Source organism: Camellia sinensis, chromosome 4, assembly GCF_055761805.1.
Source record: "Camellia sinensis isolate YWXY chromosome 4, ASM5576180v1, whole genome shotgun sequence".
NCBI classification, from domain to species: Eukaryota; Viridiplantae; Streptophyta; class Magnoliopsida; order Ericales; family Theaceae; genus Camellia; species Camellia sinensis.
In genome coordinates, this window is record NC_138964.1 from 167713115 (window position 1) to 167785203 (window position 72089).

Sequence of the window (72089 nt, forward strand, 5' to 3'; positions counted from 1 at the left end):
ATAGTAGGAGGATTTCGTTGATAATGTAATTATACATGACCGAAAGAATAATTTTTGTAATTTTAGAAAATTCGTTTGTTTTAATTTTACTAATTGAATTATTATATATCTATTTCTTATATAACACTTAGGACAAAATATTAATAGCAACAAAAACTAAAATAAAACAAAAACTGTGTAACTCATGCCATATTTGGGATGTTATCTTTTTGATTAAAAAGTCAAGAAACTTAATGAATGCTAAAATGTGTTTGGCATAAAAAAAAAAAAAGAAAGAAAAAAAGAAAAAGAAAAAAAAGGAAGCAGTTCAAAAAATCTTTGTATTAGTTTGAAAACACCAAACAATCCTTATGAGTGAATGTATAGGTGTTTACACATTTGAAACGATAAAACGGAAAATTTAAGTAATAAAAAAAAATATTTGCATTTTCCCATTCAATAAAAAACTCATTCCTAAATACATTAACCTTTTTCTATCTCTTAAAAAATCCAAAAAGTCACTTAAAAAGCTAATTTCAAACACTCCTTGTTAAAAATAAGTTAAAACTTTCTTAAGTTTGCCTCTATTTGGGAAGATGGATTGGGTTGGGTTTTGGGCTATTTAAGCAATAAAAAGACAAAATAGATTTTTTAGCCTAATAAGACAAAATATCACATCCTGTCACGCCTCACTTTTTATTACTCGAAATCATTGCCAAATCCATTAATTCACTTCAAGTTCAGAGACAACATGCGGAAATAAACTCAAATATTCGACTAGTAGAATTAAATAGTAATTCTCTCATTCGAATGCAAATTACATACAACATGAGCATTCTAAATAAATTGCCCGTAGGTTTACAATCATTAAAGAATCAAAAGAAGGGTGTAACCCTTTTACAACAATGGCACTCCGCCAACACAAAAGAGGCCCCGTGGCCAACAAATAAGAAGATCCAAATCTCGTAGCACATCCTGACTATCACCTGAAAAAGATTCAACAACGTGGGATGAACATATAGTCCAGTAGGGATCTCAACATGATCCTCAATAATAACAACTTACAGATAGCTATGATCATGAATATTCAATCTCATACTAGAATACTAATGTGGCAGTTTATACAAAAATATACGTAAGTATGAACTTTTCTCAAAAACAGTCATTCCATTCAACGCTATAAGCGATTCATCTTTCTTTTCTTTTCATTATCCCTGGTTCCCAAACTTTTATAACAATAACAACATCTTAGAAAACAATTTCACTAAGCCCACTACCTTTCTCCCATTTTCCATACTTACAACAGATTTTTCCTTTTTCAAAACATACTTTCAAATACCCGATTTTCCTTCACACTTTCCCAAAATCTCACAATGGCATTTTGGTTTGTTCCCAATACATTCATATCTATACATGCATACCTTTAATAAAAAGGAGATAACAAATCATCAACATGTATATAATCACCAAATGAGGCAACTCGGCCCTCCAAAGCTGTAACCATCGCAATCCATGATATGCTCAGATACACTGAGACAAAAACAATAAAACTCTGCTCTACCGGCTATATGCACAGTAAGCCAAGGATACAACTCTCACAACGGTATGCCATTTTACCAGGCGCTAGCTGGAAGGGTGTGGTACCTTGGATTCTCAGCGCAGTCAGTTCTCCAGGCGCTAACTGTAAGGTAACGGTACCTCTGATTATAAGCGCGGTATACAACACCAATAATCACAATACAACAGAACATAACCAGCAAGTGTAATACATACACATAAACTATTCAAGATACATAAGCAATGCGTTAAAGTATATGAACACATAGGTGTGTGGAGTACATCCCCTATCTCCTCCCACACGCTAGAGTACATCACATATCTCCCCCCTAACAATTATACATATATAATGTATCGTAGCACTTCATTACATACAATGTTCAATCAACACAGGTGTAATGCATACACGACAATTCAACACAACCAAGTCATCCTCCACCGATGACCAAGGACAAAACCTCTAGATGCATGATTTTAATACACCTATTATAAAGACTCAACTCTCATGAGATCTTAAACCCAACAACGACATTAGTACGATAGGTAAGGGTAAAACCCCCAAATGTGTGTATTCAACACTCATGATACAATAATTCAATTCTCATATTTATTTTCTGAAACTCACATAGAGTTAACATTTCATTTCCCATTTCCAAGATCAACTTCCAGGATTTTCCAATTCCAAAACCCCTTTTTCATTTCACAAAACCAATTCCATTCATTATAAAGCCATAGCCTGACTCGATTCAATACATCCATTTCAAAACAACCCCAAAGCCATAGTTAATCCCTTAGGCATTAACACCTTCACCCAACTCATATTAACAATAGAGACTTACAAACATTGATCAACTACCCTTCATTTTAATTTACCAAATCAAAATATAATTTAGGGCTTTTTCTTCTTTCCACAATAACATGCTAATTTACACTCCAAAGAACTATCAATGATAAAATAATCAGTCTCAAACAACTAACCCTAGGTTCCCTCACATGGTTTTCAAAGAAATTCAACATGATATGATTTTCATGCAATACAAAACTACCACATGTCTATCCATAGACGGAGTATTGAAAAACAACAAGGAGAATCCCTACCTCAAATGGAGAACCCAAGGGAAAGAAGAGCCAAACTCGGAAGTGCTCCAATCCCAAAGTTTTTCGGATCAAAACGAAGCCCACGCAACCTTCTATCTTTCTTACAAAGAGATTAGGGTAGGAACACCCAAGAACTAAATCAATCCCTAGAGAGAAGGTGAGTGTAGAGAGAGAGAGAGAGAGAGAGTCGAATCTAGGGTTTTTAGACAAAAGGGAAATCAAAAAGTGAAGAAGAAGCTGCTACTGCGAACTGGTATATACGTTCCTCGCTTGAGCGAAGGAGTGGTCGCTCTAGCGAACAACACGAAGCTTCAGGTCTGCAACCCAGAAGCACGCTCGAGCAAAGAAACGCTCGCTCGAGCGAAGAACAGCTCGCTCAAGCCAAGGCTGCGTCTGAACAAAACCTGAAGACACGAAAAGCTCGCTCGAGCGTACAAACCCTCGCTCGAGCAAAGAAGCAACAACACAAGGCTCACTCGAGCAACAAAGTCCTGGCTCGAGCGACGAGGCTAAAAACTGGACAGCAACCATATGCTTCCAATCACAACCAACCTGAAACAAACTTGCCCAAAACATCCTATAACTCAAATACAAAGTATTGAAGGACGAAAACAAGCTAACTACAACGACCCACATCTACGGAACCAAGTCCGGAATACAATACTCAATGGAGGGAAAATCGGGATCGCTATAACCTCCCATTCTTAAAGAATTTCATCCCCAAAAATAAGGAAACGCCAAAACACAAGACCAACTGATCACAAAGCACCCAATACTCGAGCACTTAGGAAAAAAAACTATGCTCACAAAAAACCTCCGGTTAACTCTCACCAAAGAAGGGCTTACCAAGGAAACACGTTCCAAAAGACAACACTCAGGCACAAAAGCTCCAACCAAAACCAAACCCTTCCCGAAACCAATCACTAACATCCGACTAGCACTTCAAGCTAAGTCACTAATCAACAATCATAATTCCCTACAAAACGACCAAAGCAAATCTTTTGTATAAATATAAAGAAAATCATTTTCTTGTTCGCGAGACATTTCTCAAAGATAGTCAAATTTTCAATGTTGACATTCCGAAATAAGTCTTGCATTTTCCATGCGAAACTCAAAAGTTTTGTAAACATTTTTCACAAACACGGTGTTATCTAAAACACATAGTCATCCTCAGTTTATTTGCCAAAAACTATTCATTTGGAATTTCCTCATAACATTAACATTAAATCAAATTCCCAACATTTTCCTTTTAACTACGCCCTTAGAAGGCCAAAACACTAGGAAGAATTCGTTTTCCATTCCTTTTTAAAATAACACTAGCAACATCCATCACTCACACGACAATGCCGCAACCAACACATAACATAACATTTCTATAATGATAGTTAATAGAAATAAACACTTTGCTATCAACACATAAGGCATAAGAAATTCATGGTTTTACAATTTCATTCCACCATCCTTTATTTGACCAATTTAAGATCATAAACATGGCTCAGAACCTGGCCGAACAATTAAATGAGACTACAGCTCACAAATAAACATTTCAATGCTACAGTTGATACACATAATTGCTGTATCAATGGAGTCCATCCCCCATCTCCTCCCAAACAAAGGTACATATAAAAGATGTATTTAAACACTTATCATATACAATGATCAATCAATACACAGATTTGCTGTATTATTTTAACCGTCAAATTCAATGAGAGAACACGTTCGATTAGTTTCAGTTTTCCCTAATCAACATACAATATCTACAACAATCAAGACTATCCTCAAGGTGACCAATGCCAACCTAAAACCCGATGCTAACAAGCTGACTAATCAACTCAATAAACCACCACACTCAGTAAACCACACACTGGTGTGCCACTCAACACCATTTACCCCAAACATAGAGTTCCCTACACAAACCCCAAATGAAATCTCAGCGGACTTCTCAAGATTGAATCACACTGTCACTGTTTCTAAGGGAATCAGCACCCTCCATGGCTACATAGCAAGCCTGCCCATCTCCTCAACTCAAGACGGACATGGTCAACCCCAATCACACAAACCCGAACACAAAAGACAATTTTGATCAATGATACTCTTATTACCCGAGAACACAATCTATTCTTCCTTTCAAAGAATGCTGCCAACATCCACTCATGAAATTCTCCTCCTACTCACAAACCATCAAACCAATCACATTTACCTACGGATTTCCTCGTTCTCAACAAATAACTTTTAAACTGAACAAGGCTCACAGGCCATCACATAAGTATCTCATAATTCAGTACCAAGCATACAACAATACTAGGATCATCGATCCCATTGACAGCTTCTCAATATAAATAAAATAAGGTTCGAGATTCCATGCATGCCCCAATATATGAGGATTAAACAAACAACAACATGCATACAAAAGCACTACATAATCATGATGCCTCAGCATCCAACAATACACCTTTCAACAACAAAATGATTCACATATTACATCACCGGTCAGCAATACAAAAGTCCCCCTCCAGGGTAGTACCATAGGGTTAGCAAATAAGTCGCCCCTCGCGAGGCTCTCGAAGCCTGGCCTGCACGTTTCTGATATTGATAACGTCCCTAACTGGACGGGTACAACTGAGTCTGACTAGGTTTTGAAACACTCGAAGAGTTCACCCGTAGAGGGCATAAACGCCTAACATGGCCCAGCTGACCACAAACAAAACAACCAACAGACCCCCTACTCTGAGACTGGTCTGAAATCTGAACCTCCCTGGACCTTTCAACAGAAGAGTCCGAAACCCCTGGCGAAGAAATGGATTTAGCCTGGGATGGAGCATGTTTTCGCCGCCATCCCTTACTGAGCCTAGAGTGCTTATGAACAGTAGGAGTTACCGAGATGGCCTCATCCCTAACTCGATCAGCACTTACAACCATGACCTCCACGTGGGCCGCTGCCTCGACTAGGCTATGATAATCCTTCCAAAAGGATCCAGCTACTTTCTCCTGAATATCGAAACACAATCGACTTTCAAACTCATAACAACGACGCTCCTCTGTTGCCACCAACTCTGGAGCAAACCTTGACAAATTGGTAAACTGCATCTCAAACTGTGCCACAGGAGTATCATCCTGACGTAACTGAACAAACTGTTCCCTCAACCTTTCCCGAACAGAAGGAGGGAAATACTTGGCCCAAAAGGCCTCGGTAAAAGCAACCCACGTGCCACCTATAGTATTCTTAACATACTTTCACCAATAACTCGCGTCTCCCTTCAATTGAAAAGTCGCCAAAGAAACCCTCAACTCCTCATCTTCGACTCTGAGCATATCAAGAGTCTTGGTAATCTGCTCTAACCAACTCTCTGCCTCCAACAGTTTGGCCTCCCCCACAAGCTCTGGCGGGCTGGAGCGAAAAACAATCCTTAGTAAGCTTGAGGGCACACCCGCTGCCACCCTCAGTGCGAGCTAGGGGGTCCTGCACTGCTCTCACAATCTCGCGTGTAACGTTCTCGCTGACAGCCGATGCTGCAATGGCGGTTGTTAAAGGAACTGCTGTGCCTCTCCCGACACTCCTACTACTCACCCGACCTCTACTCCCTCGTGTAGACATCCTATAAAATCCAAAGAACAAAACCAGGCTTAGTGCACAACACAATAGCCTTTTCCGAGGCACACACTTGCTACTATTAAGTCACAAGACGCACTTAGTCTCAAAACATACATCTCTATTGCATATAAACATCTAAACATGTAAACACATAATCGAATCAAGTCCACAAAGATAGCCACCCATCCCGGAACTCTCAAGGAGTTCCTATCAGAAACCACGTTGATCAGGCGTGTTTCCAAGAGGACCTCAAAGCAAGTGGGCTATGAAATACTATCCAGGCAAGCTTGATCCCATGCTTACATAAATGCAACACATAATTCCTAACATTCATGTTATCTATATGCAACGTCCTCACCATACGCAGTAAACCCACTGTGGTAAAAACCACCTCCCACGAGCCCAAAGTATTCAAACCCGGCTCGCTTTGATACCAAGTTGTCACGCCCCACTTTTTATTACTCGAAATAATTACCAAATCCATTAATTCACTTCAAGTTCAAAGACAACATGCAGAAATAAACTCAAATATTCAACTAGTAGAATTAAATAGTAATTCTCTCATTCGAATGCAAATTACATACAACATGAGCATTCTAAATAAACTGCCTGTAGGCTTACAATCATTAAAGAATCAAAAGAAGGGTGTAACCCTTTTACAACAATGGCACTCCGCCAACACAAAAGAGGCCCCGTGGCCAACAAATAAGAAGATCCAAATCTCGTAGCACATCCTGACTATCACCTGAAAAAGATTCAACAACGTGGGATGAACATATAGTCCAGTAGGGATCTCAACATGATCCTCAACAATAACAACTTACAGATAGCTATGATCATGAATATTCAATCCCATACTAGAATACTAATGTGGCAGTTTATACAAAAATATACGTAAGTATGAACTTTTCTCAAAAACAGTCATTCCATTCAACGCTATAAGCGATTCATCTTTCTTTTCTTTTCATTATCCCTGGTTCCCAAACTTTTATAACAATAACAACATCTTAGAAAACAATTTCACTAAGCCCACTACCTTTCTCCCATTTTCCATACTTACAACAGATTTTTCCTTTCTCAAAACATACTTTTAAATACCCAATTTTTCTTCACACTTTCCCAAAATCTCATAATGGCATTTTGGTTTGTTCCCAATACATTCATATCTATACATGCATGCCTTTAATAAAAAGGAGATAACAAATCATCAACATGTATATAATAAACAAATGAGGCAACACGGCCCTCTAAAGTTGTAACCATCGCAATCTATGATATACTCAGATACACTGAGACAAAAACAATAAAACTCTGCTCTACCGGCTATATGCACAGTAAGCCAAGGATACAACTCTCACAATGGTATGCCATTTTACCAAGCGCTAGTTGGAAGGGTGTGGTACCTTGGATTCTCAGCGCAGTCAATTCTCCAGGCGCTAACTGGAAGGTAACGGTACCTCTGATTATAAGCGCGGTGTACAACACCAATAATCACAATACAATAGAACATAACCAACAAGTGTAATACATACACATAAACTATTCAAGATACATAAGCAATGTGTTATAGTATATGAACACATAGGTGCGTGGAGTGCATCCCCTATCTCCTCTCACACACTGGAGTACATCACATATCTCCCCCCTAACAATTATACATATATAATGTATCATAGCACTTCATTACATACAATGTTCAATCAACACAGGTGTAATGCATACACGACAATTCAACACAACCAAGTCATCCTCCACCGATGACCAAGGACAAAACCTCTAGATGCATGATTTTAATACACCTATTATAAAGACTCAACTCTCATGAGATCTTAAACCCAACAACGACATTAGTACGATAGGTAAGGGTAAAACCCCCAAATGTGTGTATTCAACACTCATGATACAATAATTCAATTCTCATATTTATTTTCTGAAACTCACATAGAGTTAACATTTCATTTCCCATTTCCAAGATCAACTTCCAGGATTTTCCAATTCCAAAACCCCTTTTTCATTTCACAAAACCAATTCCATTCATTATAAAGCCATAACCTGACTCGATTCAATACATTCATTTCAAAACAACACTAAAGCCATAGTTAATCCCTTAGGCATTAACACCTTCACCCAACTCATATTAACAATAGAGACTTACAAACATTGATCAACTACCCTCCATTTTAATTTACCAAATCAAAATATATTTAGGGCTTTTTCTTCTTTCCACAATGGCATGCTAATTTACACTCCAAAGAACTATCAATGATAAAATAATCATTCTCAAACAACTAAACCTAGGTTCCCTCACATGGTTTTCAAAGAAATTCAACATGATATGAATTTCATGGAATACAAAACTACCACATGTCTATCCATAGATGGAGTATTGAAAAAGAACAAGGAGAATCCATACCTCAAATGGAGAACCCAAGGGAAAGAAGAGCCAAACTCGGAAGTGCTCCAATCCCAAAGTTTTTCGGATCAAAACGAAGCTCACGCAACCCTCTATCTTTCTTACAAAGAGATTAGGGTAGGAACACCCAAGAACTAGATCAATCCCTAGAGAGAAGGTGAGTGTAGAGAGTGAGAGAGAGAGTCGAATCTAGGGTTTTTAGACAAAAGGGAAATCAAAAAGTGAAGAAGAAGCTGCTGCTGCGAACTGATATATATGTTCCTCGCTCGAGCGACGGAGTGGTCGCTTGAGTGACCAAACACAAAGAAACCTCGCTCGAGCGCACAAAGCCTCGCTCAAGCGAACAACACGAAGCTTCAGGTCTGCAACCCAGAAACACGCTTGAGTGAAGAAACGCTCGCTCGAGCGAAGAAGCCCAAAACATACAGCTCGCTCGAGCCAAGGCTACGTCTGAACAAAACCTGAAGACACGAAAAGCTCGCTCGAGCGTACATACCCTCGCTCGAGTGAAGAAGCAACAACACAAGGCTCGCTCGAGCGACAAAGTCCTGGCTCGAGCAAAGAGGCTAAAAACTAGACAGCAACCATATGCTTCCAATCACAACCAACCTGAAACGAACCTGCCCAAAACATCCTATAACTCAAATACAAAGTATTGAAGGACGGAAACAAGCTAAATACAACAACCCACATCTACGGAACCAAGTCTGGAATACAATACTCAACGGAGGGAAAACCGGGATCGCTATACATCCCACTACAAAAAATTCGCTTTTTTGCGACGGTAAAATACCGTCGCCAATACCCAAAAAGCCGTCTCAAAAGCTTTTTTGCGACGGTAAATAACTTTTAGCGACGGAAATAGGGGGGTCGCAAAAAAAGGGGTAGCTAAAGGTCTTTAGCGACGGTAAGACGCCGTCGCAAAATATTGGCGACGGCAAAAATGCCTTTTAGCGACGGCAAAATACTGTCGCAATTAATGTGTAAAAATCTAAAGTTTTTGAGACGGCACTAAAATACCGTCGCTAATATGGTTATTTGCGACGGAAAAATACCGTCGCAAAAGGGTTTATTTGAGACGGTAAAAATACCGTCGCTAAAATAGTTATTTGCGACGGGTTTAATACCGTCGTTAATACTGTTATTTGCGGCAGAAAAATGTGCCGTCTCTAAAATCGTCGCTGAAGGCCTTTTGTTAATATTGCCAACATCATTGGCGACGGCTACGCTACCATCGCAAAAACCTGGTTCTAACAAAACTGCTGCAATAAAATTATTAAAAATATGCAAATTACCTGTATTAAATAAAAATCGCTAAAAAAAATTGATAATTATATAATAATATAAAAATTCCTGTATGTAAATAAAATTTCATCCATAATTAAAGTACTCTTCCATTCACAACAACACATCATCAAAATTATCCAACCACATAATTTTGCATAATACATACATAATGTTGTTCACAAATCTAAATAACGTAAATCAAAAATAAAAGTTTTCTTCATAATTCTTCCGTGGGTTAAAAAAACAAAAGTTCGTCGCAATCTTCACACGGCTGCATTCCACAAGAAGCAAACTGCTACTCAGGAAATATCTGAAAATAAAAAATAAAAATAATTAATGACAATATAATTATGTGTTAATATTTTAATTACAAAAAAACATAAAAAATTAATTACTATATAATTACAAAGATAGTTAAGTAAATAATTTTGGCTAGATAGAAATCCGACCCTAACTCTCAGACCGGAAACCCGATTCAAGTCTCGTCTTCTCCCACATGTCTCTCGTGCCTAGGCGGTCATGTGTGCCAAGTTTCGTGCCAATCTGACCCCGTTTGGTGATTTTGGGGCGTCAACACCTCGAATTTAAGTTTCTTAAGGAACTAGTTTGCCTAAACCGAAATATGGCTCTAACTCCCAAACCGGGAACCCGATTCGAGTCCCGTCTTCTCCCACAAGTCCCTCGTGCCTAGGCGGTCATGTGTGCCAAGTTTCGTATCAATCCGACCCCGTTTGGTGATTTTGAGCCGTCAACACCTCGAATTCAAGTTTCTTAAGGAACTAGTTTGCCTAAACCGAAATATGGCTCTAACTCCCAAACCGGGAACCCGATTCGAGTCCCGTTTTCTCCCACAAGTCTCTCGTGCCTAGTCGGTCGTGTGTGCCAAGTTTCGTATCAATCCGACCCCGTTTGGTGATTTTGGGCCGTCAACACTTCGAATTCAAGTTTCTTAAGGAACTAGTTTGCCTAAACCGAAATATGGCTCTAACTCCCAAACCGGGAACCCGATTCGAGTCCCGTCTTCTCCCACAAGTCTCTCGTGCCTAGGCGGTCGTGTGTGCCAAGTTTCGTGCTAAACCGACCCCTTTTGGTGATTTTGAGGCGTTAACACCTCGAATTCAAGTTTCTTAAAGAACTAGTTTGCCTAGAGTGAAATTCGTCTCTAACTCCTAATCCGGAAACCCGATTGGAGTCCCGTCTTCTCCCACAAGTCTCTCGTGCCTAGGCGGTCGTGTGTGCCAAGTTTCGTGCCAATCCGACCTCGTTTGGTGATTTTGAGGCATCAACACCTCGAATTTAAGTTTCTTAAGGAACTAGTTTGCCTAAACCGAAATACGGCTCTAACTCCCAAACGGGGAACCTGATTGGAGTTCTGTCTTCTCCCACAAGTCTCTCGTGCCTAGGCGGTTGTGTGTGCCAAATTCCGTGCTAAACCGACCCCTTTTGGTGATTTTGGGACGTTAACACTTCGATTTCAAGTTTCTTAAAGAACTAGTTTGCCTAGAGTGAAATCCGTCTCTAACTCCTGATCCGGGAACCCGATTGGAGTCCCGTCTTCTCCCACAAGTCTCTTGTGCCTAGGCGGTCGTGTGTACCAAGTTTCGTGTCAATCCGACCCCGTTGGGTGATTTTGGGACGTCAACACCTCGAATTTAAGTTTCTTAAGAAACTAGTTTGCCTAAACCGAAATACGGCTCTAACTCCCAAACCGGGAACCCGATTGGAGTTTTGTCTTCTCCCACAAGTCTCTTGTGCCTAGGCGGTCGTGTGTGCCAAGTTTCGTGCTAAACCGACCCCTTTTGGTGATTTTGAGGCATTAACACCTCGAATTCAAATTTCTTAAAGAAAAGAACTAGTTTGCCTAAAGTGAAATTCGTCTCTAACTCCTAATCCGAGAAGCCGATTGGAGTCCCGTCTTCTCCCACAAGTCTCTCGTGCCTAAGCGGTCGTGTGTGCCAAGTTTCGTGCTAAACCGACCCCTTTTGGTGATTTTGAGGCGTTAACACCTCGAATTCAAATTTCTTAAAGAACTAATTTGCCTAGAGTGAAATTCGTCTCTAACTCCTAATCCGGGAACCCAATTGGAGTCCCGTCTTCTCCCAAAAGTCTCTCGTGCCTAGGCAGTCGTGTGTGCCAAGTTTCGTGCCAATTCGATCCCGTTTGGTGATTTTGGGACGTCAACACCTCGAATTTAAGTTTCTTAAGGAACTAGTTTGCCTAAACCGAAATACGGCTCTAACTCCCAAACCGGGAACTTGATTGGAGTTCCCTCTTCTCCCATAAGTCTCTCGTGCCTAGGCGGTCGTGTGTGCCAAGTTCCGTGCTAAACTGACCCCTTTTGGTGATTTTGGGACGTTAACACTTCGAATTCAAGTTTCTTAAAGAACTAGTTTGCCTAGAGTAAAATCCGTCTCTAACTCCTGATCCGGGAACCCGATTGGAGTCCCGTCTTCTCCCACAAGTCTCTTGTGCCTAGGCGGTCGTGTGTGCCAAGTTTCGTGTCAATCCGACCCCGTTGGGTAATTTTGGGACGTCAACACCTCGAATTTATGTTTCTTAAGGAGAGTGAGAATAGAGAAACCTCTGGGACTGAGTTCTTGTAAATCATGTGAATGTTCCACGAGATTACTAGATGAGCTCACACGGCCACATACACACAAAGACTTGAAGTAGAAACTTTTTAAAAATTACAAAGAATATAATTCTTGCTACGAATGCTCATAATAATTCTTGGCACCAATGCTCATACATTTCTGAAAACTGGTTTACCACTCACAAAAGAGAGAAATTTAAGCACATTCAATAATGTGTAGCAAACAAGAAATATTGCATCCATTGACACAAGATTTCACAAATTTATTAGTTATTATTTTCTTCATTATTTGAGCCTACACGCTTCTTGCACATGTAAACTAGGATGTCGATTTTTATTTTTATTTTTATTTTGATAGGTAATTATAGTAGACTCGAACTTTAGTCTCTTTAGAATGAAGTATTAAGCCATTGGGGTTTATCTTGGGGGACAAAACTAGGATGGGCCCCCACTTAACCAATAAGCTAAGAACCACCTTTGGAGTAACTTCTAAAAAAAAGGTATGCTACTCACCTCCTTCTGTGAGTGATAACAGACAATGGGCAGGGGACAAGAACAACAATTGCATCGATTCTCAAATAATCGATCTCGGATCCTACTATCTAAATCAGACTCCTCACCATCATGACATGACAATGACGGATAAACATCTGTTGTCTTGTGCCTACATTTGGGCTTGTCAAACCGAATTAAGCTATCAATGGACTTCAAAGCAGTTGATGGCACATGAACCTCACCATTTGAATCTTCCTTCAAATATGAACCATCACTCTGATGCTCACGATTGGGAGCAAAAGCACAGTAATTAATGATTCCCCAATGATCAAGAAACTGAACAATTCGTGTTAAATCATCAATATCAATGCCAGCTACCAATTCTCAGAAATCATCAACTGACAGTCTCATCTCTGGATTCTCCATGTACTTGGCAACAATCCAGTTACGACATTCCACGTATTTTTTTGGCCTATGTTCAGCTGACTCCCCGGAGAAAAAATGTGGCACCACTTGTCTCTCTAATCTATGCACAGTACTGGGCGAAAACCAATCTGCTCTCCAAAGAAGCTCAAAACCAAATGAGAAAAACTAAAAGCAAATTAATATGACATGATGAGAAATAGAGCGATGTGAATATTGTTAGCACAAGATCAACAAAGACAGACTAAAACAAAACATCATAGCAAAATATAGAAGATAATAGGCAAGAAATGATTGTGGTCTCTCATCCAGGTGAGAAAATAAAAGAAATGAACTCTATGTGAAAGCAAAGTATGTGATATGGTAATATGGGTGGGATTTCTTTTTCTTTCATATTTTAACAGGGCAATTTCAATATTATGAAAATACACAACCAATGATTTTGTTTCCTACCAAATCTCACTACTTTTGATGACAAATGAAACCTATAAAATAAAAGAGTTCTCTTTCTCTCCATTTCTCACCTAATTTATAAACCAAAAATGATCAAAGATTTCTCTTTCTCTCCATTTCTTATCACTTGATCTAAACATACTGTAATATACACATGGAGAGTGAGAGCAATGTGCCAAGGGAAAACTCCAAATCAACAACCCAAAACCTGAAACTCACAAAGTAATAATATGGCACAATGAAAGAGACAAACATATAAAAATAATAATTTCAGCAAATTTTTACGAATACATATAAGCATGTGTACATAAACAGAGAACAGTATGAGACATAATAGTTCAAATATCAACCTAAATAGAACAGATTAGGGCATAGGAAAAATATATATATATATATATATAGAGAGAGAGAGAGAGAGATAAAGCAAGCACCTGCGTGCATTGGAACAACATGAACTCGATTAGCCCCAAAACGCTTCACAACCCCTCGACCCTCCATAACCGGAGGCGGCGTAATCACATACGCGGCCGTGGAAGAAGACCCTTGATTGTCGGCCGACGCCGGACTATCCGCCAGCATGGCCGACAGCGCCTGGAGCTGTCCATGCGATATGTTCTCCAATACGACGCCGTTCTGCATGTTCTTGCCCTCCCTGCACTGAATCGCCTTCTCCAGGGCCACAATTGCAAGCACAGAGGAGTGGGGCGATTGACTGTGTGCTTGATCATGAGAGGGAAGTGGGTGATTCGAACCCCGCCACTCGATGCCATTGTCTGCCGTGCTCACAGTCGCGAGAGAGACAGAGATGGGGATTTTTGGTTCAAAAATTAGGGATTTGAGATTTGGGGATTTTTGGTTGAGGGGGGAAAAACGAGCGGGAATGGAAAAAGGGGGAAGGGATTAGGGATTTTTGACATTGGGGATTTTGGGTTTGGGGTAGGGGAACCCGAGTGGGAATGGAAAAGGGGGGGGTGGAAATTTTTTTGGAATTTTTTTTATTTTTATTACAAATGAATATTTAAATAATAAAATGATTCTTTTTTTTTTTTTTGCAACGGAAGATTTGTTAAAAAATTATTTTTTATTAAAATAATTTTTTTTTATAGTTGATGAATTTTTTTTTTTTTTTACATTTAGTAAGGTTGAAAATTTATTTGTTTCATATTTATTTTAATGAATAAAAAATTATTATTATTTTTTTATTTGGTAGAAGTAGGGATAATATTTTCCATTAAAATAAAGTTAATTTTTTGTGGTCAATGAAAATAATTTTTTTGTGACTCATTTTTTTTTTTTTTTATACTAAAATTCAAGAACTAATTTTTGATGGCAGAGGATAGAAATGGCAGTAGTGGTGAAAGTGGTGGATAAGAGGTGATAGTGGTGGTGGTAGTGATGGTGAATGAGATAAGTGGTGAAGTTGTGGTAGTGGTAGAGGAGATAGAATAGCGGTGGTAGATGAGAGGTAATGGTAGTAGTAGTGGTGGTAGTGGAGTGGTAGCGATGATGGTAGTAATGATAGTTATAGAGGTGGAGTGACAACAGTGGTAGTAGTGGAATGGCATTTGCAGTAGTGGTGAATATGGTAGAGAAGATGGGTGGTGAGAGAGAGATAAGTGAGAGACAGATAGAGAAGAGAGATAAAGAGAGAGAGAGAAACAGACAGAGACAAAGTGATGAGCGAGAGTGAGACAAAGTGGTCGCTAAAAGTGCATTTTCTTATAGTGGATCGATAAATCGAAAGGGAGCTCAGTAAATAGAGAAGACGGGAGTGAGAGAGTGAGCAACGCAAACAGAGAAAAAGAGAGAAAAAAATAGAGAGTAAGAGACAGAAAAAGAGATAGAGAGAGAAGAGAGATGAACGAGAGAGATAGAGAGAAGAGAGATGAACGAAAGAGAGAAAAGAGATGAGAGAAGAGATAGATAAATAGAGAATATGAGAAGGAGAGAGTGAGCAAAGCGAACATAATGAGGGAGAAATAGATAAATAAACAAGCATACAGAGAGAGAGATGAGTGATGAGTGAGAGAGAGTGAGAGTGAGAGAGAGACAAAGAGAGAGAGATAGATAGAAAAAGAGACAGAGAGAGAGGGAGAGAGAGATAGAATGAGAGATAGAAAAAGAGAGAGAAACAAGAGATGAGTGAAAGATAGACAAAAAGAGAGAGAAATAAAGCAAAAAGAGATGAGCGAGAGAGAGACACAGAAAAAGAGAGAGACATAGAGAGAAGAGAGACAGATAGACAAACAAACAGAGAGAGAAGAGTGATGAGTGATGAGTGAGAGAGAGAAAGAGAAGAGAGAAAGGAAGATGAAAAAATGGATGAAAAGATGTAGACAAAGAGAGAAAGAGCGAAAATAGATAAATGAGAAAGAGACAGAGAGAGATGAGCGAGAGAGATAAAGAGAAGAGAGATGAGTGAGAGAGGCAGAGAGAGAAGACAGATGAGAGAGATAGAGAGAAGAGATATGAGCGAGAGACAACGAGAGAAAGAGAGAAAGAGAGAGACAGAGACAGACAGACAGACAAATAGAGAAGAGTGATGAGTTAGAGAGAGAGAGACAAAGAGAGAAAAAGATAGAGAGTGAGAGACAGAAAAAGAGACAGAGAGAGATAGAGAGAAGAGAGATGAACGAAAGAGACAGAGAGAGAAAAGAGATGAGAGAAAAGATAGATAAATCGAGGAGAAGCTCAATAAATAGAGAATATGAGAGGGAGAGAGTGAGCAAGACGAATATAATGAGGAAGAAATACACAAATAGACAAGCATACAGAGAGAGAGATGAGTGATGAGTGAGAGAGAGACAGAGAGAGATAAACAGAAAAAGAGACAGAGAGACAGAGAGAGAGAGAATGAGAGATAGAAAAAGAGAGAGAAACAAGAGATGAGCGAAATATAGACAAAAAGAGAGAAATAGAGCGAAAAGAGATGAGCGAGAGAGAGACACAGAAAAAGAGAGATGGACGAGAGAGATAGAGAGAGATATAAATAAGAGAAAGAGAGAAAAAAAAATAAATGAGAGAGATAGAGAGAAGAAAGATGAGCGAGAGAGATAAAGATAGAAGACATAAGATATAGAGAGAAGAAAGATATGCGAGAGATACACAGACAGACAGAGAAAGAAGAGTGATGAGTGAAAGAGATAAAGAGAACAGAGAGAGATAAATACAGAGAGACAGGAAGATGAAAAAATGAATGAAAAGAGATGTTATATTAAAAGAGTAAGACGACATCGTTTTTTTTATTTTTTTTGTGACAGAAAAATACCGTTGAATTTATTCAAACTATTTTGTGACTGTATATATATGAAGCTGTCTCAAAACCACAATCACTATGCTAGGTTAGAGTTTTCCAAAAACTCTTTTGAGAAAATTATACTTTCTTGTTTTCCGTGTTATATTTTTTTTACTGAATTTTTTTAATATTTAATTTTTTTAATTTTTAGACACACCTAACATAAATACACCTAAAAAGTAAAAAAATCTTTTAAAAATTCACTAAATACCAAAAATACAAAAGAAATACAATAATTCAATACATTTTTTTTTTATATTTGTATGTATTTATTAATTTTTAAAAATATTTTTTCATAAATTTTTTTTTTAGATACATTTAAGTAAAGTGCATCTAAAAAAAATATTTAAAAATTTAAAAATATTCACTTAAAAAAAAAAACCCACAAAAGTCACTTTTTGCGACAGTAGAAAATGCTGTCTCAAAAAATCAGAGTATTTGCGACGGTAAAAAATACCGTCTCAAAAAACAGAGTATTTGCGACGGTAGAAAAATACCGTCGCAAAAAATGAGACCGTCGCAAATACTCTCATTTTTTGCGACGGTATTTTTCTACCGTCGCAAATACTCTGTTTTTTGAGACGGTATTTTTTACCGTCGCAAATACTCTGATTTTTTGAGATGGTATTTTTTACCGTCACTTTTTGCGACGGCAAGTGTACCGTCGCAAATAGTTCCGTCTTTTAAGCCCCATTTTCTTGTAGTATCATTACATTTTTTTCTCACAAAAAGTTAAAAAAACCAAAAAGTCATTTTCAAACGAAACTTTTTAGTCCCAAGCTAAAATAATCAAAAAGCTAAAAAGTCAAAAAATCAATCCATTTCCCAAACGAACCCTTAATATTATTATTATTATTTTTTAAAATTGTTTTGAATTAATTTTTAAAAAAATTTATTGATCATTATTTAATCTCATACATTGCATGGGTGATATATTAGTGTATATGTATTTTTTTTTTTTATCAGCATATAAGCCTTATTGAAGTAACAACATATAAAAGTATGGATTAGATCAATAAAAAAAAGATAAAGAGCAAAGAGCATCATTGTGCTACCCTTCATTCCAACAAGGTTGCCACAAAGAGTAACACCATATCATCTGTTAGCTCAATGCAAGGGTTGGTGAGAAACCAACACCACAAACAGAAACAGAAAAGAACACAAATAACTACAGTGGGTAAAAACAAAACATCACCACAGAACACCCACAACCCCAGCATTCAGTAACCAATGTTTAGCATAATGACGCAGTGTATATGTGTGTACATATATATATATATATATCAATTTTAAATATCTTTTTGAAAATCAACTATGATCGATCTTGATATTTTTTGTGAAAAAACGAGTTTAGAAAAAAAAAAATCATACTTTTAATATATTTTTTTTAAGTTAACCGATTTTAAGATCATTATCTTATTTCAATTATTTTACTTTCCTAATAGCACCAATAGGCTATTAAAATTTAAAAACAAAAAATCCAAGTTGAGGATTCGGACTAGGTGGGAAATCGAAGTTCATATAGTGGAGCTGGAGGTGTTCTATGTATTGATTTCATGCAACATTTTAGTGGGGGATCCGACGGTAGTATCTAATAAACGCAATTCACAAGTTGAGATAAAGATGTTCTATGTACTAATAATTAAAGAAAGAAAGAGAGGTTTTATATCACACGAGCCACAAGGTTGAGCTGGATTTCCTTGCTTACGTGTTGATCACCAGCTATTTGCACCCACAAAATTTCTAAGTTCATTCATATTCTGCCTAGATGAACTTTCCAGAATTAAAATTTTAAATTTTCATATTTCACCTATAATCTTACAAAAAGTACTTTCACTGTTAACTTTTGAAACCTTAACCCAACACCCATTCACACTAATTAAGCACATCATTAATTTTAAATTGTTTGCAACTTAACCTTGGATTTTTTTTTTTAAGTTTTAGCACCACAAGGAATCTGAATAGCTTATTTTAGTCATATGTAATCTTTCACACAATCTCTAAGTACTCACTTTATACCAATGTATAATATGTTATAGAAAAATTTATTTACATAATTTATTCCCCCACATATCTCTCAAATAATATGACAAGAAAAAAGTAAATTAATCATCCACGTTTCTCTTCTCTCAAAACATTCCAATCAACATTGTCATGTCATTCAGAAAATTTATGTAAATATAGTACCGTATAATGAATAACTTATTTTAATTATATATAATTTTCACACAATCTTTAAAGTCCTCATTTCATGCCAGCATATAATATATTATACAATAATCCAAAATGGATCACTTTATACCAGCTGCAAGTAAATAAATAATATAAGATCGAAGATCTAGACATAAATTGAACTAAGATCTAGGTGGTGATTCCCTTTATCTTTTGATTAAAAAATTAGAGCACCATCCTCACAAAGTAATACCACCTTCCTTCATGTCCATCCAATATGATACAACTATTTATATATACCTCTACCAGCCCACTGCATCTCTTCACCAAATAACTTATCAACCTCTATCTCTCTCTAGAAATATGGGTGCTCCTCAAAATCTCTCCTCGTTTAGATGTGAACTCAGAATCATTAGAGGCAAAAACATAGAGTTGAAATCCAATGGACACTTGTTTGTCAGATGCTATCTCTCTGCAGGAAAAAACAACAGGGTTCGACTAGACGGCCAAGAAATCTCATCAAAATCCAACTTGTTTTGGAATGAAACGCTCTCGTTAGAGTGTTCGGGTACCAAAGACTCCATGGAGATGCTGATGCAAGGAAGTGTTGTTTTTGAACTTCGGTGGAGAAGCACTGCACCCTTTATTGGGAAAATTGGAGGATCACATCTCTTGGGTAGAGCTGAGATTCCATGGAAAACTGTCTCCGAGACCCCGGAGATGGAAATTGAGAAATGGGCAGTCATGGTTCCAAAAAGTAGACGCGTATATGATTATATCAAGCCACCTGCAGTGCAAGTAGCAATGAAGCTTAAAGCTCCAACAGTAAAAGAGGCGATGTCGGTGCCAGTGCCGGTGTTGATGCCGATGACGATGAGGAAGAGGAGAAATAATCAAAGGGTGACAAATTCAGATGAGTGTGGATGCATGGATGTTGGGTGCAATTGTGCAGATTATGATATGTTTGCACTAGTTGCAGCTTTGGATGGCTTTTAGGTTGGCAAGCCACTTAGAAGCTCTAGGGTTGGTGTGAATATTTTTTTGCCTTTATTCCTAAATTTTTTAATTGAGACAACTGAATACATGATGGTGTGCGGCACAGTAGGACTCTTTAGAAATGCTTTGATACTTTAATTGAAATGCAATTTTGTACTTATTTCATCACAATTGACATTGTATAATGAAATCTAAGTTGGCAAAAAATTTGTATCGCTGGTGTCCTATTTATTTCATCTAAATTCATAGTATTAGTGGGTGTTGATTTCTGACCACACAACTAAACAAGGAAACTCAGTAGGAGAGCACAGGCAGAATAGATTAAACCCGAATAACCTGTTACAGAAAGATAAGAATCCAGCGGTGGTTCATCTACCCGGGGGCACTCCGACAATCAAGTCAGTAATTATATCTCAAAGATAGCCAATAGTGCTTAACTCACTAGACGGAGCATAAAAAGCATACTTTAAATCCACGAGGGTACCTTACTTTTATAGCTAGCACTAACATGTTCTTTGTAGAAGCCTAACTTCAATGGACTTTGGCTCAATGCTCATCTTGGACTCCCAACTAAATAGAGATAAACTCCCTAAGAGTTCTATCTTTATCCAGACTGAGGTCCTTTCCTATTTTAGGATTCTTGTCCCTTACCCGCTCATCTTGGATTCCAATATCTCTAAAGATAACCTCGGCCTTGCCGAGATCATCTCGCATTTGACCAAGCCACGTGGCACTCTGGCTGACACGTCAATGTCACCTTAGCCACGTGCTATCATTCATCAAATATGCCTCCACAACTGCCCCCTAGCTTCTATTACGTCGGCATCCTAAGGTGCTGGAACCTACACCGGTCGTTCAAGTACTATGTCGGCTAAGACTTTTTGTTTTTTCACGACCGAGATCATCACTCGTTGGCTTCGAGTTCTCAGGACTTAACTGCCCATCTTTATCAAGGACCAAGAACCAAGTTCCTTGAGTTCTTTAACTGAAATCGTTCATATAGCCGATGTTCTTGCTTCATTAAATTAAGAACTCTAAGAGTTTCATCTGCGCATGAGCTATCACGTACGGTTTTCTCAACCGTTTCTGCCATGCGTTCTTTTCGCATTGGTTCATACCTAACACGCGCTATCAGTACGCGTCATTTCTGTGCACGCTGCCTAACAAACATGTCATCCAAGGCATTCCATTATGGTTTGCTGCCCTTTCAAATTTTTAACAAAAACACTTTCTCTCTCTCTGCCTTTTTACTTAACATCTTTGATTTCCCTCTGTGCTCAAGATCCTTCTCTTTAACGAATCCCTAACCTCTATTGTTGTTCCTATGAGCTCTCTGCAACTGTGTTTCATTCACCTCCTCCGACGAAGCATTTTTTGTTCTGCTCCACTCATTGTCACCATTTGACTCCGGCAAACCTCAAATTGGTGTCCTCGACCTCGGACCCAACTGGTGAGTTCTTAGTTTCTTTCAATTTTCAGTTTCAGCCCTCCATGATTTTGAATATGTTCATTCTTTACCATTTGTCTTGTCTGTTGCTATTGAATCTGTTTTTATGGTTCCACTCTGTTTTTCTTCCTTTGATTACGAATCAATTTTTGGTTCTTGAATCTTGAATCTATGTAGTCTTTTGAAAATGCCAATCTTGTTTTCTTGTTATGGCTTTTGCATACTGTCTCTCACTCACTCACTCAGTGTTCATGAGTCTGTACTCTTTATGTTTCTTGAATGTTGCTTTCCTGATTCTGATTCGCACTCCTTTTTGCTTTGTCTTGCTTTGTCTTCAGATTCTTGCCTTTGATTCCTTAATTCAATGCAAATTTTAGGTCTTGGGATTTGATAGAAATCATAATCTTTAGGAAAATTGAAATGAATTCCCCCTAGATCTTGAAAAACCCTCGCCCCAACGTCAGTCTAGTTTTTAGCCGAGGTTTCCGGACCCATACCAAATATTCTTCTCTGAAATTTTGCACCATAAGCCGACATAATGGGAATGTTTTGGTGGAGAGTAGACACCCCGACCAAACTAAAATACTTCAGGCGAGATTTCTCCATCCCAAACGACGTTCAAATCCGGTTAGCTGGAGAGGATGACTCCATTATGCCTGGAAAGGACTACAAGCCCTTTCCCGTAGTCTCCATCATTGAAGGAGGAGTCAGATTCTCCCTCAACATCCTCTTTAAGGAGGTTTTCCATTACTATAAACTGAACCCCATGCAGTTAGCTGTAAACTCTTTTAGGATTATAAACAGAATTGCCGAGTTGGAACATCAGCAGAACGCTAGGATCACCCTGTCTGATATCCAATACTGTTACACGATGTGTGGCCTTAAAACCAAGGCTGGCTATACATATTACCTCAAGCCAAGATCCACCCAATACAAGATGATTGTCGACATTCCAGACTCAAATAAAGGCACGGCAGATGACTATCTAATTGTCTCGGGCAATTGGGAGTTCGCCAGATGATGAACTCCACATTTTCCCTTTGCGCCGTGAAGTTTTTAAGGAAGACAAGGGTAAGGACTTAGTTTTCCTCCTTAGAGTCCCTTCTTCTATTCACTTAATCATCATGTTGTTAATTTGTTTCTAATGTATGTCCTCTTCTTTGCAGCTCTTCCCCAGCCAAAAAAAGACTTTCACCGATACTACATGCGGAGCAAAGACTTGGTTCGCCTTCTTGGCATGCCAATCGAACTTCGCAAGGCTCCAATCCTCCTCAACTACATCCCGACATATCGGAGCCCACTGCCTGACGTTCCTCAAAAAAGAAAATCTCCACTTTCTGCAACAACTCTCCCTGTTACTTCATCACCAAGGCCTGATCAAGCCTCAACTTCTGATCCAGCGTATCAGCCATCAACATCTGCTCCCCAACTGATTCCTCCAACCCAATGCCAACGCTGACACCAAGCTCCACTTTTTCTCCTGTAAGCAGAACTCGTAATTGTACATGCCAAAACACTGAGGCGTCAGCTTACAATCCAGCAAACCCACCTACTGCACTTCCAGCAATCCGCTTCGGTACCAAAGTCACTGTTGCCGCCACCGCCGAAGAGATGGGCCATGCAAAGATCATTCCAGACGACCTTCTTGCTGACATCCCAGGTGTAGTGTTAGTCCACCCCTCCTCTCCTTCCCAATTACAACCAAAACCCAAAGCGAAGAAGGTTAAAAAGGCCAAGGCCAAGCCCAGCGCCACTGAGGTGAAGTCAGAAGACACAATGCCAATTTCAAAATTGGTTGAAGCGGAGAAGTCGGCCAAGAAGAGGCCTGCCGAGGCCGAGGCATCTGACCAACCCCAACCAAAAAAGTCGAGGTCCAGTGGGTCTTCTGAGCCCCCTAGGTTTCACACCGACGCTCCCTGGACTCTATCTGTTACAGTCGAAGACCGACCTCTTTTGGCTGAGGACAGCACGCTTGACAGTTTGGAAATCGGTTTCGCCATTTCCACCGCCGTTTTACTCCTAGCCGACATCAATCGGATGGCCGAGCTTTCGAAGTACGAAAATTACTCGATGATGATACAGCATTGCGTCTTTGTAAGTCTTAATACTTGTAATTTTTTATCTAATTTTAACTCTGGCTTTCATACTTTAACGAACTTTCATTACACTCTTATAGGCTACCTAGCAGGGTCACTTCCTTGCAGTCAAGACCGATGAATTCAAAAAATAACTAACCCAAAAAATGAAGGAGACAGCCAAACTCCTTTCCTCACTAAATAAAGTCGAGGCCCATGTCTGAGGTCTTTCAGATCAAGCCAAGGCTACCGAGTCGTCTCTGAAGAAAGCCGAGGACCGCGCCGAGGCTGCAGAAAATGTTGTTGAGGTCACTCAGCCCGAGGCAAAAGAAGCCAAAGAAAATGAGGTCCAAGCCCAAACAAAGTTGCAGGCGGCGAATGCTACCAAGGCGGCTGAGATAAAGGAGGCGGATGAGAATGCTTATGTTGAAAGGGCAGCCGACGTCCGTGATGAATACAAAAAGCAAGTCAAACAGGCATGCAAAAAGGGTTATACCCTTGGTTGGATGGCTGTTTTGAAGAAGTTGGTTGTCCATGAAGACTCGCCCTTCTGGGACGAGAGCCGACTTGTTGTGTCATTTCCTCCCGCTCCAATCCAATCTGAAGATGAGGTTGAGGATGATAAAGAAGCAGAGGCCGACAAGTCTGGGAAGACTGAAGTTGTTGGGGCCAAGTCCGAACTCTGAATAAGCAAGCCGTGGAATTGACTCAGGATGACGAGGTCGAGGTTCCCAAGAACACGCCTGAAGCCGAGGTCGAAAGCGCCGAGAAGAGCCTTGACAAGACTCTTCTAGAGATCGACGCTGAGATTGAGGCAAGAAGGCTGCCGAGAAGCTATCCCAGCTCTCTGCAGAGGCCGAAACACAACCAATCGCTGATGCAAAACCATATGTTTAGAATCTTTTCTTTGTCTTTGTACCTTGTACTTTTTCCTTTGTAGTCTTTGCGACCTTTTGGACGATGTTTTAACTTCGGTTTGACCAATGTTCCTTTTTGTATTTGAACAAGTTGTATTTTCTAAACGCAAGTCTTATTCTTTCCTCCAAGTGCATGCCTTCTTTTGTTCTATGCATGTCTCTGTACTTTGAATATTTTTTGCATGTCTTCAAAGCACAACTTAACTATATAATCACCTTGGATATGAACCTTGATTGTTTATTTCGTCTAACAATTGGAATACTTCATCAACTAACACTTAAAAATATTTCAAAATATTTTTACAAGTGTTTGTTTCTTTAAAACTCATTCAGTCAAGTACTGCTTCTTTAATTCTATTTGCTATCTCCTATAAAGACTTCTTCCTTTCCAAGTTTTGACAATCTGGTTTTATCACCTCGGGTAATATGCATCTCGGATACTTCATTCATAATTACCTCGGCCAACTGCAACTTGTAAATTTCTCTGAAATTTCAACGAGTGTTAAGCCCATTCTTGCCGAATTTCAACAAACCCCCGGCTCTTAAGTTTATTTATCATTCCTACTCCCTGCCCACTAATGTAAACCTAAGTTTCACTTAAGTTCACATTAAGCATGTGTCTATGGTCTTTTGCCGAAGTCAGATTCAAACAAAGACTAGCCGAGGTTCTCAACCATGGTTTCTCTGTTAATCTAACTGAATTGCACTTAGTTCCATTCTGAGTTCAACTCTGCCGACATGGCAAGTCCAGGTTAATTCAACTTAGTTCAATTCCGTTATATGCAAGTATAATTCAACTCTACTATATAATGAGTCTAAGTTATTCATCATGTTTCATTTAGAAACATCGCCAACTTAGTTCAACTCTATTATATGTAAGTATAATTCAATTCTGCTATATAATAAGTCTAAGTTATTCGTCATGTTTCATTTAGAAACATTGCCAACTTAGTCCAACTCTATTATATGCAAGTATAATTCAACTCTACCATATAATAAGTCTAAGTTATTTGTCATGTTTCATTTAGAAACATTACTATGGGACTAATCAGTCCTTTCACACAAATTTGAAATTCATCAAACTAAAATTTTATTACTACCCCGGCTGATAAAATTATGACATAAACTTCGAAAAAACAAAAATCTAATGATAGAAGAACTTCAAGTTGCAAGTGTTCCAGGGTCTTGGCAACTCTTTGCCATCATTGTCCTCAAGCCGATATGCCCCATTGCCAGCGACTGAAATGATTCTACAAGGCTCTTCCCAATTTGGGCCTAGCTTGCCCTCCTTAGGATCCTTCTTGTTGCCGACCACTTTCCTCAGCACAAGGTCCCCCACTTTGAACTCTCTTGGGTTGACTTTCTTATTGTAATGCCAACCACTTTCCTCAGCACAAGGTCCCCCACTTTGAACTCTCTTGGGTTGACTTTCTGGTTGTAATGCCAACCACTTTCCTCAGCATAAGGTCCCCCACTTTGAACTCTCTTGGGTTGACTTTCTTGTTGTAAGCCCTAGCAAGTTGTTGCTGGTATGCCCCCAGTCGAATTGTTGCTCTTTCTCTTTTCTCCTCCAGTAGGTCTAGATCTCGGGCTAGAAATGCCTCATTAGTACCATTTTCCACTCCCTGGATTTTGATCCCTGGAATGCCGACTTCTTGTGGAATAACTGCTTCAGTGCCATAAGCCATGGCAAATGGAGACTCTCCAGTTGATCTTCTTGGCGTAGTCTGATATGCCCAGAGTACATTGGGCAATTCCTCCACCCATTTTCCCTTTGTTGCTTCCAGCCTCTTTTTGATCCCATCCAAGATAGTCCTATTGGATGCTTCTGCCTAACCATTACTTTCAGGGAAACTTGGAGTAGAGTAGTAGGTCTTAATTTTGTGCTTTATACAAAAGCTTTTGATTAGCTTATTGTCGAATTGTGTACCATTGTCCGCTATTATTGCCCATGGGATCCCAAACTTGGTGATGACATTCTTTCATATGAAGTTCTTCACATCAATATCTCGAATCTTCGCAAGGGGTTCAGCTTCTACCCACTTTGTGAAATAATCAGTTGCTACCAATAGGAACTTTCTTTGCCCAGTTGCTTGGGGCAGTTGTCCAACAAGATCCATGCCCCACTAGGTAAATGGCCAAGGGTTGGACACTGGGTTCAAATCTGTTGCTGGTTGATGTATCAAGGGTGCAAAACTTTGACACTTCTCGCACTTTCTAACATAGGCTTCAGCATCCTTCTACATGTAGGGCCACTGATACCCCTGAGTAATGGCCCTATGAGCAAGTGATCTGCCCCCACAATGGCTTCCACATACCCCTTCATGTATTTCATACAATAAGTCTTCAACCTGGAAGGGATGCACACACCTCAAAAGGGGACCAGTAAAAGACCTTCTGTAGAGATGTCATTCCACTATTAAGCTAAACCTTGCCGACTTCATTCTGGTCTTATGCGCCTCTTTGCGATCATCTGGCAGTTTTTTGTCCCTAAGAAACATCACTATTGTATCCATCCAATTTGGACCCATCTCCACACACATTGCTTCATACTCTGTGATTAGTGGTTCCACACTTGGGCTTGACAAATAATCCCCCATTATCATCCTTGCCTCCCCTGATTTCATTACACTAGCCAGGTTGGCCAATGTATCGGCATGGCTATTGTCATCTCGGCTAACCTACTGTAGTCGGCAATCCTAAAATAAGGCTAGCAGTCTAACAACTTCTTTAACATAGGCTATCATTCTTTCATCTCGAGCTGCATACTCGCCTGTTGCCTGGTTTATAATAAGTTGGGAGTCACAAAAGACTACCACATCGTTGGCTTCCATTGCTACTACTAATTTCAACCCTACAATTAGTGCCTCATATTCTGCTTCATTGTTTGAGGCTTTGAACCCCAAACAGATAGACTGTTCCAACATTCGTCCATCTAGCGATACCAACACTACTCATGTTCCCACTCCTTGACGGTTTAAACTCCGATCAACAAATAGGCAGAAAGAGTCACCGATGTTGATATCGCAGGGCTTGGGTTTTTCTTCTTTCTTCTATTCTATTATGGAGTTTTTCATTCCTAACTGGGTCTCTTCTTGTTTCCCTAAACACCCTAAGACGTGGCTCACAGGAGCCAGACGTGGGATTGCACCTAGCGTGAACTCGGCCATAAAGTCGGCCAGAACCTGGCCTTTGATTGCCGCACTAGGCCTAAACTCTAAGTCATACTAGCCCAATACAACTGCCCATCGGGCGGCCCTGCTTGTTAGATCTCCTTACTACAACAGGGACTTCAAAGGATGCTCAGTCAATACCACAATCTTGTGGGCTTGGAAGTAATGATTCAACTTTTTGGAAGCCATCACCAAGGCTAGTGTTAACTTTTTCAAGGGTAGGTACCTGGTCTCTACATTTTCTAAGGTTTTACTTACATAGTACACTGCCCCTTGTTCTCTTTTCTCTTCTCTAATTATCACTGCACTTACTGCATGCTCTGAAACGGCCAAGTATAAAAATAGCTCATTTCTAGGTACTGGATTTGACAGAACTGGAGCTATAGTTAGGTATCTCTTCAAGTTGGCTAAGGCGACTTCACACTCCTCTGTCCACAAAAATTTTTTGGCCTTCTTCAATAAACTGAAAAATGGTTTACACTTATCTGAACTTCTGCTTATAAACCTGTTCAAGGTTACAACCCTTCCTGTCAACATTTGTACTTGTTTTTGCAGATGTTGGGCTCTCCAAGTCAAGGATAGCCTTGATTTGATCTGGACTTGCCTCAATGCCCCCTTCTAGTAACCAGGTATCCCAGGAACTTACCAGACCTGACTCCAAATGCACACTTCGAAGCATTGAGTTGGAGCTGACATGTCTCAGGATATCAAAAATTGCCTTTAAGTCTGCCAGGTGATTCTTAGGTTCTTTGGTCTTCATGACCATGTCATCAATGTATACTTCCACCATTTTGCCAATCAGATGTCTGAACATCTTGGTTACTAACCTCTGGTAGGTTGCTTCTGCATTTTTCAACCCAAAGGGCATCACTCTGTAGCAATACAGCCCTTTTGGGGTGATAAATGCAGTCTTCTCCTCATCAGGGGGTGCATTGCTATCTAATGGTAGCCCTTGTAAGCGTCTAGGAAGCTCATCATTTTATGCCCTGAAGTGGAATCCACTAATTGATCGATCTTGGAGAGTGGGAAACTGTCTTTGGGATAAGCCTTATTCAGGCTGGTGAAGTCCAAGTAAACTGTCCACTTCCCGTTCTTCTTTTTCACAACAACTGTGTTTGACAGCCAAGTTGAGTAGTTTACTTCCCGAATGGCCTTGGCTTCTAGCAGTTTGTCCACTTCTTCCTCTACTGCCTCCACATGAACCAACGTCGGCCTCCTTGCTCGCTGCTCGCTGAATGACAGGTTTAGCCGACCTGTCTACATTTAGTCTGTGGCATGTGACATTGGGGTTAATGCCAAGCATCTCGTATGGCGTCCAAGCAAACACCTCAATGTTTGTTCGCAAGAATACTTCTAACTCCCTTTTCTCCTTCTCGACCAAGTCTAAGCCGAGAAAGAAGAAGCGCTCTTCATCCCCTTGCTGGACCAGAATTTTCTTCAAGGCTTTCGGACTTTTGTCAGCCGACTCTTTGCCGACGTCCTCCAGGACCTCCATGTCCTCGTCCTCAATCTCTACTGTTTCTGTTTCTCGTACGTTGCAGGCGGATTTCATTGCTGTCATGGAGCAATTCTTTGCCTGCACTTGATCCCCTCTGACTTCCTCAATTCCATGCTTTGTTAGGAACCGCAACAGCTGATGCAGTGTTAAGAGAATAGCCCTCATTACGTGTAACCATGGCCTTTCCAAGACAACATTGTAAGGGGTGGGGGTGTCAACTATTGTGAATTTTGTGCTTACCTTCTTAGTGCCTACCTGCACCTCCAAATTTATTGCTCCCAGGGGCCATGTCGTCGTTCCATTGAACCCAACCATTGGGCTGTTAGACTGCTCCAAATCATCTCGGTGAAGGGCGAGCTCCTTGTAACATACATGATGTCACAAGAGCTGCCTTGATCAATCAAAATGTGCCTTACCTGGCATTCTCTAATCTTGAGGGTTACTACCAGAGCATCGTTGTATGGATGCTTCACCATGTCTAGGTCGGCTTCCGTAAAGAACACCGTTGGTCCCTGGTACTTGTCTGTCCTAGGCTTCTTTTGCTGGACCTGATACACATGCTATAAGTGCTTTACCCTCTGAGTCTCCCATCGTACCTCATTCTCATTGACCCTCGAGTGAATCACATTGATCACCCGAGGTCCGTCTACTTGCGGTTATAGTGCTGGTAGATGTGGTGTTGCTGGTACCTGGGCCAGCCTTGCCTACTCTTCCCTCGTTCTGGCTTCATCTACTAGGTCCCTCAAGTGACATTGTCTAACTAGGTCTTTCAGATGCGTCTTCAGGGCTCTGCACCCCTGAGTCAAATGCCCATCCTCATTGTGGTAGACACAGTGCTTTTTCTTCCCATAAATTTGCCAGGAATCTTCTCTGGTGCTCTATAGTATAGCTGGTTTCTGATCCTTTCCAGGACTTTATAAACCGGGATCCAAAACATTGTGGTGACTGCTTGTGCAGCTCTTAGTCCTGTTTCTTGTCTATTAAAATTTGTAATACCTCAGCCTTGCTTCGGCGAGCTGTTCCTCTTCTCTTGCTTTGACACATTCATTCCTGGCGTATCCTCTTCTGCTCTAGCATATTTCTTGATCATTGCCATGAGCTCCTCCATACTTTTTGGCAGAGTCTTTGCCAGTGACTTCTAAAGCATGCAATTATCCTCTAGGCCATTCTTAAAAGATACGACTGCTAACTCCTGGTTGCATCCTGGTATTCGATTGAATACCTCATAATACCTTTTGGCATAAGCCCTGAGGCTTTCACCCTTGCCAATTTTCATCGCCATTAGGGAGTCTACCCTCAACGGCTGCAATTTGTTTCTAACAAACCTGGCCACGAACATCTCCACCAGGCCTTCCCAACTCTTCACAATTCCTTTCGGTAACTTGTGAAACCAATCCGACGTGATTTCCCCAATGCATGAGGGGATCACCTTGAATAGCAGCGGCTCATTCCCGGTGTATAGTGAAATTGAATTCAGGTACAAGCTGACGTAAAAGTTTGGATCAGACTTACCATCATATATCTGGAACCTCAGCATATGGAACCTTTTTGGGGCCTCAAACCTATCCAGTTCTACTAAGAACGGCGTCTTCGGCTTGATTGGGGATGTGACCTTGGCCTTCTGCCTCTTTCTCTAGAGGTAGTCCCTTAGTTCCTCCTTAGTTCGACCAGGAGCTCGACTTTTAACGGACTTCAGCCTCTTTGGTGCACTGCTCCTGGTGTCATTATGCATCCTCTTGGACTTCTCTTCATTCACCGTGTCAAAACAAAGTTCCTTCCTTTGAACATACTGGCAAAATAGATTAAGCCCGAACAACCTGTTACAGAAAGATAAGAATCCGGTGGTGGTTCGTCCACCCTGGGGCACTCCGACGATCAAATTAGTAATTATCTCTCAAAGATAGCCAATAATGCTTAACTCACTAGATGGAGCATAAAAAACATAACTTAGACCCACGAAGGTGCCTTACTTTTATAGCCATGGCTAACCTGTTCCCTGTAGAAGCCTAGCTTCAATGGACTTTGGCTCAATGCTCATCTTGGACTCCCAGCTAGGTAAAGATAAACACCTTAAGAGTTCTATCTTTATCCAAACTAAGGTCCTCCCCGATTTTAGGACTCTTGTCCCTTATTCGCTCATCTTGGATTCTAATATCTCTAAAGATAACATCGGCCTAGCTGAGATCATCTCGCACATGACCAAGTGTAGACGTCCCCAAACGCCCCGGGAGGAACGAGCTCCCGTTCCGTTCATATTAGGGTCACTACAGCTCAGGACTCTCAAATTTGTCACGGTTCTAAGTCTGAACCAAAGAGTCTAAATCCGGAAAATCGTTTTGAGAAAACAGATTTTTTGAAAGAAGTGCCAAACATGGACTGCTTTTCCAGATACAGAGTCGCCACCTAAATATTTTATTTTGCGAAATTTAGGAAACCCTGACTCGTTGCCTAAGGCCACGTGTCCGTCATCACCAAAGTTGCCTCGGCTCGGGAACTTGGGTACGATTGGGGAAGGTCACTTCATGAGCACCCCCGCTCGCCCGATCAAAGATCGGCCTCTACTAACCATGATATCTATTTTTGAAAACATTGTGTGTTCTTATTCCGATTATTAGCCTAGGTTACTATGTGATGCGTACAGCATACAAGTATAGACTCAGTCGATTGAATTGGAGCAAAACATTTCGTGTTTGTTTTTGAAAGATGGTTTGCTACTCGCAAGTAGGCTTAAAATACAGATTTTGCCACCCTCAGGTGGGCTTAGGAAAAGATGGTTTTGCCACTATCTAGTGGGCTTAAAACTCACAGTCAATGATTTGTTCCAATTTAAACAACCCAACCTTCACCCACAGGCATTCAGGCAGTTATATCACATAAGCAAATAGCCTCATGGTAAGCATGCTATCATGGCATTCACTCGCACGCATGCAAGGATGCTAAAGCATAAAGCTCACCGAGTACTCCAAGCCAAAAAAGAGACTACATTAGAAATCATGCATGATCCTAAGTATACAGAAATGCCTAATGCAACACATGCAAAAATGCAAATATAGCAGGCTCGGCTATTCTAAACATGGCATATGAAATGCTACAACTAACATGTATTCAATTTGGAATTTGAAAATACAATGCAATTAGCATGATGCGCCGAGCCCGGTGCATGCAAAACAGATGAATGATGCAAACATGCTGTCATACTGTATGCTAATTGAAATATGCCCTAATCTAACCATCAAAAGCGGATAAATAAAAGGGAGAAAGACGTGGGGTTGGAAGACATACATCACACACACGCACACTTATTACAGTTATGCCCTCGTGCAGAGGGTCCGAATAAATATACAGTCCCGAATAAAAGAATATTACAGTCCAAATATTACAGTCCAAATAATATACAAATTCCTAATTAATTAATCAAATTGACTAAGAAAGCTGTAAAACTGGCGTGCAAGCCAGGGACTGCCTTGCTCCTGATGAATGATGCATGTCTGGGCTGCCTTGCGCGGAAATCCACTGGGATGCCCCAATTAGCCTCTGCTTACACCTTTTTCTTGAAATGCGCGCCAAACTCCAAAAAATTGCTGATTCTTCATTTTGCTGCAACAGAGAGCAGGAAAGGGGCATGGCAATGTATTTTCACAGATATATGCATGTCTCGATCCTCGTGCCACCAATCACGCATATCGATGCATGATGGCAGAGGAGTCGAAATGTGCAACTTAATATAGAATGAATGCACATGAAAACACAACAAGACCTAACTCCATCACGGATGATCCGGAGTGTCGGTGAGTGGGAAATTGAGATACGTTCCGTCACTCGAAGTACGAAACGCACCTCGTTTCCCGTGCCCGGGCTAACTCCTATCCCGAACACGATGCGATATGCATGATATGCATGAATGCAACTAAGATACAGCCTAGTATGCACAATGCTATGAAAATGAGATGTCTCAAAATACGTGCACACAGGCACGCAAATCGAGAAAATGACAGAATGCGATCTAAGATACAACCTAGTATGCACTATGCTGCAAAAAAGAGATGCCTCGAAATGCGTGTACACGGGCACGCAAATCGAGAAAATGACATACGCAATGCAAATGACATGGAAATATGATAGGGGCTCACACTAACATGAGAGAACCTCAGCCACGCTCACATAAGAAGCCGATGGATGAAAATGAAGTGTCTCGAAAAGCGTGCACACGGGCACGCAAACCGAGGTAATGGCATATGCAATGCAATATGGCTAAAATGGCATATGGAATGCAACATGGACTTATACTAACATGAGAGAGCCTCAGCCACACTCACATAAGAGGCCGATGGATGAAAATAAAGTGCCTCGAAACGCGTGCACACGGGCACGCAAACCGAAGTAATGGCATACGCAATGCAATATGGCTAAAATGGCATATATAATGCAACATGGATTATACTAACATGAGAGAGCCTCGGCCACACTCACATAAGAGGCCGATGGATGAAAATGAAGTGCCTCGAAACGCGTGCACACGGGCACGCAAATCGAGGCAATGGCATATGCAATGCAATATGGCCAAAATGGCATATAGAATGCAACATGGACTTATCCTAACATGAGAGAGCCTCAGCCACACTCACATAAGAGGCCGATGGATGAAAATGAAGTGCCTCGAAACGCGTGCACACGGGCACGCAAATCGAGGCAATGGCATATGCAATGTAATAGCATGGAAAATGTTATGCAAACATGCTAACGGAATTTCAGCACTGAAATGTGGGGGAAAACAATCCCGAAATGAGGCGAAAATGCACCCGATGCATGGAATAGTACCGAAACATAAATTTTGGCATCCGAAATGGCCTATAGCTATACCAAATATGCACAATATGGACATGAAATGAATAGAAAGTAGCAAGGAAGCCCCAAAATTAGCATTTTACCAGTACAGATCGTGGCCAAACAGCAAGCAAAGATAGGGCAACAATGGCATGCAAAAATAAGGGCCAAGAGAGGGCAATGAAACAAGTGGTATATGCAAAACCCAAACTAAAAAATTCCCTTCTACAACACTGAAGAGGGACCAAAAATATGCACATTTACAGTTTATGGAAGCCCCAAAATCAGTATACAAACATGCTAGAAATGCAATGCAAAATGAGGCTCAAAAGTGGTTATAACACAAAGTATACAAAATATTCAACAAACAGCCAAAGACCCTTAATGAAACATGACAAGGGGGTCAAAATATGGCTGTTTTCAGTTTGGACCAAAGTCCAAAAACAGCAACATCAGGGGCTGCCAAAGCATGCAAAAATGGGGACCAAAAGAGAGATATAACATGAAGTGTATAAAATATACCTCAAACCATGAAAGGCCCTTAATGAAACATGAATAATGGGACAAAATAAGACTATTTTCAGTACTGTAAAATGACCAAAAACAGAAGCACAAGGGGCTGCCAAATCATGCAAGAAAAGGGGACCAAAGAGGGATATAACATGAAGTGGCATAGGGAGGCTCCAAAACATGAAATTACCTTAATGAAACATGAATAATGGGCCAAAATAAAACTATTTTTAGTTCTGTAAAATGACCAAAAACGGAAGCACAAGGGGCTGCCAAGGCATGCAAAAATGGGGACCAAAGAAGGATATAACATGAAGTGGCAGATGGAGGTCCCAAACTGTGATGAGTCCTTCTTCAATGTTGAAGAGGGGCTCAAAATAATCCTACATATAGTTTACATCATGCTCCAAAACAGATCACACACAAGCTAAAAATACTACGCAAGATAACGGTATTTAAGAAGGATATTGAAGCAAGTGCAATATGGGGGGCTCAAACAGTGTTGAGCCCTTAAGAAAAAGTGAAAAAGAGCTCAAAATAAGGCCACTTTCAATTAGGGCCAGAGCTCAAAACAGCAAGCATGTGTGGCTTATAAATGGTGCAAGAAATGGACCAAAAAGGGGGAAATGCCACTCACCCTTGAAGACAAGTCTTTTGTTGCTTCTTGGCTTGAGAAGTGGTGCCTCTTAGCTGCTGGAAAGCTTCCCAAGTTGCTGGAAATGGAGTGGTGGTGGTGGTGCTTGGTGGTGATGAAGAAATGAGGTGTAGGACTTGGATGTTTTGAGAAAATGAGAGAGATAGAAGGAGATTTGGATGCAAGAGTTGAAGGAAATTTTTTCTAACCCCTAAAACAAATGTTGGCAGCTGGTTATAAGGACCAAGGAGAGGGGGATCATGGAGGGAAAGGGTGGGGGAAAAGGACCAAGGCTTTCCCCCAAAAGGTGTCCCCCGGATTTAGATATTTCTGGGGGACAACAGCTATACAGCAGTAAAGTATACTTTGTGAGGATCATGACCGGCCAAGTTTCAAAGCTGCAGGTGGCCGGCCGGCCACCCCCCCTAGCCGGCCGGCTAGGGGTCAAAATGGTCAAGTTGATTTTCTGGCCGGCCACCACAAAAAGGTGTCCTCCAAGGTCCCCTCATCACAATCCTGTGGTTCGAATTTGGAAACTGTAAAACAGGAGAGAGAATAAGCCATTTTTAAGAGGGGTTCAAAAGGGTCAAATGGAATTTCTGGCCGGCCATATGATATTAGGATCCTCCCATGTGTGTACAACACAAATATGTGGTTTGGGGTTGAAGAAAGTGGCCCCAAGGTGTTCAACATTGGCTCGGAAGTGAGAAAAACGGGTGTCGGAGGGCGGAAATAGAATATAACTGGTTGCCAAGATAATTGCTGGCCTCCCACCCTCCAGTGACCTTCCTGGTGATAAAACAGAGGTACATGCCAAAAATGAACGAAAACCGATGCAAAACGAATGCTCGGGGGCCGAAACACGCAGTTCGGGGTCACGAAAATGGGCTGTTAAGCACCGAAAGTGGCGTTCGGCCACGAAGTGGGTTTCTCAGACCCCAGTGTCCGTCAAAAGGGAGAAAATAAGATGTATGCCAAAAATTATAGCAAATGGAGATGGTTAAGCGGTCCCGAACCGAGGCACACGGCCTGACGGCTCCGAAAACCGGGAACTGGGCCCCGAAATGGGCAAAATGGCCTACGGCCACAAAATGTAGCCCACGGCCACTGAGAAATGGTCTACGGGACCTCTCCCTCCCCTCAGGAAAAGAAACAAAGAAAACCGAGTCTGGTTCACAAACCGAGGCAAGGCACAAAAGAGGGTTCGGAAGTCCGGAGGCAGGGCTCGCGGCCATGACTCTGAAACTTCTGAACGAGCACATTATGCAACATCACCAAGCGCTCAATCGGTGACGTCTGAGTCTTAAGGTCGGTCAAAAATGGGGTGTCTACAGTTGCCCCTCTTGGACAGAACTCGGAAGTGACAAGTGACGGGAGTGAATGTCAAAGCCCAGAGACGACCCATTTTTGACAAGGCCGAAGACTTAGACAAACAGACAAGATAGACAAAGATGTACCCGCAGGCATGCCGCAGGCAAATGGGGCAAAATGCAAAGCGATATGCACAGAGCCGGAGGTAAGTCAATGGTAATACAAATGCAGCAAGCTGTAATGAAGCAAGTATCCGCAAATAGATGCAACAGTTTTAAGCAAGAATGCAAAGCAACAACTACATTTCATGCAGTTAAGAATGCGGAGAATTGCTCCATTCTCGTCGCGTCTCACACGGAGAAGATACGATACCTGCGCGATTCGTCTGGTCACACCAGCCTCAAATGAACCGTACATACAATGTCGTGCCTGATGGTGCTGGGGATCTCCCGCTTCTTCTTAGTTGAACCACAGGTACTACTTTTCTCCCTGACTATGGTCACAGCTTTCCCTACTCTCCAACAGGGTGACAGACCAGGTTGGATCAGTATCCAGAATTGAGGTGCATACAGATGCTATCTCAATCTATGGGGCTGCCATATAGATTTCAAGCCGAGGATATACCCCTGGGTATTTAAACCAGACTTTAGTCTCGAAAATCCCGAACCTTTGCGTTCTAGGCATAAGCCATTCGAACTCTAGTTTCCACTGTCTCAGTTGATCTCCTAGGAACTCACCGCGAACACAGGCAGGTGGCTATACCAGACCACCGGAAGTCGTTCGGGCACGACAAACACCAAAGGAATTGCACCTTTAGAGGATTTAAGGTCTCCTAGACCGAAGGGAGTACACAGGACAGTGCGATTGAGGTGCGCAAAATAGCGCGAGGAGATGCATGCACAATGCAAGTCTTAGCACACAGCTTACGACATGGCATTCCATTCAATTGGCACACAGCTCACAACACAACACTCTGTTCGTTTGGCACGCAGCTCGAAACACAACACTCTGTTTAATCTGGGCACACAGCTCTTTCGGGCACACAGCTCATTTCGGGCATGCAGCTTATGTTGGGTATACAGCTCGTTTTCGGGCACACAGCTCGTTTCGGTTTGCATTTTTGAACACACAACTCAAGCACTTGAATTTCTGAATACGCAGCTCATACTCTTTGTCGTGATCACGCAGCCCACACTGATCGAGAGTTGAACACGCAGCCCAAACACTGATTCTCTTAACACACAGTCCAAATTGAGGGTGAACACGCAGCCCACACTGATTGAGAGTTGAACACGCAGTCCAAACACTGATTTTCTGAACACACAGTCTGAATTGAAGGTGAACACGCAGCCCATACTGATTGAGAGTTGAACACGCAGCCCAAACACTGATTTTCTGAACACGCAGTCTATATTGAAGGTGAACACGCAGCACACCCTGATTGAAAGTTGAACACGCAGCCCAAACTTTTGAATTTTCTGAACACGTAGTCCATATTGAAGGTGAACATGCAGCACACCCTGATTGAAAGTTGAACACGCAGCCCAAACTTTTGAATTTTCTGAACACGCAGTCCATATTGAAGGTGAACACGCAGCACACCCTGATTTTGAGAGTAGAACACGCAGTCCAAACACTAAATTTTCTGAACACGCAGCTCGAAACTGAAGGTGAACACGCAGCCCACACTGATTGAGAGTTGAACACGCAGCCCAAACTCTGATTTTCCGAACACGCAGTCCATATTGAAGATGAACACGCAGCACACCCTGATTGAAAGTTGAACACGCAGCCCAAACTGTTGAATTTTCTGAACACGCAGTCCATATTGAAGGTGAACACGCAGCACACCCTGATTGAGAGTTGAACACGCAGCTCAAACACTGATTTTCTGAACACACAGCTCGAAATTGAAGGTAAACACGCAGCCCACACTGATTGAGAGTTGAACACGCAGCCCAAACTCTGATTTTCCGAACACACAGCTCGAATTGATGGTGAACACGCAGCCCACACTGATTGAGAGTTGAACACGCAGCCCAAACTCTGATTTTCTGAACACGCAACTCGAATTGATGGTGAACACGCAGCCCACACTGATTGAGAGTTGAACACGCAGCCCAAACTCTGATTTTCCGAACACGCAGCTCGAATTGATGGTGAACACACAGCCCACACTGATTGAGAGTTGAACACGCAGCCCAAACACTAATTTTCCGAACAGGCAGCTCGAATTGAAGGTGAACACGCAGCCCACACTGATTGAGAGTTGAACACGCAGCCCAAACTCTGATTTTCCGAACACGCAGCTCGAAATTGAAGGTGAACACGCAGCCCACACTGATTGAGAGTTGAACACGCAGCCCAAACTCTGATTTTCCGAACACGCAGCTCGAAATTGAAGGTGAACACGCAGCCCACACTGATTGAGAGTTGAACACGCAACCCAAACACTAATTTTCCAAACACGCAGCTCGAATTGAAGGTGAACACGCAGCCCACACTGATTGAGAGTTGAACACGCAACCCAAACTCTGATTCTCTGAACACACAGTCCAAATTGAGGGTGAACACGCAGCCCACACTGATTGGGAGTTGAACACGCAGCCCAAACTCTGATTTTCCGAATACGCAGCTCGAAATTGATGGTGAACACGCAGCCCACACTGATTGAGAGTTGAACACGCAGCCCAAACACTAATTTTCCGAACACGCAGCTCGAATTGAAGGTGAACACGCAGCCCACACTGATTGAGAGTTGAACACGCAGCCCAAACTCTGATTTTCCGAACACGCAGCTCGAAATTGAAGGTGAACACGCAGCCCACACTAATTGAGAGTTGAACACGCAGCCCAAACTCTGATTTTTTGAATACGCAGCCCATTCTGACCATACAGGATGCGATAACGGAACTTGCAGGAGTCGAAACAAACTCAGATATCCGACATCTTCCTCTTTTCCTTTTGCTTCGAAGTTTGGAACTTATATAGCTTCAGATGGGTTCTAGGTTTACTGTTCCCACATGACTCAGGTTGAACCCTGCGGTTTTTGAAAGAACAAAATCTTGTTTTGCATAATGTGGAGAACAACACGGCACTATGAGCGCAAGACAATTTTTTGAAATTAAGAAATGTGTTCTTAACTGGGCATTGAGCCTATGACTGAACACAGCGAAAAAGATTGAACAATGGAAAAGAAAAAGTAAACAACCTAAACGCATCGAGACACACTCGGAATGACTCAAAGCTAGAGTCGAGACAAACAAAACAAAAGACACGACATACAGACGTGTTACAAAGTCGAGAGACCTCTCGGTACGCGAAGAGCCAGTTTCTTCAGGTATTGTTTCCCACCCTTTCTCAGTTGTGATTCTCACATCACTCGGCCCTCAAGCTCTGTTTTTGCTGAAAAAGCCCTTTTCCTCACTTTTTCTCTCAGCGCACATCTCTCTATTCTTTAATCTCTCATTTTTTATCCCTCCCCTGGGTGGTTGATGGATGAACAGGAAGTTGCGGGCTCACATCCAACATAATCAACTCGCGGCTATTTCCTTCAGTGACATCTGTCGATGCGCCGGATGAGGGAATGGGGCATCTCGATCCATTCCAATTCGTGCTTCGCACCCGGCTTGATACCTCGCTGCTTGGAGGATGAGAGAGCTTTCGACCCTTTGTTGTTAACTTCAGTTATCCCCTTTTCTGGCGGGTAGAGTGTCCTTTCTGGCAAGTAGAGTGCTTTTTCTGGCAAGTATGTTGACAATGGGGAAAAGACAGAAAGCCTGACTCAACTGTGCCCCTAGTTCATTATTTTGACCATTTTTTTTTTTTGGTTTTGGTTTTCTACTAAAACAATTTTGCCAACATGAGAGTTAGATTAACACACTTGCTCGATTTTTTATTCGAAATCATGCAAGTCAGGCTATGAGCACTGAAAATTTTTCTTTTTTGGGTCCGAGAAATGGTCCAGTTTTGAAAAATGGAGTACTTTTCGAGAAGATTAGTCAACCTCAGTAAAAATTCTCAAAAACTATTTTTGCAAACGACCACTGCTCAACGAGCACGGAACCTACTCTCGAGATGCACAACCTCGGATCCGTAGCAATGGAAAATTGCCCCTTGCCTGAAGGACACTGCATGGCAACGGAAAGTTGCCCCTTGTTTGAAATGGCACCGCGGTGCTTTGAATGGCAACGGAAAGTTGCCCCTTGTTTGGATAGCACCGCAGCGCATTGAATGGCAACGGAAAGTTGCCCCTTGTTTGAACGGCACCGCGGCGCATTGAATGGAAACGGGAAGCTGCCCCTTGTTTGGATGGCACCGCAGCGCTTTGTGGGCAGTCCTCAGAGCGACGAACGCGACCAGACTCTCAGATACAGAGAAGACAAAGATGACCAAAACCATCGCATGGACATAATCGAATTTGAAGTGTTTTACGGCTGGACTTCAGAATGAAGTTGCCTACGTATCCCAAAGATGGGAATCAAGCCTTACGTAGTTTGGTTAAGGTACACTCGGGTATTAACCTCTCCTTTTTAGGCTCTAACTTTTGCCAAGGCGCCCATTGCGGGTTTTCGACCTTGCGAGCTTTGTTCTTCTTTTCTTTTCAATTCTTTTCATTTCATTTCTCTTTTTTTTTTGATTTTCCTTTGTTTTTGTTCTTTTCTTTGCATCTTTCTTTTTTGTTCTCTTTTTTGTATTTTTCTCTTGCTCTAACTTTTGCCTGGGTCGCCCTTCCGGGTTTTCGGCCCAGCGAGCCTCTCGAAGGGTAAAAGTGTAACGAGTCCATGCCAAATGGTTTTGAGATCCTGAAATTATCTGAATCCAGGAGAATGGCTCCAGTTCTAGCTTCGTAAGCTTCTCCTGATAAGATCTGATTTTTTTGATCTGACTTTCCTGGCCTCTTGTTCGAGGGCTGCTTCAAATCTGGCCACACAAGCCTCACGTCGTAGTTGATCGTTGAACCTTCTGAATTCAAGTTCAAGGTTTGGAAGCAAAGGGGTTGAGTCTCGAGGCTGAGAGCGATCCTAGGCTGCACAATCTCAAGAGCGATTCCACATAGGTCTTCGCAGGACTGCACAAAATATTTTGCTTTTGAAAATTTTTAAGAAAGCGACAAATCACTCGCGCTGAAAATAGTGTGAAACCAGTCTGGATCAAGCCAGGGTCCTTCTCAGTACTCACGCTAATAAGCATGATTTCATTCATTAAGGGCTTAGCACGCCTCTCTTTCTCTCAATTGATCAAAGTTTTGCAAATCCCGAGGAATTCCTTCCTCTTTGTTTTCACCGCGGTGTTCAAAAAGTTTTGAAAAACTTAGGTCAATGCAATGATTTCGGGGTGCAGAAGAGTAGGCGAAAAGTACTGCTGTTTCATTCAAACTTTCTGGCACAATTGGCACATGGCCGAGGCAAACACAAGAGCGTGAAAAGCCACTGCTATTTCATTCAAATCTGTTGGTGTAACTGGCTCCTAGCAAGAACAAACTCAAAGCAAAACGAAAAGACAAACACAAAACAAAATGGTGATGCCCGAGGTAACACCCCCGGGATCACCCGACCTTTGTACAACAGGACTGAATCGATGCAACAAGACAAACCCTTAGTCAAGAAGACTGACTCGAGACAATGAGACAGACTTAAAACAAAACTACAGAACTGACTCAACACCCAAGTCAGAAACTACAAAACTAGCATTCGCAAATGCTCAAAATAGTGCGTGCTATACGCCACATCCGAGGTAAACCGCGCGCCGCCCGCAGGTGGTCCAACCCCTGATCACATACTTGCATTACCCTCGAAATCCACCAACCCGGTGGTGACAGACTTTGCCGAGCTTGGAGGGAGGATGACTTCATTGTCAATCAAGTCTTGCACTTCGTGGCGAAGACGGAAGCAGTTGTCGGTGCTGTGACCGGTTTGTTGATGGTATGCACAGTACTGGGTACCATCATGCTTAGCTGGAAGGGGACTCGGGAGAGGCCGAGGCTCGAGGGGTTTGAGATGCCCTTTTTTGACGAGGATTTGAAGGGCCTTAGACAAAGGCATGTAGAGGGCATGGAAGACTCTGCGACCTCGGGGCGGATAATTCGAGGCTTGCTAACTTTTGCTGGACGCACTCGAAAAAGGGTCGGCAGGTGCTGCCTTGGCTCTCTGATCTTTTCTAGGTGCAGGGTTAGGATTGGAAGGGACTGTTCTGGTACGACGGTCCCCATCTCGATTTTCCCTTTGGCTTAAACTGCTCTCGGCCTGAGTGGGGAAGATATCATCTACAGTTTTTATAGCAACAGCGAACACCTGCTGTTTATTCAATCCTCCAGCTTTCAAAGCCTCAACAACCCACAGGAGTTGTTCGTAGGGATCGGTGTCCACCTTCATCTTGTTCTTACCACTCGCCTCGGCTTGGTAGAAGGTCTGAGTTGCTACATCAGAACGGAGCCCCGTTGTTGTCGACATGCCATTGCCGGAACTTGGAATGGCTTCAGGTTGGCTAAGTTCGATTACAATTCGTCCCAATAGCGGGGGCTCATGCGGTATGAAATTTCCGGCATACGATGCATTTGGCGGCGGAACCGACATTCCGCAGGCTAGATCCGCCACGGATCTTTGAAGGTCACCAATCATTCCCATCAACTCGAATGTGGTGGGCTCACGGGTTGGAAATAACTGGGGTTCCCAGATCGGATGTGCGGCAGGTGACCTGGGTGGGTGTGGCACTTCACCATCGGTATAACCTTGCAACGTGATTCCTTGGTCCAATGTGGCTGCCATAACCATAATTTCTTTCGAATTTTGCGCCATCACGAGTTTTGCTGAACTGAACAGAGGTGATGTGACTAGTGACTGACGGATCAGATGGACCGGGTTGGTGACTAATGAATCTGAAGAACCGGTGAGCTTTTTCCTGTCTTGCCTCAGCAAAGGGGGAACACTGGTTGCTCTGAACCGAGTCTTTGAACTGAAAGAGAAAACATGCAGCATCTCAGCCCAATCCCACCAATACAGACATGAATATAACTGAATAACTGCATTCGACCACTGATCACTGTTCCCAAAATTACTGTCCCCAAAACTGAACCTGATACCCGCAGATATAACTGATTTCCGAAAATACTGAACTGGTGCCCGTAAGCCTAATACCCAAAATACTGAACTGGTGCCCACAGGACTGATGCCCAAACTTGCAAACTGATACATGCATTCCTGTAGAGACGCACTCTAAAGCACATAGCAGATAAGTGAGAGCCAAAACACCCCTATGTTGGGGTAGGGTTTCCCTGTCCTATTTTGTCAGGAGCTAGGGTTTCACTACGCACACAGCGGTTTCAAACAACCTATAAACGGGTAAGCAACCTGTCCTAGTTTAGAATGGTCACTATGGATCCGAATATGCACTAGGTCGAATGGTCAAAGAGGGTGCCCCGGTAAAACCGGGGTTTGTGTTCCCATACTGGCAGAGCCCAGAACCGGTCAGCCTTATGGTCATGCCTTGATAAGACAAGCCTCCGGCAACCGTTCAGGAATAGCAGATGGCAAACACGGTGTCCTAGGCGCACCAATGCAAATGCAATGCAAAGAAACACACAAGTGTAGTCAAAAACAGATATCATGAGTTCGAGTCAAGTTCTTCAAGTCCCCAGCAGAGTCGCCAGAAACTGTAGACGTCCCCGAACGCCCCGGGAGGAACGAGCTCCCGTTCCGTTCATATTGGGGTCACTACAGCTCAGGACTCTCAAATTTGTCACAGTTCTAAGTCTGAACCAAAGAGTCCAAATCCGGCAAATCGTTTTGAGAAAACAGATTTTTTGAAAGAAGTGCCAAACATGGACTGCTTTGCCAGATACAGAGTCGCCACCTAAATATTTTATTTTGGGAAATTTAGGAAATCCTGACTCGTTGCCTAAGGCCACGTGTCCGTCATCACCAAAGTTGCCTCGGCTCGGGAACTTGGGTACGATTGGGGAAGGTCACTTCGTGAGCACCCCCGCTCGCCCGATCAAAGATCGGCCTCTACTAACCATGATATCTATTTTTGAAAACGTTGTGTGTTCTTATTCCGGTTATTAGCCTAGGTTACTATGTGATGCGCACAGCATACAAGTATAGACTGAGTCGATTGAATTAGAGCAAAACATTTCGTGTTTGTTTTTGAAAGATGGTTTGCTACTCGCAAGTAGGCTTAAAATACAGATTTTGCCACCCTCAGGTGGGCTTAGGAAAAGATGGTTTTGCCACTATCTAGTGGGCTTAAAACTCACAGTCAATGATTTGTTCCAATTTAAACAACCCAACCTTCACCCACAGGCATTCAGGCAGTTATATCACATAAGCAAATAGCCTCATGGTAAGCATGCTATCATGGCATTCACTCGCACGCATGCAAGGATGCTAAAGCATAAAGCTCACCGGGTACTCCAAGCCAAAAAAGAGACTACATTAGAAATCATGCATGATCCTAAGTATACAGAAATGCCTAATGCAACACATGCAAAAATGCAAATATAGCAGGCTCGGCTATTCTAAACATGGCATATGAAATGCTACAACTAACATGTATTCAATTTGGAATTTGAAAATACAATGCAGTTAGCATGATGCGCCGAGCCCGGTGCATGCAAAACAGATGAATGATGCAAACATGCTGTCATACTGTATGCTAATTGAAATATGCCCTAATCTAACCATCAAAAGCAGATAAATAAAAGGGACAAAGACGTGGGGTTGGAAGACATACATCACACACACGCACACTTATTACAGTTATGCCCTCGCGCAGAGGGTCCAAATAAATATACAGTCCCGAATAAAAGAATATTACAGTCCAAATATTACAGTCCAAATAATATACAAATTCCTAATTAATTAATCAAATTGACTAAGAAAGCTGTAAAACTGGTGTGCAAGCCAGGGACTGCCTTACTCCTGATGAATGATGCATGTCTGGGCTGCCTTGCGCGGAAATCCACTGGGATGCCCCAATTAGCCTCTGCTTACACCTTTTCTTGAAATGCGCGCCAAACTCCAAAAAGTTACTGATTCTTCATTTTGCTGCAACAGAGAGCAGGAAAGGGGCATGGCAATGTATTTTCACAGATATATGCATGTCTCGATCCTCGTGCCACCAATTACGCATATCGATGCATGATGGCAGATGAGTCGAAATGTGCAACTTAATATAGAATGAATGCACATGAAAACACAACAAGACCTAACTCCATCATGGATGATCCGGAGTGTCGGTGACTGGGGAATTGAGATACGTTCCGTCACTTGGAGTACGAAACGCACCTCGTTTCCCGTGCCCGGGCTAACTCCTATCCCGAACACGATACGATATGCATGATATGCATGAATGCAACTAAGATACAGCCTAGTATGCATAATGCTATGAAAATGAGATGTCTCGAAATACGTGCACACAGGCACGCAAACCAAGAAAATGACAGAATGCGATCTAAGATACAACCTAGTATGCACTATGCTGTAAAAAAGAGATGCCTCGAAATGCGTGCACATGGGCACGCAAATTGAGAAAATGACATACGCAATGCAAATGACATGGAAATATGATAGGGGCTTACACTAACATGAGAGAACCTCAGCCACGCTTACATAAGAGGCCGATGGATGAAAATGAAGTGCCTCAAAACGCGTGCACACGGGCACGCAAACCGAGGTAATGGCATATGCAATGCAATATGGCTAAAATGGCATATGGAATGCAACATGGACTTACACTAACATGAGAGAGCCTCAGCCACACTCACATAAGAGGCCGATGGATGAAAATGAAGTGCCTCGAAACGCGTGCACACGGGCACGCAAACCGAAGCAATGGCATACGCAATGCAATATGGCTAAAATGGCATATAGAATGCAACATGGATTATACTAACATGAGAGAGCCTCAGCCACACTCACATAAGAGGCCGATGGATGAAAATGAAGTGCCTCGAAACGCGTGCACACGGGCACGCAAATCGGGCCAATGGCATATGCAATGCAATATGGCTAAAATGGCATATAGAATGCAACATGGACTTATGCTAACATGAGAGAGCCTCAGCCACACTCACATAAGAGGCCGATGGATGAAAATGAAGTGCCTCGAAACGCGTGCACACGGGCACGCAAATCGAGGCAATGGCATATGCAATGTAATAGCATGGAAAATGATATGAAAACATGCTAACTGAATTTCAACACTGAAATGTGGGGGAAAACAGCACCGAAATGAGGCGAAAGTGCACCCGATGCATGGAATAGTCCCGAAACATAAATTTTGGCATCCGAAATGGCCTATAGCTATACCAAATATGCACAATATGGACATGAAATGAATAGAAAGTAGCAAGGCAGCCCCCAAATTAGCATTTTACCAGTACAGATCATGGCCAAACAGCAAGCAAAGATAGGGCAACAATGGCATGCAAAAATAGGGGCCAAGAGAGGGCAATGAAACAAGTAGTATATGAAAAACACAAACTGAAAAATTCCCTTCTAAAACACTGATGAGGGACCAAAAATATGCACATTTACAGTTTATGGCAGCCCCAAAATCAGTATACAAGCATGCTAGAAATGCAATGCAAAATGAGGCTCAAAAGTGGTTATAACACAAAGTATACAAAATATTCAACAAACAGACAAAGACACTTAATGAAACATGACAAGGGGGTCAAAATATGGCTGTTTTAAGTTCGGACCAAAGTCCAAAAACAGCAACATCAGGGGCTGCCAAAGCATGCAAAAATGGGGACCAAAAGAGAGATATAACATGAAGTGTATAAAATATACCTCAAACCATGAAAGGCCCTTAATGAAACATGAAGAATGGGCCAAAATAAGACTATTTTCAGTACTGTAAAATGACCAAAAACAGAAGCACAGGGGGCTGCCAAATCATGCAAGAAAAGGGGACCAAAGAGGGATATAACATGAAGTGGCATAGGGAGGTTCCAAAACATGAAATGCCCTTAATGAAACATGAAGAATGGGCCAAAATAAGACTATTTTTAGTTCTGTAAAATGACCAAAAACGGAAGCACAAGGGGCTTCCAAGCCATGCAAAAATGGGGACCAAAGAGGGATATAACATGAAGTGGTAGATGGAGGTCCCAAACAGTGATGAGCCCTTCTTCAATGTTGAATAGGGGCTCAAAATAAGCCTACTTACAGTTTACATCATGCTCCAAAACAGATCACACACAAGCTAAAAATACTACGCAAAATAACGGTATTTAAGAAGGATATTGAAGCAAGTGCAATATGGGGGGCTCAAACAGTGTTGAGCCCTTAAGAAAAAGTGAAAAAGAGCTCAAAAGAAGGCCACTTTCAATTATGGCCGGAGCTCAAAACAGCAAGCATGTATGGCTTATAAATGGTGCAAGAAATGGACCAAAAAGGGGGAAATGCCACTCACCCTTGAAGACAAGTCTTTTGTTGCTTCTTGGCTTGAGAAGTGGTGCCTCTTAGCTGCTGGAAAGCTTCCCAAGTTGCTAGAAATGGAGTGGTGGTGGTGGTGCTTGGTGGTGATGAAGAAATGAGGTGTAGGACTTGGATGTTTTGAGAAAATGAGAGAGATAGAGGGAGATTTGGATGCAAGAGTTGAAGGAAATTTTTTCTAACCCCTAAAACAAATGTTGGCAGCTGGTTATAAGGACCAAGGAGAGGGGGAGCATGGAGGGAAAGGGTGGGGGAAAAGGACCAAGGCTTTCCCCCAAAAGGTGCCCCCCGGATTTGGATATTTCTGGGGGACAACAGCTATACAGCAGTAAAGTATACTTTGTGAGGATCATGACCGGCCAAGTTTCAAAGCTGCAGGTGGCCGGCCGGCCACCCCCCCTAGCCGGCCGGCTAGGGGTCAAAAAGGTCAAGTTGATTTTCTGGCCGGCCACCACAAAAAGGTGTCCTCCAAGGTCCCCTCATCAAAATCTTGTGGTTCGAATTTGGAAACTGTAAAACAGGAGAGAGAATAAGCCATTTTTAAGAGGGGTTCAAAAGGGTCAAATGGAATTTCTGGCCGGCCATATGATATTAGGATCCTCCCATGTGTGTACAACACAAATATGTGGTTTGGGGTTGAAGAAAGTGGCCCCAAGGTGTTCAACATTGGCTCGGAAGTGAGAAAAACGGGTGTCGGAGGGCGGAAATAGAATATAACTGGTTGCCAAGATAATTGCTGGCCTCCACCCTCCAGTGACCTTCCTGGTGATAAAACAGAGGTACATGCCAAAAATGAATGAAAACCGATGCAAAACGAATGCTCGGGGGCCGAAACACGCAGTTCGGGGTCCCGAAAATGGGCTGTTAAGCACCGAAAGTGGCGTTCGGCCACGAAGTGGGTTTCTCAAACCCCAGTGTCCGTCAAAAGGGAGAAAATAAGATGTATGCCAAAAATTAGAGCAAATGGAGATGGTTAAGCGGTCCCGAACCGAGGCACACGGCCTGACAGCTCCGAAAACCGGGAACTGGGCCCCGAAATGGGCAAAATGGCCTACGGCCACAAAATGTAGCCCACGGCCACTGAGAGATGGTCTACGGGACCTCTCCCTCCCCTCAGGAAAAGAAATAGAGAAAACCGAGTCTGGTTCGCAAACCAAGGCAAGACACAAAAGAGGGTTCGGAAGTCCGGAGGCAGGGCTCGCGGCCGTGACTCTGAAACTTCTGAACGAGCACATTATGCAACATCACCAAGCGCTCAATCGGTGACGTCTGAGTCTTAAGGTCGGTCAAAAATGGGGTGTCTACACCAAGCCACGTTGCACTCTGGCTGACACGTCGATATCACTTCAACCACGTGCTATCATTCATAAAATATGCCGCCACAATATATATATATATGAATGCCATATCTAAATTGATAATTCATTTCATACGAATTTATAATATATATACATGCAATCAAAATAATATCATAAATAATTGTGATGACCCCACCACTTATAATATCTTGTATTTAATTAATTAAAGAGATTTGCATTTTAATTAGTTAATATTCTAAGTTAGTTTGGAATTTGTGAGAATTATGAAATCTAATTATTAAGGATTTATTTTGAAATTAGAAATTGAACGTTTAAATGGCTTTAGGAGGTAAAATTGATGAGTTGAATCAATTTAATTTCAAGTATTGAACTATATAGGAGTTTAATTAAATATTCGATTCAATTTAGTAAAATTGAGATTTGATTAATTGGCTCCGAATTGGAGTTAATTATGTTATGAGGATTAGGAATTATGATTCTTATTGATTAAATTTGCTTATGAGATATCCAATTTAGATATGTAATTTATGTTTATGAGTGTGTAAATGAGGAGAGAGAGTAGACAACTTCATTTCCCTTCTTTGTGCTTGAGCATTGAGTTCAAGAACTCTATATATATATATATATATAGAGAGAGAGAGAGAGAGAGAGAAGAAGAAGAAGAAGAAGAAGAAGAAGAAGAAGAAGAAGAAGAAGAAGAAGAAAAGAACGAGAGCGCAAGTCCTGTGTAAGAAATTGGATGAAGTAAACTCAAGAAATCAACAATCCAAGGCTTTAGGTAAGAAATTAAAGTTTAAATGTTATAGATAATTTACTCAAAAGTTGAAATCAAGAAGTAATTAGGTTCATGATTTAGCCAAACAAATGGAGCTAGCATATGATTGAGCTCTCTTTTCAGTGCCAACCTATAGTTGGGATCGTCTAACTTAGCTATGTTACTTTTGCTCTTCCCTACTTTATTGATGCTTGTGGTGAATCTCGTACTTTCCCTATTATCAATAAAGCTTTCATTTTTGCTGATCCAAAAAAAAAAAAAAAAAGTAATTACGTTCAATTTCATGAAATTAGAAAGAAATTAAGGAAAGAATGAAGAAATTTCAGTTAAGTTTGATAGTTAAGAAATTAATATTGTAATTTAATATTTGAGTTTGATTTATGTCATCCTTCATAAATTTGAAGTTCATCCTTACTTGCATCTTGGAATTTCAAGGTTTTAGACTTTAATCCATGTTTTAAAGGTTTGTGAGTTTGAATTTGGATTTGATATGAAGAAAATTAATAAAAATCTAAATTAGAGCAATTCAATAATTAAATTATGATTTGACTTTGAAAATATAAAATTAGTTAGTTTTGATCTTAAATTCATACATGCAAATACTTTTCTAAAAGTTTCATAACTTCAGTTTCTTGATTTAAAGGAAAATAGAAAAGAATTTGAAATCAATTTCATGTAATTTAAAAGGAATTAGTAAAAGGGTGAAGAAATTGAATTAGATTCAAGATTATAGAAGTTAAATCGGAATTAACCATTTTGTGGGCTTGATTTTTGTTGTCTTGCATAAATTAGAGTTTCATCATGAAATTTTAAGAAGATTTGAAGAATTGATTTCATATTTTGAAGAGAAAAAGGGAAAATTTTATAAAAATCAAGTTTGTGAAAATTTGGAGTTTAATCTTGAAATTAAAAGAGTTTGGATGTAAATGGTTTAAAATTGATCATGTTTTCTTAATTATTAAAAGAGATTATACGTTTTTAGCAAAGCCATGCAAGACCCTAAGCTTTGGAAATGTGTTTGGAAACTATTTTACTAATTTTTGGAACCTAAAAAATTGTTGACTGCTTGAGCGGTCAAGTTATTGTTCGAGCAAACATTGAGGCGATCTAGAATCTGTTTCTATAGACCAAAATACTGACAATCTGTGGTCACCACTCGAGTGACCAAAATGTTCGCTCGAGCGAACTACTCTGTTTCAGCATATTTTATAAAATTGTTTTAAATTTATATTTCCGTCCTCATCTTTTTCCGAGCATCTTGAGGCATGAGTTAAGCCTCATTAAGAATTAATAAGTTAAAAACCAACATAAGTCAATTGGTTAAGAAAGAAAAGTAAGAGTTTAATTAAGAGTTAATTACGATAAAAACCCAACATAAGTAATTGAAAAATAAGTGAAGTGAGAATTCGGTTTATTTAGAAAAAAAAAATGAATAAGAGAGTAATATTGTATTTTGATATGTTTGTTTGTGTGCTATGTATAGGTTGGACATCTAATGAGTAATATTCGTTCAAGCCCACTGTGAGTAATATCTCTATAAAGATATGTTTGAAAAGTATTTTGTAAATTGTTATATGAATCATATTTATGAAAAAAAGAACGGTTGGGATGGATTTTAGTGGTAAGGCACAAAGTAAAGCAAGGCAGCAAGGAGGATGGATTCTGACGGTAACACAGAGCAAGGCAAGGCAGCAGGGAGGTTAGCTCTGGTATATTCACCATCTTTGTGGATAACTTGCCAAGAAGTGCAAATCCAAAGAGCTTATTCAAATAATTTATGAAGTATAGAGTAGTTAAGGATGTTTTTGTTCCGCAAAAAAGGAGACGAGTAACAAACTTAAGATTCAGATTTGGAAGATCTAATTGTGCAATAGCAGCTCAGGTAGCTGTGCAAAAAGCTAACGGTTTGTGGGTGTATGATCAAGCAATCAAGGTGAAGTTTGCAGAGTTTGGAAGGGAAAGAGTGGAAAAGGGCCCTAGTCATTGTCATCAACCAAAACCATTGAACCCAGTTGTTGAAAGTACAACTAGAAAGAGTACCTTTGTTGCTCGGACGACCTACGCAGAGGCGGCAAACCCAGTTGTAGAAGGTACTAATACAAAGAATGTCTTTATCGATCGGCGGACCTACATTGAGGCAATAAAAAGAGTGGCTGGTGGTGGTGGTGGTCTTTTAACAATAAAGGCAGAGGAAATTGGCAATGGTTGGTTATATGAGAGTGTTGTAGTTTGTCCCAAGGCTATTTATGTAGTTATAAAGTTGGCCAAGGAACTAGAAGAAAAAGGTATGGAGGGCATCATGGTTTGAAGAGGAAGGGGTAGGGATGTAGTGATATCCTTTAACTCCAAGGAGGAAATGAACACTAAACTGCAGGTCGTCCGAGAGATAATTAGGGAATGGTGTGATGACATAATCTCATGGAGGCCTGGATTAGTCATGCAATAGGAACGAAGGGTGTGGCTCAGCTACTATGGTATTCCGTTAAACCTATGGAATAGGGAAAACTTCCTTAGGATTGGTAGTTTATGGGGAGAGGTTCTATACTTGGAAAAGGATAAGTGTCAAACACAATCATTTGATTGCAGAAGGATCATGATTCTTACAAGTAGTATTAATAAACTTGGACTGCAAAGGTACATTATATCTTGTGAGGGTGAGTGAAGACCACACCATCATAGAACAAACAATTAAAGAATCATGTATATGCAAGAAGCATCAGGCTCTGGTGGATGATTACACTAGTTCAAATGGCCATAGAAAGCAGAGTAGTGAAGGGATGAACAAAGGTGAAGATCATCATGCTGACAGAGCTGATGAGTCAACCAAGAAGCTGGACCAAAACTCTGAGATGGCAAGAGGTGAGATACTATATGGACAGGATACTATTGTCCCGATGGACAAGGATTCAAATAGGGAGAGTGACACAGAAGTTACAGAGTCGTGCAGTGTATTGGCCAAGGAAATCGAGGTAGGCGAAATTCAGAAATTAATAGAGGTGGGTGATACCAAAGACGGCAATACAAAGATGTGTCAGAGAATTGATGATCAGGTATACACTCCTTCCTTTGTTAGGAGTTTAAGTGCATCAAGTTTCAATAAGCCTAGGCTTAATATAGGCCTTACCAAAGGAAGTAATGAATTGGGAGAAATTAATACAAATCAGTCTAGGCCCAATGTAAATGATTGGGTTCAGGCAAATGGGCCTCCTAATCTCTAGTTCATCTCTACTGAAAGAGAATGATAAGAAGTGTAACTCTGTCCTGCAGAGGAAGAAAGGAAAAAGGAAAGTAACTATGAAGGCCAAAAATAGTTGTCAACCCCCAAGAAGAGGATATTTTGACCTAGTAAGAAGATTTGGAAACAAAGGGGCATCATCAAGCAAAGAAACTACAAAAGGAGCAGTTTTTCGGGCAGCTACAGCTGAAGCATCCCTATCAGCTTCGATGGAGAATGGAGATGATGGAGGCAGACTAATTCTAAATGAAGCCCAAGCTACATTGTAGATGGGAAAACGTTTGGGTATGAATTTCAATGGGAAAGAGGATGAAGTTCTCAACAAAATCATAGAACTTGAGGTCAAGGACAAAGAAAGAATTCAAAGGGTTATTGGAGCATCTGGATAGTATATCTCTGATTTAGGGTTCAAGAGGTATATTAGATGTTATTATGAAGATAATCCCATGGAACATTAGAGGTGTAGGTAGGCAACAGAACCAAGGAAAAGTAAGACAGATTCTAAAGGAAAGAAAAGTAGATGTAGCCTTATTTCAAGAAACCAAAAAGGCTTCACTTACATAAAAGGAAGTCATATCAATATGGGCCAGAGACAAAATGGATTTTATGGCTGTACACTTCATAGGCCTATCTAGTGGGCTCCTATACATTTACGATCCTGAGGTGTTTCAACTACAAGCTTATTGTAATAGTAGAAGATTTATCCTACTGTCAGGTACTCTGTTCAATTCATTTGATTGTGTTATTCTTAATTTATATGCTCCAAATTCAGTTGGTGATAGAAAGAAATTATAGGATAGCTTGATTAAATTGAAGATGAACTTCCATAATCCTTGGTGTTTATGTGGAGACTTCAATGAAATCGAGAATATAAGTGAGAGAAAAGGTTGCAATAGGAGAGATAGGGGTATGAAGGATTTGAATGATATTATTGACAAATGTGAATTAAATGACATGCCATTACTTGGGAGGAAGTTCACATGGTGTAACTCAGCAGAATGTGAGAAGTGGAGCATAATTGATAGAGTCCTAGTAAACCCAAAATGGTTAGAGGAGTTTAATTTAAAACTTTAGGGACTACCTAGACTTATTTCTGATCATTATTCTCTATTGCTAATAGAGGATGAGCGAGATTGGGGCCCCAAGCCTTTCAAATTCCTTAATGCTTGGAGCTTGCATTTCAATTTTTCAACTGTTATAGAAAATGTTTGGAAGGAAACAGTGGTTAAGGGTTAGGCTGGCTTTACTCTACAAATAAAATTGAAGACTTTGAAGCATACTCTAAAAGTCTGGAGCAATGAGGTATTTGGGAATGTTACTTTCAAGCTAAAATCAGCTGAAGAGGAACTTCAGTCATTAGATCTTATTGCTGAATCTAGAGATCTGATGGATGATGAAATATTAAGGAGAATATAAGCTTGTGTGGCTTCATTATCTCCTACCCAAAGTTTAGTTCTTCTGTTGGTTATCCTGGAAAAATAAAATCAAAACTTCTGTTTTCCTTCAAAGAATTGGTGTCTTACCAGGCAATGCCCCCACTCTCTGCATTTTCTGTAAGAATGAGAGTGAAACAGCATATCATCTATTACTGTATTGTCCCTTTGCTTGGAGGTTATGGTCTACTATGCTGAGCTAGTGAGATCTACAAGGGGCCTTTCCAGGATCAATTGATAACTTACTACTATAGTGGGATGGAGTAAGACTTAAAAAGTGGGAGGGGAAGATTTGGAGAGCTATTCCCCCTGTTGTGTTGCGGTCCTTATGGAAGCATCGAAATGATTGTATCTTCAATGACATCGCTCCAAATCTGCCTAATCTGTGAGAATTGGTCAATATTAGAATTACAATTTGGCAGAGACCAATCCTCAAGGTGTATCATATAAATGTTCATGACTTCATATCTAATTTACAAGAAATCAGGTTTTGTATGGGCAATAGTAGGCTACTAAGCCTTGGTGATTGACAAAAGAGGGAGGTAGATGCACTGATCTAATATAGGGGTTGTTCATTGCTTCTGCTGCACTAATCTGATATGGGGGATAATTCACTGTTATGATCTGATATGGGGATTTTTTGATCTAATATGTTTGTACACTAATTTGCGGGGTTGTCCTCTCTTTGTGGAGACTGTTATGCTTTTGTGCTGTATTTTGTTGGTTACTCACCAACTTCGGGGGTGCTAGCAAATGATAGGATGGGCTTTTGGTGCCAACTTAGTTGGAATGATCTAACTCATCGTGATACTTTTACACTCTCCTTTCTTTATTGATGTAAATTGTTTTGTACATTGTTCTTTGCTATTTCATCAATAAAGTTTCTTTTTTGCCGATCAAAAGAGAAAGAATCATATTTATGAAATGCTATTTTATATGAATGAATGAATGTCCCTTTTCGAAATGTATTCATGGCATCCATTAATAACGCCATTGCTTGGGGAAACTAATACCATGGCCCTTCGTAAATAAGTCCCTCTCCTAGGTGAAAGAATACTATGGCCCTTTGTTTGATAAGGCCCTTGCTTGAGGGAAACAATATCAAGACCCTTTGTTATATGAGTACAGAGGTCTCTATTGACCTGAGTGGTCCCTTTGCTTAACCTATAAGGTCTTTTTGTTTAGACCCATGTGATCCCTTTGTTGACCTTCATGGTCCCTTTGCTATATGCCTTTGGGTCCTTCGTATTCAACTGAATGTATCACGTATAATATTTTGTTAATGTATTCGATACGGAAAATACCCTATTTGATTCGAATATGTGTTTCATTTTAAAAAGTATGGATTTAAGTATGATAAATTTTGGTTTTAAAAATGATGATATACGATATTGGAAATGCAAAATATGGCAAGTATTCTATTTTGAAAATGATATAAGATTCATTTTGAAAAATAATAAGATTGTAGACACCCTATTTTTGACCGTCCTCAAGACTTAGACGTCATCATATGAACACTCGATGATCATCCATGTTCGTGTACATTTTGAGTTCCCAAAGGTCTCGGCCACGCACCTTGCCTCAAGATCTCTCAACTTGACTGTTTTGTGCTTGGTTGTGGACCAAGCACTTGCGTTTTTGCTTCTGAGGGAAGAGGGTGGCTTGTTGGCCATTACCTTAACCCATCAGCCAAGGCATGAAGCCATCGGCCCTGTTTTCTTTCCATCGGCCAAAAGTGTTGGCCGATCGGCACTCATTTTAGTCGATCGGCCCTTATGTTGGTCGATCGGCCATATTTTATGGCCGAACCCTGTTCATCTACTTTGTGCAGATATTTTATGCCAACTGTGACAGCTGCCATCCACAATTCCCCCTTTCTATACACGTGTATAGAGGGATTTGCCCCTTGATTAGCTTTCTTAAGAAGCTTTAGAATTTGGAATTCTATAAGAGGGGAGGCCCTCCTCCCTTCTCCAGGGTTCAGAAAAATTGAGTCATGAGTGATACATATAGTTTTGTATCTATATTCTCTTGTTTAATCTTGTTTTGTGCTCTAAAGTGTAGTATTGTCTTACTATTGTACACAAACACACACTAGAACACCATCCTCTTGGAGCTGAGGTCCCTTGAGGTTGATTTCAGAGTTCTTGGATTGGTTTGAGCTTGGAAAACCTACTGGAGCCTTGTTCTTGAAAGTGTTCTTCAAGGGTGAGCATTCTTACTTTTAATTCTCCATTCTTGCTTAAGCTTTTATACCTTCTTGCTTATTGTTTTAAGCTTAACTCTTAATTGATAAAAATTCTAATTTTACAAGCTTTAGACCTTTGTTTAAGGTCACTTTTTGGTTTAGGGTTGTTTACCCCCTCTTAGGCCTTGTTTGGCCTTATTCTTGTGCTTTATTTTTAAGCCTTGGGATCACCTTGTTTTGGCCTTTTCACCATTGAAATCCAAAGGGATTTCAGTGGTAGGGATGGTGTTTTATGGTCCCAAAAAGGAGAGGGTCATCCCCTCTCCTTGTGTTTTCAATATTTGCCTTAATATGCCTCATGTGTGAGCATGTTTATTAAGTTCATGTTGACCATATTTTAGCATGTATTTGTGGCTATTTTGCTAAGGCTCACCACTATTTTTGCTTGTCTTGGTCATTCCATACATGGTTTATACGCTTGTAGTGTAAATCACACACACTAGCTTTGTATGCTTCATGAAGTAGCATGTCATTCTAGCCTATGTTGTGTCCATTTTAGCATGTTCTTAGGCTTGTTTTACCATGTCATACCTCTATTAGGGTTTGGTTTAATAGCTCCTTGCATGCTCCATGCACTTGTAGTGCATTTCCATGAAATAGCCTAATGTGTCTTATGCTTTAACATATCATTTTAGCATGCTTTTGGCTTAGCTCTGAGAAAACTTTGTTCATGTTTTACCATATTTAAGGTCTGATTTGTGTTTTTTTGGTCATATATGCCATGCTTTGTATAGCCATAAGGCATTCTTACTTGTTAACTTTGAGTGTCCAAGTCACTAGCATGCTTTACTTGGACCATTTCAGTGATTTGGAATCATTTGTTATGTTATTTTAGTCCATGTAATGTGCTCATACACTTGCACTTATCACTTCTTTAATGCTTTAAAGAGTTGATGTTTTATGCCTCATGAATGAGCCATTGTGCATGCCTCCATGCATAGGCCTTTGGGATGCCATCTAAGTGAGTTTTTGGGCTCATTTTAACATGCCATAACTCTGTTTTTCATTGGTTAAGTCATGCCATGTTTGGTCTTGATAGGCATAGTGTAACACCTCCTTTGTAGCTTTGTATGCTTCATGTTTTATGCTCATCTTTCTAGCATGTTTTGGCCTCATTCCTTGCATGTTTTAGGCTTATTTTGGCATGCTTTAGGACTGCTTTGGTTCACTTTGGCCATTTGCTTCATATTTCACATAGCCATAGTTTGAGTCCATTGGCTAGTCTTAAGCTTTGGGCTTTCTTGCATGCTTTGCTTGTGTACTTTGGTTGGTTTGGCACCTTTCCATGCATGATTTCAGAGCTTACAATATATGTCACATGTCCATATTTGTCCAGTTTTAAGTGCTCTTGAAAGTTGTCCTCTTATGCCTAGGTGATAGGCCATCACATGTGCATGTTTGTATGTGTTTTTGTCCATCATTTCTTAACACTTTGGCCACTTATTTGGGCATGTTTAAGAGCTGTCCACTTTAGTTTAAGTCCATCTTTCCATGTTGTTGCATGCTTGTCTTGCATGTTGTTGCATGCTTGCTTCATTTTGCATGTTGTTGCATGCTATGCATGTTTGTATATTTAGGTTGTATGTGTATTGCATGTTAGTTGCATTACATAATCTTGGTGCATACTTGTTGCATGCTTGAGTTGCTTGCATGCTTGCTTGCATGCTTAGGTTGCATTGCATCATGTGTGCATTCCCTTGCCTCTTGATCAAGTATGATAGAGGTTGGGGCCCCTTATATGTTTTGTGCATTTCATTTAATATTGAATTGCACACTTGGCTCCTTTGGCCATCATGCATTGAAATGCGTGAATAGTGGTCCGAGGGTCGAGAACTACACACCTTTGAGTCTTAAACATGATAAGGGGTGTAGTTGTGCAGACATTGTCTTGTAAATATATTGCCATGCTCTGTTTGTCCTCTACTGTAGCAAAATGAGCTTTTCACAGGAAGAGATGGTCGATCGACCACATTCAGTGCCGATCGGCAACAAACATTTGACCGAGAGCCTTATATTTGGTCGATGACCAATTTCCCATGGCCAATGGCCCTATCTTCTGGCCGATGACCTCCCACAGTGTCCACAAGGTGGTTCAGAAGTGTCACAGAAGTTGGCACAATTTTCAAAGGAACAGAGCAGTGAAAACAGAGGCAACATGAAGCATGGCAACGGATTTCCGAGCAAAGCCGACCGAGCATGCATTCGTCCCTCTTCCCGAGGCTGTTTTACTGTTTTCATAGCTTAATTAATTTGTTTAATTAGTTAAGTGTTGTGTAATAATTAATTAGCTTGCTAGTTAGTTAATTAGATGATTTGTATTATTCTTTTGGTCCCTCCGTCGAGAGGGCGCAATTTTGTAATAAGCGTGTATGTGTGTGATGCATGTTTTCTAACCCCACGTCTTTCTCCCTTTTACTTAACCGCTTACAATGGTTAGTTTTAGGGCATATTTCAATTAGCATCCTTATGCTATGCATGTTTGCATCATTCATCTGTATTGCATGTACCGGGCTCGGCGCATCATACTAACTGCAATGTATTTCAATTCCTACTTGAATGCATGTATCGAATTGTCGCATCTCATATGCCATCTTAAAATAGCCGAGCCTATTTCTAGTTGCATTTTGCATGCGATGCATTAGCCATTTTAACATGAACTAGAATCATGCATTGATTTCTAACTAGTTCTCTATTTTGGTTCGGATTATACTGTAAGTGTTTACGCTTTAGTATCTTGCATGAGTGTGAGTTTTTCCATGATAGCATGCTTGCCATGAGGCTAATTGCTTATGTGATATAACTGCCTAAATGCCTGTGGGTGAAGGTTGGATTACTTGAATTGGAACGATTCATTGAAATCCGTGTTTTAGCCTACTTGCGAGTAGCAAAACTTCAAACAATTTCCAAACGAACGGATATGTGATGCTTTGTTTCAAATTAGGCGATTTAGTCTATACTTGTGTGTTGTGTGCATTACGTAGTAATTCTAGCTAATTAACCGGAATAAGAACGCATGTGTTTTAAAAAATAAGATATCATGCTTAGTATAGGCCGATCTTTAATCGGGCGAGCAGGGGTGCTCATAGATGACCTTCCCCAATCGTACCCGAGTTCCCGAGCCGAGGCAACTTTGGTGATGACGGACACGTGGCCTTAGGCACGAGTCAGGGTTTCCTAAATTTCCCCCAAAATAAAATATTTAGGTGGCGACTCTGTATCTGGCAAAGCAGTCCATGTTTGGCACTTCTTTCTTAAAAATCAGTTTTCCAAAATGATTTGCCGGATTTGGACTCTTTGGTGATTTATCAATCTCAAATTGCACATTGTGAGATCAGATTAAGAACCGTGACATTTGAGTCCGAACTGTAGCATGAAGCCCAAGGGCACGTCTACAAAGACTTGTTTTTCAATTGTTTTGGATTTCATTCATTAACCTCTTTATTTTGGTATTACTCACTGGACTCTAACTCACCCCTCAACCTTATATATATGTAGGTGAGCAATTGAAAGATCAGTATTAGAGTTTGTTATAGAGTCTGCCCTTTGCATCAAGCCACCTAAGTGTGCCTCCGTGTCGAGGCATTAATTTTTACTTTTATCGAGCTTTGGTTAACCTTTATATTTTGTTACAAATCCTTTATGTAGTGTGTGAGATATGTATAAGATATGTCTTCGTATATGTATATATTAAAAGTGTGTTGAGAATGTTTTAACTATTTCAGTTGATCATGTATGCACAACTCAATGGACATTATTCATTTTGTTTTGCTTCCGTTTCAGGCCCCGATATTAATTAAATATTTTCAAAATTTTGTCTTTGAGGCCTAATTATAGGCCAATCGTGGCCCAAACCTTTAGAGACGAGTTTGGGTTGTAACACCATCTCTTAAGATCATTGACTAAAAGATGATCTTTTCCTAAAATTAAATACAAAAACACGGATTGTTGACCTTCCAATTTATTTGTGTATATTCTAAAATCTCTACCTAAAATCTTATATTCCTTAAAATAAATTAAACAAAAATCAATTCAAATCTATTTAAATTGTTTTTTTTTCTCCTTATAATTAATTTGTAAAACTAATTTGGTTGTTTCCCTATAATTAAATTGTTTCCCTATAAATAAATTAAATAAACTGATTTGGCTATTTCTGAGCCAAGTTTGGCATGATTAAAAAAGACAAAAAGTCAAAAAGTCACTATCCTATTTAAGTCACATCATCTTATTTAAGTCACATCACCTCTCTAACACATCACTTCAAACCCAACCCAAATCCAATCCATATTTCATAAAAAGTCAAAAAGTGCACTTATTTAGTCTTCCCAAACTAGGTATAAATTTGTGAATTTTTACGTTAAAAATAATTTTTTTTCTTCATAATTTATGACTTAGAAAAGGAAAGATGAAGAAAATCCTTCTTGTGCATTATTTCTCTAACCAATTCTTTCTTCTACCCCAAAACTCTAGCCATCATACATTTCACATTCTCTATGTCATTCACATCCTCCTCATCCTATAAATATCACATTAATGGAATGATACAATTCATTGTTTTTTTCTCTATCTTTATGAGACAATTAGAGATTAGTTAATATTTAGTTTCTTGCATTCTTTAAACAAACACTTTCATCCTTTAAGTACACTTTTTTTTTTATACCATTTTGTTTTTATTTTTACATTTCATATTTTATGTATCATTTGTCCCTCTACTCTCTACTGACCATTATTTTTATTTTTTTTTCGACGTATAACCATTTTTTTTTTGTTGGAAAATATTATTTCACTAGAATTTTTATGCAGTATTTTACCCAAAAATAATGCGATAGTGTCATTTGTATAATAAAAAATATGTCAATGGACTATTTATTACAAAGTGATTGATCAAAATTCAACCAAATTATTATTAATAATTTTTTTGTATTGATTTTATATTTGTATATTACTACTCTTTTTTATTTTCTATTTTTAATATTTTGTGACATCATGATATATGTTAATTGATAATTGGTGTAGAGTATTACTTCAAAAATACCTAATAATTTTTTCTTTAATATTTTTATAACTGTACTTTAATATTTTTATCTGCAGTTGATTTTATTTAAAAATATCAATTCAAAAAAATATTTACATAAACAAATAACTATTAATTTTGTTTGAATTGAATTGATTTTTGTTTAATTTTGTTTTAAAACATTATAAAAATATCTACAGTTGTTTAGATTAAAGTGAAATTACGAAAATAATTACAACACTATAAAAAATATTACATTTAATATGTTTTTTTAAAGCTATTAAATATGCACGAATATGTACATTTTATTATGAAAAAAAAAAATACTAAGATGTATGTTTACCAATTCAAAAATATTTACATAAACAAATTGGTTAAGTGACTCTTGAATTTGTGTTTGATTGATATAAATCTAACATGACTTAGGTACCTTGATCATCTCATAAAATTTTAAAAAAATTAAAAATTAAAAATACCCTTATATTTTATGGTCAACTCTTTTTTCTTTTCTTTTTTTATCGGCAAAACAAATCTTTATTGATGAGATCATATGAATTATGTATGAGTACATCAATAAAGAGAAGCTTGGAGCTAGCAAAAGCTCCAAGGTCCAGTTGCAGAGATACCAACAACAAACAAGGGAAGAAAAAACTAGAAAAAACAAAGGCCAACCGCATGAACCAACAGTAGCAGAGCAAAAGTGGCTATGAAACCATGAACAAATAGATAGCAGATATAAACCATGAATTGCACTGCAGCCTTTCAAGTCATTCTACACAACCATTACCTTCCAACAGCAGAGTGAATAGAGCCGGGGCAGAGGTAAACCAGATAGAAACAAATAGTAGAGAAGAACCAAGACCTGTACTGCAGCCCTACAATTCATTCTACATAACCATGAACTCCCACCAAGCACACCCAGTTCCTGCACTTCTGCAGCAGATGGTATCTGCATTACCCTTAATCCGCCATGACTTTTGGATCTGCACATCATCAATCAAGAACAGGTATTCAACCAAACCAGGAAATCACCAAAAATATTACTGCAGCATACTACTAGGAATTCACCCCTTTTGAATCTGTGCATCATCAACCAAGAATACAGTAGCTTCTTCACAAGCTAGCAAAAACAAAGATGCCCTAACTAAACCCATCAAAACTCCACCCAGCTCAATACAACAAAGCACCTCCAAAGCACATTCTGATCTGCCCTAAATTACAGATGAAATCGTTGGTTGAGAAATGGAACTCTTTCAGATTTGGAAGCAACCACAGAGCAATCCTAGTCTTAACCAATTCACACAACTCCATCAAATTTGGGTTAGCTGCCTTAAACACACATTCATTTCTAAGTTTCCAAATTGACTACAGCACAGCCAGTGGGATAGCACTCCAAATCTTTCTTTCCAGCCTCTTCCTCCTTCCTCCAGCCCACCATAGCAGCAGCTGATCTACCGAGCCTGGGATTTTACGGTCAACTTAAATTTATCATACATTATCAATTGACAAATAAAATTTTACCAATACAAGAATATTTTTCCTAATGTACTTACTAAAATAAATATAAAAAGTTAAACATTTCAATTCAATTTTTTTGCCACATCACCCTAAAATAAAGAGAGATAGAAGATGAGTGACAGGAAGAGTGACAAAGAAAAAGAAAAAAAAAAAAATATTGTTATATCACTTGACAAATTATGATAGAAGGATTTCGTTGATTATGTAATTATACATGACCGAAAGAATAATTTTTGTAATTTTAGAAAATTCGTTTGCTTTAATTTTACCAATTGAATTATTATATATCTATTTGTTATATAATACTTAGGACAAAATATTAATAGCAACAAAAACTATAAAAAAAATAAAATAAAAAATTGTGTAACTCATGCCATATTTGGGATGCTATCTTTTTGATTAAAAAGTCAAGAAACTTAAAGAATGCTAAAATGTGTTTGGCATATACCAAAAAAAAAAAAAAAAAAAGGTTCAAAAAATCTTTGTATTAGTTTGAAAACACGAAACAATCCTTATGAGTGAATGCATAGGTGTTAAAACGAAAAATTTAAGTAATGAAAAAAATATTTGCATTTTCCCATACAATAAAAAACTCATTCCTAAATACATTAACTTTTTTTTTATCTCTTAAAAAATCCAAAAAGGCACTTAAAAAGTTAATTTCAAACACTCATTTTTGTTTTAAAAAAAAAAGGTTAAAACTTACTCTGCCTCTATTTGGGAAGATGGGTTGGGATGGGTTAGGATGGGTTTGGGACTATTTTAGCCATAAAGAGTCAAAATAGGTTTTTTGGCCTAATAAAACAAAATATCACATCCAACCCATAATCATTACATTTTTCTCTCACAAAAAGTCAAAAAAAACCAAAAAGTCCTTTACAAATGAAACTTTTTAGTCTCAGACTAAAATAGTCAAAAAACTAAAAAGTCAAAAAGTCAACCCACTTTCCAAACGAACCCTTAATATTATTATTATTTTTTTAAAATTGTTTTGAATTAATTTAAAAATAAATTTATTGATCATTATTTAATCTGGTACATTGCACGGGTGATATACTCGTGTATATGTATTTTTTTTTTTATCAACAAATAAAATTTATTGAAGTAACAACATATAAAAATATGGTTTACATCAATAAAGAAAAGATAAAGAGCAAAGAGCATCATAGTGCTACCCTTCATTCCAACAAGGTTGGCACCAAGAGTAACACTGTATCATCTGCTAGCTCAATGCAAGGGTTGGTGAGAAACCAACACCACAAAAAGAAACAAAAAAGAACACAAACAACTACAGTGGGTAAAAACAAAACATCACCACAGAACACCCACGCATTCAGTAACCAATGTTTAGCATACTGATGCATAGTGTATATGTGTGTACATATATATATATATATGTCAATTTTAAATATTTTTTTGAGAATCAACTATTATCGATCATGATAATTTTTTGCGAAATAATGAGTCTAGAAAAAAAATCGTACTTTTAATATATTTTTTTAAATTAACGGATTTTTAGATCATTATCTTATTTCAATTATTTTACTTTCCTAATAGCACCAATAGGTTATTTGTTGGTGAATTGGTGAAAATACCAGAAAAAATTATATTTTATTGACAAATAATGCAAAGAAAATGAGATACAAATAGATCAAGCTGAGGCACGGATATCTCGTTTTCTTTAAGGAGATCAAGCCCATTGCGGTAGGAAGAACCCAAACACCGATGCAGCAGTCACAAAACTATGACTTGTCCCCTCCTAGATACAACAGGTCGACCACTTGTCGTATGGTTCAGGCCAACTCTGCACAAGATGGTGAACCCAAAGCTCCACCAATAAAACACCCTTCTTTGCTAGTAATCTCTCTTGTATAGAAAATAGTTGATGTGTTAGTGGTGTAGAAAAGAGTAGATGAGAGGGACTATTTATAGGCCATTAGGACCTTACAGTTACACCAAAAAATAATGACCATTAAATAAGAGAAAATGGTTATACCAAAATAATGACCATTAACCAAGTTCATGAATTTTATTAACCTCCATTTATGACCAAGAGGTTACCAAAGTAATGAAATCCCATTTATGAAAAAGATAAATCAATAAATAAATATAAGATATTAAAATGGTCCAACAATCCCCCACTCATTTTAATATCAAAAAATAAAAATACAAATAAGAGAGATTACCAAATAAAGGTAGACTAGTATGCATCATGAAGGTGTGCTCTGCATTGAACCTTCATTAGTGAAACAGCAACCTCTACTCCAGGGTCAGTAGTGGTCCCAGACTTGAACTATAACTACATAGGGGAAATAAAGTATTACTGCTCACACATAATAGTCCAGGTGTTGAGATGAGCTTTAATAGCCAGCACATTACGGCCTTGTGCTAATCCCAGTTTTCATGAGCATATTTGAGAATAAGTCTTGTTCTCATAGAAAGCGGCCCCACTTTCATGCTCACATAGGTGAAATCTGTCAAGGATGTTCCTGTAATTTACACACCCCACTCAACAAGAGCTACAGAATTTCATTAAGAGTATAAAAACTCAACCCTCCAACATTACAGGAAAAACGCACTTACATCATAGGGATAGATAACAAAATATTAAAGAGTGCATTTTTTACAACCACCATATGATTCGTTCTTCCCATTGAACCTAGTTACAAGATCTGTGGTCCCTAGGTTGGGTATCCTCATACATGGTTTATGATTTTATAGGCTTCAAACCCATCCCCCTCGATGTATTCCAGACCCCATCTCTCACCAAGGCCTTGGTTAACGGATCCGCAAGATTATCACAAGATCTTACATAATTTACAGTTATGATGCCATTACTCAAATAGAATCTCACATTATTGTGTTTCCTTCGAATAGGTCTGGATTTCCCATTACAAAAATGATTGTTCACTCTACCAATAGCAGCAGTGCTATCACAACGAATTAACACAGGAGGAATTGGTTTTTCCCCAAAAGGAATTTCATGTAACAAATCTCTCAACCAATTCGCTTCCTCACATGTGTAGACACCCCATTTTTGACCGACCTTAAGACTCAGACGTCACCAGTTGAGCACTCGGTGATGTTGCATTTTGTGCTTGTTCTGAGGTTTCAGAGTCTCGGCTGCGAGCCTTGCCTCCGGACTTCGGGGCTCTTTTGTGCTTTGCCTCGGTTTGCGAACCGGGTCCTGTTTTATCCGTTTTCTCTTCTCGAAGGGAGGGAGAGGTCTTGTAGACCATATCTTAGTGACCATAGGCTACGTTTCGTGGTCATAGGCCATTTTTCCCGTTTGGAGCCCAGTTTCCGGTTTTTGGAGCCGTCGGCCATGTGCCTCGGTTTGGGACCGCTTAACTACCTCCGTTTGCTTCGGTTTTTGGCACACACCTTATTTCCTCCCTTTAGGGGGACATTTTGGCCCGGGAGACCACCTTCGTGGTCATACGCCACTTCCGGTGCCTAACAACCTGTTTTCGAGGCCCCGAACCGCGTGTTTTGGCCCCCGAACCTTCGTTTTGCATCCGTTTTGGTCCATTTTTGGTAGAGACCCTATTTTCATTGTTAGAGAGGTGGTAGGATGGTGGCCGGACACCTCTTCCCCTGAAAAGCCAATTTTCTCATTTTCTCTCTCCAAAAGCCGATTTTTCTGACAGAAAGCTGGTTTTTCTCACTTTTGAGCCACAATTTATGGCTTTTCATACCACCATTGTGTTGTGCTCATCTGGGAGGCCACCAATATGGGTAGGCCGGCCAAAAATTCATCTTGACCCTTTTGAACCTTGCTTAAAAGCTAGCTTTTCTCTCTCTTGGGTCACATTTTCTGGTTTTTCACCACACAGCTGTATTCTACTCATCTGGGAGGCCACCTTTCGGGGTAGGTCGACCAGCAATTTTGCTTGAACCTTTTGACCCCTGGTCGGCCGAGCAGGGGAAGTGGCCGGCCGGTCTGCTTCTTGCTTTTTGCCCTCTCTGAATGCTTTACAGCTGTGCCAGCTGGGGGGCATTTGGTGCATCCTCCATACACGTGTATGGAGGATCTTTGAAGCTTCCAAGAGAAGCTTTGGCCTCTCTTCTCTATAAGAGAGGCCCTCCTCTTCATATCAAGGGTTGAACACTTTTGCTTAAAGCTTATATCCTCCCTCCTCCACTGTCATTATTCCAAGCTCCAAAACCCTAATTTTCTTGGTCCATTTGCACTACAACCCTTAGCACCACACCTCCATCATCCATTTTAGCACCTTGGAAGTCATTTGCAGAGGTTGAAAGCTCACCAACTTGGTCCAAAAGCTGTTGGAGGTCGGCTCTTCAAGGGTAAGTGTCTAAATCCCTTAAACTTGCATTTTTTTGCTTCATTACTTAGCTTCACTTTCAAGTATTTATGGGCTTTGTCATAAACTAGAAAGTGTCATATTTTAAGCTCCTCTTCAACTTTGTTTAAGGGCACTTTTCTGTTTGAGGTCGTCTACTTCCCCTTACCCTCTATCTCTCTTTTAGGGCGATTTTTGCATCATACTTTAGCCTTACTTGTGAACACTTTCGACATTTGTTATAAACTGAATAAAGCCTTCTTTTGACCTTTTTTTTAAGTTCTCTTGAGGTCACTTTTCTGTTTGGAGTCATCTCCTTCTTTGCATGCTTCATTCCTTCATATTTAGGTCTATGCATTAGAGCATTTGCATTGGACTTGTTTTGGCCTCTTAGCCACTAAAATCCAGGGGATTTTCAGTGGTTTTGATGAGGTTTTAAGCTTTGAAATCATAGAGGGGCGACCCTCTCACCCCTCAGTTTCTTTACTGGCATCATTGGCTTTCCAAAGGGGCTCTATTTTGCATGCATTGAAGTCACTTTTTGGGCCCAATTTTGTGGGTTTTAAGGTTTGCCTTAGGTCTGCCCAGGGCCCTTTTGATCATATTTTATGTCTATAGTACATGTGTAGAACAATTCCGTTCAAGGCCTTTTGAGGGGGCCTTTCTTTGCATGTTTCCTAGACCCATTTCAGGGCCAATTTTGTGAGTTTTAGGGCTGTCATAACTCATTTCCAGAGTTGGTTTGGTCATGCTAAGTGTCTATCTTATATGTGCTTAACAGCCCCTTGAATGGCCTTCCAAAGAAGCCCCTCATTTTTGCATGCATTGCCTGCATTTCAGTAATTATTTGGGCATATTTTAGCATGTTTTATTCACTGTTTTTAGCTGGTTTCATGAGTTCTTAGTTGTTTCATATACATGCCGTGTAAACCATGCTTGCTAGCCAATGTTGCATGCTATTTTAGTCCATCATGTTAGCATCTTTTGGCCATGCTTTAAACTGGAAATGTGCATGTTTTGGGACTGCCTTAGTTCTGTCTTTAGACTTCATGATCAAATAATGTTTGCTTTGTATACTTATGGTTCAATGCATTGGACTAGTTTTGAGTTTCGGGGCTTATTCCATGCATCGGGTGCCATATTTCCATGTTTCGGGACCATTTAGCATTATGTTTCAGTGTTGAAAATTACATGTTTGAATGCCATGCTTCATCCTTGCCATGCTTTGGTAGAGTGGTATTTTATGCCTTAAGTTCGGTCTTCGGTAAGCGTGCATGTGTGCACGCATTTCGACTGTCTCATTTTCATCTAATGGCTACTGATGTGAGTGTGGCTGAGGTCCACTCATGTTAGTGTAAGTCCATTATGCATTGTGTATGCCTTTTCAATTCATAGCATTGCGTATGCTAGGTTGCCAGTTAGAGCATTGTGTATGCCATGTTACATCGAGTATTGTGTATGCCATTTCATAGCATTGCGTATGCTAGGTTGTATGTTAGTCACATTGTGTATGCCATCTCATTTGCATTGTGTTTGGGATAGGAGTTATCCCAAGCACGGGAAACGAGGGATGTTTCGTACTCCGAGTGACAGAACGTGTCTCAATTCCCTGTCGCCGACACTCCGGATTATCCATGATGGAGTTTAGGTCTTGTTGTGTTTTCATGTGCATTCATCTCATATTGAGTCGTGCAATTCGACTCCTCGGCCATCATGCATCGGTATGCGTGATTGGTGGCACGAGGATCGAGGACTACACTCCCTGAAAAGTAGTCATGCATACATATGTGAAATACTTTGCCATGCCCCTTTGTTGCTCTCTGTTGCAATAAATCAGAAATCAGCGGCCTTCTGGAGCGTTGCGCAATATTCCGAAAATAATTGCAAACAGAGGCAAATCAGAGCATCGTAATGAATTTCTCCGCAAAGCAACTCGAGCATGCATCATTCATCATTTGGAACAGAGCTGAGGCGGTTCATGGATTTGCGTGCCAATTTACCTGCTTTCCTAGATTAATTTGTTAATTAATTAGGATTTTGTATTTATTCAGACTGTACTATTTATTCGGACTGTATTATTCACTCGGACTGTATTATTCTTTCGGACCCTCCCAGCGATGGCACAATTGTAATAAGTGTGCATGAGTGTGATGTATGTTTTCCAACCCCACGTCTTTCTCCCTTTTATTTACTAGCTTATGATGGTTAGATTAGGGCATGTTTCAATTAGCATACAGTATGATAGCATGTTTGCATCATTTATCTGTATTGCATGCACCGGGCTCGGCGCATCATACTAACTGCATTTGTATTTCAAATTCCAAATTGAATATGTGCTAGCTGTAGCATCATCATATGCCATGTTTAGAATAGCCGAGCCTATCTTAGTTGCATTTTGCATGTGTTGCATTAGGCATTTCAGCATAGTTAGGATCATGCATTGATTTCTAACATAGTTTCTGTTTTGGCTTGGAGTACTAGGTAAGCTTTTATGCTTTAGCATCCTTGCATGTGTGTGAGTGACTGCCATGATAGCATGCTTACCATGAGGCTACGTGCTTATATGATATACCTGCTTGAATGCCTGTGGGTGAAGGTTGGGTTATCCGAATTGGAACAATTCATTAAATGTGAGTTTTAAGCCCACTAGATAGTGGCAAATCATCTTGTTTTTCTAAGCCCACCTGAGGGTGGCAAATCCACATTTTAGCCTACTTGCGAGTAGTAAACCATTTTGTAAAACAAACATGAGATGTTTCGTTCCAATTCAGGTGACCCAGTCTATACTTGTATACTGTGTGCATCACATAGTAAATCTAGGCTAATACCTGGAATAAGAACGCATAATGTTTTCAAAACTCGATATCATGGTTAGTAGAGGCCGATCTTTGATCGGGCGAGCAAGGGTGCTCACGAAGTGACCTTCCCCAATCGTACCCAAGTTCCCGAGCCGAGGCAACTTTGGTGATGACGGACACGTGGCCTTAGGCAACGAGTCAGGGTTCCCTAAATTTCCCAAAAATAAAATATTTAGGTGGCGACTCTGTATCTGGCAAAGCAGTCCATGTTTGGCACTTCTTTCAAAAAATCTGTTTTAAAAAATGATTTGCCAGATTTGGACTCTTTGATGATTCATCGGTCTTGCATTGCATTCTGCGAGATTAGATACAGGATCGTGACATTGAGTCCTGAACTGTAGTGAGCCCATACAAACAAAACGGGATTTCCCTCTCGGGACGTTCGGGGACGTCTACAGTTTCTGGCGACTCTGCTGGGGATTTAGAGAACTTGACTCGAACTCATGATATCTGGTTTTGACTATACTTATGTGTTTCTTTGCATTGCATTTGCATTGGTGCGCCTAGGACACCGTGTTTGCCATCTGCTATTCCTGAACGATTTGCTGGAGGCTTGCTTTGTCAAAGCATGTCGTAAGGCTGACCGGTTGCGGGCTCTGCCAGTATGGGAACACAAACCCCAATTTTTTACCGGGGCACCCTTTTTGACCATTTGACCTAGTACATGTTCGGAATCCATAGTGACCATTCCAAACTAGGACAGGTTGCTTACCCGTTTATAGGTTGTTTGAAACCGCTGCGTGCGTAGTGAAACCCTAGTTCTTGACAAAATAGGACAGGGAAACCTTACCTCAACATAGGGGTGTTTTGGCTCTTACTTGTTTGTTATGTGCTTTTAGAGTGCGTCTCTATACGAATGCATGTATCAGTTTGCAAGTTTGGGCATTAGGCCTGCGGGCACCAGTTCAGGGTTTCTGGGTATCAAGCCTGCGGGCACCAATTCAGTATTTCTGGGTATCAGGCCTGTGGGCACCAGTTCAGTATTTTTGGAATCAGTTATCTGCGGGTATCAGATTCAGCTTCGGGGACAGTGATTTGGGAATAGTAATTTGGGAATAATGATCGGTCTTTGAGAACAGTGTATCAATTACGTTTTAATTATACCCGACTGTGTGTTGTGTTTATTTACGCCGTTATGCTGTCTGTTCGTCTGCTCGTTTATTTCCTTATTATTGCTTTATTTATCTTTTTGCTAGGTAGTTTAG

The 72089-nt window shown here is 40.3% G+C and overlaps 1 protein-coding gene and 1 long non-coding RNA gene across 2 annotated transcripts; one reads left to right on the top strand and one right to left on the bottom strand.

Moving 5' to 3' along the window:
- Nucleotides 1-10017: 10017 nt before the first annotated feature.
- Nucleotides 10018-14848, bottom strand: LOC145823494 (uncharacterized). Its single transcript, XR_014365776.1, has 3 exons — nt 14322-14848; nt 13257-13568; nt 10018-10236 (listed from the first exon to the last, which is right to left on the bottom strand). It is a non-coding gene; the product is annotated as an uncharacterized LOC145823494 (long non-coding RNA).
- Nucleotides 14849-19720: 4872 nt separating this feature from the next.
- Nucleotides 19721-20353, top strand: LOC114314135 (uncharacterized). The gene has a single exon (XM_028260587.2). The coding sequence runs from the start codon at nt 19721-19723 to the stop codon at nt 20351-20353; it is 633 nt and encodes a 210-aa protein (XP_028116388.2).
- Nucleotides 20354-72089: the final 51736 nt, after the last annotated feature.

What these genes read in the sequence shown, in the direction of transcription:
- LOC114314135 (XM_028260587.2), top strand. Translation starts at nt 19,721, where the DNA reads ATGGGTGCTCCTCAAAATCTCTCCTCGTTTAGATGTGAACTCAGAATC.